At 47.6% G+C, this 69,634-nt stretch overlaps 6 protein-coding genes and 1 long non-coding RNA gene across 8 annotated transcripts in view; 2 read left to right on the top strand and 5 right to left on the bottom strand.

Annotated features, from left to right (window-relative positions):
- The window catches only part of LOC124658135, a 2,575-nt gene extending 2,341 nt beyond the window's left edge, over window positions 1-234 (top strand). For both annotated transcript variants that reach the window (XM_047196560.1, XM_047196559.1), the window contains exons 5-6: window positions 1-47; window positions 150-234. The exon at window positions 1-47 is cut by the window's left edge and continues 412 nt beyond it. The gene's annotated coding sequence lies outside the window, so the exon portion shown is untranslated. The remainder of the gene's footprint in view (window positions 48-149) is intronic.
- A 6,053-nt stretch (window positions 235-6,287) lies between these two features.
- On the bottom strand, window positions 6,288-8,016 carry LOC124654481. Its single transcript, XM_047193477.1, has 3 exons — window positions 7,862-8,016; window positions 7,585-7,758; window positions 6,288-6,830 (listed from the first exon to the last, which is right to left on the bottom strand). The coding sequence occupies exons 1-3, from the start codon at window positions 7,955-7,957 to the stop codon at window positions 6,768-6,770; spliced, it is 333 nt and encodes a 110-aa protein (XP_047049433.1). The 5' UTR covers window positions 7,958-8,016; the 3' UTR covers window positions 6,288-6,767.
- Window positions 8,017-8,412: 396 nt separating this feature from the next.
- On the top strand, window positions 8,413-10,396 carry LOC124656104 (heat shock 70 kDa protein BIP5-like). The gene has a single exon (XM_047194909.1). The coding sequence runs from the start codon at window positions 8,413-8,415 to the stop codon at window positions 10,363-10,365; it is 1,953 nt and encodes a 650-aa protein (XP_047050865.1). The 3' UTR covers window positions 10,366-10,396.
- A 17,687-nt stretch (window positions 10,397-28,083) lies between these two features.
- On the bottom strand, window positions 28,084-32,533 carry LOC124653826 (glutathione synthetase, chloroplastic-like). The gene is made up of 13 exons (XM_047192890.1): window positions 32,402-32,533; window positions 32,140-32,309; window positions 31,846-31,921; window positions 31,615-31,745; window positions 30,605-30,727; window positions 30,438-30,518; window positions 30,071-30,151; window positions 29,896-29,965; window positions 29,508-29,629; window positions 29,148-29,287; window positions 28,865-29,057; window positions 28,638-28,764; window positions 28,084-28,328 (listed from the first exon to the last, which is right to left on the bottom strand). The coding sequence occupies exons 1-13, from the start codon at window positions 32,516-32,518 to the stop codon at window positions 28,326-28,328; spliced, it is 1,434 nt and encodes a 477-aa protein (XP_047048846.1). The 5' UTR covers window positions 32,519-32,533; the 3' UTR covers window positions 28,084-28,325.
- A 2,721-nt stretch (window positions 32,534-35,254) lies between these two features.
- On the bottom strand, window positions 35,255-38,394 carry LOC124654611 (AP-5 complex subunit mu-like). Its single transcript, XM_047193605.1, has 6 exons — window positions 38,303-38,394; window positions 37,694-38,002; window positions 37,224-37,507; window positions 36,205-37,100; window positions 35,740-35,796; window positions 35,255-35,632 (listed from the first exon to the last, which is right to left on the bottom strand). The coding sequence occupies exons 1-6, from the start codon at window positions 38,356-38,358 to the stop codon at window positions 35,522-35,524; spliced, it is 1,713 nt and encodes a 570-aa protein (XP_047049561.1). The 5' UTR covers window positions 38,359-38,394; the 3' UTR covers window positions 35,255-35,521.
- A 3,519-nt stretch (window positions 38,395-41,913) lies between these two features.
- LOC124656103 (probable protein phosphatase 2C 21) lies at window positions 41,914-58,545 on the bottom strand. The gene is made up of 10 exons (XM_047194908.1): window positions 58,519-58,545; window positions 58,455-58,459; window positions 58,262-58,300; window positions 57,836-57,842; window positions 57,549-57,659; window positions 57,259-57,433; window positions 57,095-57,168; window positions 56,953-57,005; window positions 42,417-42,471; window positions 41,914-42,201 (listed from the first exon to the last, which is right to left on the bottom strand). Exons 1-10 carry the CDS (start codon window positions 58,543-58,545, stop codon window positions 41,914-41,916), a joined length of 834 nt encoding a protein of 277 aa, XP_047050864.1.
- An 80-nt stretch (window positions 58,546-58,625) lies between these two features.
- Window positions 58,626-59,244, bottom strand: LOC124654003. Its single transcript, XR_006988129.1, has 3 exons — window positions 59,204-59,244; window positions 59,021-59,090; window positions 58,626-58,934 (listed from the first exon to the last, which is right to left on the bottom strand). It is a non-coding gene; the product is annotated as an uncharacterized LOC124654003 (long non-coding RNA).
- Window positions 59,245-69,634: the final 10,390 nt, after the last annotated feature.

Below are 69,634 nucleotides of genomic sequence, written 5' to 3'. Positions count from 1 at the left end.
TCCAGAGAGATGAGGAGGAAAACTTCGAGGAGAAGCGCAGCAGACTGGTACGCTTGATGCACCGCACATTATCTTTATATAGTATTCGGATGCCAGTAATCATACTCCTTTTTTCATGGTGTTGACCTTTTTTCCCACATGTCTTGCAGTGCTGAGTTTTATTAAACAGCGGCGGACCGATCGAGAAGCATGCAAGTAAGATATACACGCCGTCCCTGTTTGAACTGTTCGAAGTCAAGATCTTCCAGTCGGCTTCGTACACTGCGCAACAGATCATTAGGGGATCAAGGTATATTGTCATTCACTTCGACACGGAGAAGAGGGAGAGGTGGTCACGCGGGGCATTTGAGGTCAGAATAGATACGACAAGAGACTATTTTCGTTGCGATTGCGGGATGTATGAGCATATGGGTATGATATGCTGCCACGTTATAAGGGTAAGTCGTCTAGGGTATTTAGGCAAAGTGAAAATACCAGAAATACAGTGATGGGTGGAACAGCCTTGAATGGAGTCTTTTTATGCTAACATTTTTGATCTTCTGTTATGTGGTTCCAGGTCTTATCCTTCTTGGGAAGAACTGAAATACCAGGCTGTCACATTATGCAGAGATAGACCAGGAACGCATGCAGAGACTTGCCCGAGCATCTTAGAATGTACCAGAAGGATAGTCCGGTGTTGCAATCAACAAGTTTCCGCCACACAGCTCTGTACAGAACCGCACTCGAGATGGTACAGTTAGGCGACTCGAATCCAGAGTCATTCGAGGTTGCTATGAGCAGCATGTTAGATGCAATGCCCAAGATCTCAGAGGCAAGTAGGATAAGTGATGGTTTGGGGCTGGAACAGAGGTTTCATACATCAGGTATGGGCGAAACCATAGATGATACTTCTGATCACGGTGTTGATCCAGAACGGATTAGCTTCAGTCCAGAGATGATTGCTCCTTACAAGAAGGCGGATTTAGGACGACCCACTTCAGCAAGAGCGAAGCCTGGATACGAGGTGAGTGTGCCAAGGACTCGCTTCTGCTCTGTGTGCCGCAGCAGGCATCACAATGCTGGGTCTTGCCCCTCGGTGGAGAGGAGCTCTAAGAAGCCTAGGCGAGAGGCACGGTGCTCCAACTGTGGAGTAGTTGGTCATAAGAAGAATGTGTGTATATCAAAGGGGTATACGGTGACGAACCGGTGAGTTTAATCACTGGTTTCTATTTCAGTCTAACACATCTCGTGTTAACTGATTTTTTTTTACGCGATCCAATCATAATGTCGGTATTATTCATTGGCTCGCTGGACCTATTTTTTTGTAATAGGCAGTACAGATGGCGGGTGTTCTGTCAACCATGAGATGGGTCTGGTTCATTTTTTCTGTGCATGTAACACTGCACAGAGGTGGCATTGTACCTTTGGGCTGTTACCCTTATTTTTTTGAATTACGCAATGCATGCTGATTTGATACCCAGGGAATGACTAGGTTCTAGTAGGTTGGTTTCGGTCAGTATAACCTGAATAATTAGTGACCAGGAAATGTTTTGCTTGGTACAGCCTATATGAAGCGAGTCTACTTTGTTAAGATCTGTTTTCTTTTGTCGCACACCATGATTTTATTTGTTAGCATATAGTCACTCAATGATGTTATGGTCCCACGCGGAATAAAATTCAGAGTTTATTGAATTGACAATAAGTTATGCCATATTATTTTTTTGTTCGTTTTGCATTGTTATCAATTAGTCGTTTCGATGTGACCGGATCCTATTATATCGAGGAGTAAAATCAGCTATGCTACAGCAGCCGGACTTTCCTTCTTCAATTTTGTAGGATGAAGGCCAAAATAAGTTTAGTTGGTCTAAAGAACACAAATCAATGTATGGCGTTTAGTGGAACAGTAGCCAGGCTCATTTTTATGTGCATTAAAGTTTAGTCAAAAATTAATGTATACAGTAATTCTTCTCAGCACACAACGTGGTACAGATCTATATTTTTTTGCCATGCATATTGTACTGATGAATAGATGGCGAAGGAATCAAACGATTGACCCCGATGTACCTTGTATGAACTTTGATAAGGACTATATGGCACTATGAGTATTACGTATGTGTGGTGTACGCTCTTTGTGGTGTAACGCATCTTGGTACACCGGCGGTCATCCAAATTAACACGCATGGTACTACATGTTTCTGAATCATGTACGGAACGACACTCGTGGCAAGGACCCCATGGGATCCATGCATATTCGGGGGGGGGGGGGGCATGGGTCCATGCAACGGGGTGGTTGTTGAGGTTTTACGTAGGTATGGTGTACGCCTTTTGTGGTGCAAAATCATGTTGATGCATGTGCGACGCAGATGGATGCTTTGTATAAATCAGCCCGTGCTCGAGCTATACGTATGTACGATGTACGATCCTTGTGGTGCGACGCAAGTTGGTACCCCGGCGGTCATCCGAAATCGACACGCAAGGTACTACATGTTACCTAAGCTTGTACTGAAAGACAATTGTGTTAAGGACTCATGGTTTCACATATCTTTGTGGGACATGGGTCCATGCAACGGATTAGTTGTTGAGGGGTATGGCTATGGCTATGGGTTGTGGTTAGGGATATGGGTTAGGGCTAGGATCAGGGTTGGGGTTAGGGTTAGGGTGGGGGGTTCAGGGTTAGGGTTAGGGGTTGGGGTTAGGGTTAGGGGTTGGGGTGAGGGTTGGGGTTAGGCATGTATGGTGTATTGTACTGAAAGGCAATTGTGTTAAGGACCTCATGGTTTCACATATCTTCGTGGGGCATGGGTCCACGCAACGGATTAGTTGTTGAGGTTTACGTATGTATGATGAACGCCCTTTATGGTGTACGCATTTTGTGTTGCAACGCATGCCGATGCATGTGCGATGCCGATGGATGCTATTATGAATCAACCCATGTTTGAGTATTACGTGTGTGTGGTGTACGCTCTTTGTGGTGTAACGCATCTTGGTACACCGACGCTCTTCAAAATCGACACGCATGGTACTACATGTTTCTGAATCATGTACGGAACGGCACTCGTGGTAAGGACCCCATTGGATCCATGTATATTCCGGGGGGCATGTGTCGATGCAACGGGTTAGTTGTTGAGGTTTCACGTATGTATGGTGTACGCCTTTTGTGGTGCAAAGTCATGCCGATGCATGTGCGACGCAGATAGATGCTTTGTATGAATCAGCCCATGTTCGAGCTATACATATGTACGATGTACGATCCTTGTGGTGCGACGCAAGTTGGTACCCCGGCGGTCATCCGAAATCGACACGAAAGGTACTACATGTTACCGACTCTCGTACTGGAAGACAATTGTGTTAAGTACCTCATGTTTTTTCACGTGTCTTCGTGGGGCATGGGTCCATGCAACAGACTAGTTGTTGAGGTTTACGTAGCTTTTCTGAATCAGTCCATGTTCGAGCTATACGTATGTACGATGTAAGATCCTTGTTGTGCGTCGCAAGTTGGTACCCCGGCGGTCATCCGAAATAGACACGAAAGGTACTACATGTTACCGACTCTCGTACTGGAAGACAATTGTGTTAAGTACCTCATGTTTTTCACATGTCTTCGTGGGGCATGGGTCCACGCACCGGATTATTTGTTGAGGTTTACGTATGTATGGTGTGCGCCTTTTGTGTTGCAATGCATGCCGATGCACGTGCGATGCCGATGGATGCTATCATGAATCAACCCATGTTTGAGTATTACGTATGTGTGGTGTACGCTCTTTGTGGTGTAACGCATCTTGGTACACCAGCGGTCTTCCAAATCGACACGCATGGTACTACATGTTTCTAAATCATGTACGGAACGGCACTCGTGGTAAGGACCCCATTGGACCCATTTTTGAGCGATACGTATGTATGGTGTACACTCTTTTTGTGGTGCAACACATCTTGGTACACCGGCGGTCATATATACCGACACGTAAATTACTATATGTTTGAGCTATTCGTGTGTACGGTGTACGCCTTCTGTGTTTGTGACGCAAGTTGGTTCCACCGCCGTGATCCGAATCGACACATAATGTACTACCTGTTACCGAACCTCGTACCGAATGTCGAATGCGGCAAGGACCTTATGGATTCATCATAACTTCGTGGGTCATCGGTCCATTCAGCTGGTTAGTTGTTGAGATTTTTACGTATGTATGGTGTACGCCCTATATGGTGCAACACATAATGATGCATGTGGGACGCCATGCCCATGCTTGTATGAATCATCCCATGTTTGAGCGATACGTATGGGATAGGGTTAGGGTCTGGGTTAGAGTTAGGGTTAGGGCTGGGGGTTCATGGTCAGGGTAAGGGGTTGGAGGTTAATGTTGATGCATGTGCGATTCGTATGTATGGTGTACGCCTTTTGTGGTGCAAAATCATGTCGATGCATGTGCGACGCAGATGTATGCTTCGTAGGTATCAGCCCATGTTCGAGCTATACCTATGTACGATGTACGATACTTGTGGTGCGACGCAAGTTGGTACCCCGGCGGTCATCCGAAATCGACACGCAAGGTACTACATGTTACCGAATCTTGTACTGAAAGACAATTGTGTTAAGGACTTATGGTTTCACATATCTTCGTGGGGCATGGGTCCATGCAACGGATTAGTTGTTGAGGGCTATGGCTATGGCTATGGGTTGGGGTTAGGGATATGGGGTAGGGTTAGGATCAGGGTTGGGGTTAGGGTTAGGGTGGGGGGGTTCAGGGTTAGGGTTAGGGGTTGGGGTTAGGGTTAGGGGTTGGGGTGAGGGTTGGGGTTAGGAATGTATGGTGTATTGTACTGAAAGGCAATTGTGTTAAGGACCTCATGGTTTCACATATCTTCGTGGGGCATGGGTCCACGCAACGGATTAGTTGTTGAGGTTTACGTATGTATGATGAACGCCCTTTATGGTGTACGCATTTTGTGTTGCAACGCATGCCGATGCATGTGCGATGCCGATGGATGCTATTATGAATCAATCCATGTTTGAGTATTACGTTGTGTGGTGTACGCTCTTTTGTGGTGTAACGCATCTTGGTACCACATGCATCGACACGCATGGTACCACATGTTTCTGAATCATGTACGGAACGACACTCGTGACAAGGACCCCATGTGATCCATGTATACTCGGGGTGGGGGGGGGGGGGGCATGGGTCCATGCAACGGGTTAGATGTTGAGGTTTTGCGTATGTATGGTGTACGCCTTTTGTGGTGCAAAATCATGCCGATGCATGTGCGACGCAGATGGATGCTTTGTATGAATCAGCCCATGTTCGAGCTATACGTATGTACGATGTACGATCCTTGTGTCACATATGTCTCGGATGATCCTCCTGCTGGACGCACTTTCAGTTGAGGGGAACATCGGTCACATTCCTGACAAGTACAAGCGTTGCCTAGGCGTCATGTAGTTTCGCCTAGGAATCGTCGAGGACGTGGAGAAGCCATGTAATGCCCAGTCTGCCTCAACAGCTGCATCGTGGGTTAATATTTATCTAGATGTCAGTACCATGGTCAGATGACTACTGTTATATTAATTTCTGAACCAATGTTTTTTGTGGGGCGCGTATTGCATGAATTATCCAGATATTTGTCTGCTGAATATTTGCATCTATCAACATGGGTAATGCCACACATTATTCCACTGTGTTCGCTGCCAACTAATTCTGTACCATGGGTGCGCTATTGTTTATTTGTGTGTTATAGATATACTCCTGACCTTACAGAGTTGGGAGTTCACTCCATTTTTTAAATTTTTTTGACAGAGTTATCATGGTGTACAGCGTGCATATAGAGTACGGGTTCAACTCTCGGAACAGTCCCTCACTACTATATATATTTTCTGGTCAGACGTCGTGCGGGTTTTGCACACACCATTAGCTCTTTTTTTTTTCTTGTAATCTCATTTGCTGCAACGTATATTATCGGATTATTAAATCTTCACCAATATATAGTATATGGCGCTTAACACGGATGACGGTCTTGGATGCTTACGCATCGTGTACGTAACTAGATTTTTATTTACATGGAGTACCATAGACTAGTCCATATTGTCCTTGCACACAAAACTATAAGGTCCCGACATGGCCATATGCTGAACTTGCCTGACTTCAGGTTGGTTCCGCACAATTATTGCTTTATTTTGTTTCTAATAGGAGAAAACCGTCTTCTGAGCTGCCCAACAGTTAGGATACGAGCTCACAACCATTTTTAAGAAGTACCACAAAAATAATTTCTCTCACTGCATTCCCCATGTTAGCAGCACTTCCACGCAAGATGAACCCTCTGATGGTAACACACATATATTCAATATGTAGTGCATGCACATCTGTACTAGTAACAAATCGACTAGATATCTAATGGTAACTTTAAAACACTGAACTGCATTCCAGGCACACGTGCGAATGCTTACAAGGCAACAGTCTACATTAATGATAAGATTACAACAAGTGACAAATGACTATTTTAGAAGAACAAACACTAGAACAGCAAAAAGAGTAGCAGCTACGCTGGCGGCAGATATGGACACATTGGAATAGAAGTTCAAGGAGCGTGACGCTCTGTCGCTGTTGCGGCGGATAACTTCCTTAAGCCTGAGTTCCTTAATCTTCATTTGCCGCTCCATATGCTCGAACGCATTCTGCAGGTTATTTTTCTCGGTCCATAGATTTACGTATGCTTGATCAATGGGCGCTTCCACATCAATGGGCATAGATTCATCCCTGCAATTCAAGCCAACTAAACCCCACAAGCTGATTAAAGTCCTAGTCAATACGGGGACTCCAAGGTTGGTCGATCCACACGACAAATGAGCAACGCTCCCGCCCCTACAAAATGACAAGCACAATAGATCAGGTTCTCCGTCAAAAAAAATACCATAAATTATCGTAAGACAATTTATAGCTGAATTTGGCCATTCATTTCATTGTGAGCATCAGACAAAAATCAACACAAAAGCTGCCTAGGCATTTTCAAGCCTAACTTCTAGCAACGCAACAGGTTTCATGCAGTACCGTTTGATCGTCCGAACGGTACGGGTGACAAACCACCATCAGTCCTTCACGGTCAGGTGTAGAAAATGCAAATTAGATAGACAGTTGTTACTCTATAATTCAGAGGGCTACACTTAATAGAGCGGGAGTATCAGTACCATGCATATGTCTTTGAGAGCCTTATTGCTTCAGACAGTTCAAAAAATACACACACACGGATAGCCATCGCCATAATTGATCTCCACTACTTTTTGTCACGACATATACATGTGTTTTCGAGGTAATGAACACCTCAGTTAATTTAAGATTATGCATTGGTGGTCCTATACCCTCAAAGTCCTACCACACCATTTTTTCAGTTGATTGGGAGCACAATTTCTGTGCATCGAAGCACAAATATTGCCTTTCATATAACCGCATGGTTGCATCACGAAAAAAATCTATTTTTTTTTATTTCAGGACACAATCAGCGAATGCTACCAGGCACGTGGTCAAAACAAACAAGTAAGATATTGTGCAGCTCTCTTGTCTGCATCAACAACTAAACAGCGAAATTGCTTCAAATCGTGACGAGGATTAATTTTCTCACCTGACGAGAGCATCCAAGGAATCTTCTCCCTGTGGCCGCCATGTCAAATGCCACCTTCCTGTGCGGGGCGTCCCCGTGACCGCATCTGAGATTCGTTTTCAAATCCGGCCCCGTGAAGCACAGATCCATGGTTTCCCGAGGCAGATCCAAGTGCGGATCGAAATCGTAGATACTCTGAAGTAGGAAAACGAACAATTAATCTACGCAATCGAGCGGAAACTCGGATTGTGTGCAGGTGAAACAGGGGATAAAGGAAAGTCAAGGAAGAACGATTCACCTCACTGCCCAGCTCCGAATCTCCTGAGAAACCATCGCTCCGAATAGACGAATCGGCTTGTACTCCGTCAGAGGTTGATCCGGGCCACGGGGACATGGATTGAGCTCGGATTCCTCCGGTAATGGAGGCGGCGCAAAAAATTATCCCGAATAGAGGTGGTGTGAGATAGAGAGGGTGGGGGGGTGGTGGTGAGATTGACGCATGTGGGGTCTATCCTGGGTCCCGCAACGCGGTTTCTATAACAGGGTTCGCGAATAAAACCAGAATACGTGAATACAGGTGCTATACGCGGAGGTGCCACTTGCATGGTCAACGAACGGTTCGAATCTCAAAGTCGCGCCTGCGGTTGAGATTTCACTTGCGCCCCATTTTATAAGCACCATCTGCGGGTCGCGCCATAAATAGCAGCGCCTCCACCACCTCCTGCTATGTACTACTTCAGCTAGCTACCTTCGAAAAAAGATCAATCGAACGGGCTCGCGATCGATCACCGGCGCCACATGGCTCGCGATCGCCGGCGCCATGGCTCGCTCGTCGCAGCTGCTCGGGCCATGTTGCTCGCGGTGCTGCTCGTCGCGGCCACGGCGATTCCCTCTGCTGGAGCGGCGCCGCAGGCGCCGACGGCGGCGAAGGGTTCCGGCGGGCCGGTGATCGGCATCGACCTGGGCACGACGTACTCGTGCGTGGGCGTGTACCGGAACGGGCACGTGGAGATCATCGCCAACGACCAGGGGAACCGGATCACGCCGTCCTGGGTTGCTTTCACCGACACCGGCGAGAGGCTCATCGGCGAGGCTGCAAAGAACCAGGCCGCCGCCAACCCGCTCCGCACCGTCTACGACGCCAAGCGCCTCATCGGCCGCCAGTTCGCCGACGCCGAGGTGCAGAGGGACATGAAGCTGCTACCGTACAAGGTCGTGGAGAAAAACGGAAAGCCGCACGCGGAGGTGGAGGTGAAAGACGGCGACGTCAGGCTGTTTAGCCCAGAGGAGGTCAGCGCCATGGTGCTGACGCGGATGAAGGAGACGGCGGAGGCGTACCTCGGCGAGAAGGTGCGGGACGCCGTGATCACCATCCCGGCCTACTTCAACGACGCCCAGCGCCAGGCCACCAAGGACGCCGGCGCCATCGCGGGGCTCAACGTCGTCCGCCTCATCAACGAGCCCACCGCCGCCGCTCTCGCCTACGGACTTGACAAGGTGGACGAGAAGAAGGAAAAGACCGTGCTCGTCTTCGACCTCGGCGGCGGCACCTTCGATGTCAGCGTGCTCGCGCTCGACGGCGGCGTCTTCGAGGTCCTCGCCACCAACGGCGACACACACCTCGGGGGCGAGGACTTCGACCAGCGCGTCATGGACCACTTCATCAAGCTCGTCAAGCGGAAGCACGGCGTCGACGTTTCCGGCGACGCCCGCGCGCTCGGCAAGCTCCGCCGCGAGTGCGAGCGCGCCAAGCGGGCGCTCAGCAACCAGCACCAGGTCCGAGTCGAGATCGAGTCGCTGGTCAACGGCGTCGACCTGTCGGAGCCGCTCACCAGGGCGAGGTTCGAGGAGCTCAACGCCGACCTCTTTCGCAAGACCATGGCACCCGTCAACAAGGCTATGCAGGACGCCGGGCTCTCCAAGGCCGACATCGACGAGGTCGTGCTCGTCGGCGGCAGCACCAGGATCCCCAAGATCCAGCAGCTCCTCAAAGACTACTTCCAGGGCAAGGAGCCCCACAAGGGTGTCAACCCCGACGAGGCGGTGGCCTACGGCGCCGCCGTGCAGGCGAGCATCGTGCGGGGCGACAACGACGGCTTGTTGGTGCTCGACGTGACGCCGCTGACGCTCGGCATTGAGACGGCCGGCGGAGTGATGGCGAGCGTGCTACCACGGAACTCGCCGGTGCCGACCAAGAGGGCGCAGATGTTCACCACCTACAAGGACAGGCAGACCACGGTGACGATCATGGTGTTCGAGGGCGAGCGGAGCATGACGAAAGACAACCGGCTCCTCGGCAAGTTCGACCTCACCGGGATCGCGCCGGCGCCTAGGGGCAGGGCACAGATCGAGGTGACCTTCGAGGTGGACGTCAACGGCATCCTCCACGTGCGGGCGGCGGACAAGGGCACCGGCAGGTCGGAGAAGATCGAGATTGTCAGCGCCGCCGACCGTCGCATCAGCCCGGAGGAGATCGACCGCATGGTGCGCGAGGCGGAGGAGTTCGCTGAGCAGGACAAGATGGTGATGGAGAAGGTGGACGCGCGGAACAAGCTAGAGGCGTACGCGTACAATGTCCGGACGACGGTCGATGGCGAGATGGGACGGAGGATGGACGGCGGCGATAAGGAGAGGGTGGAAGAGGCGGCAAGGGAGGTCAGCGAGTGGCTCGATAACGCCGGCTTGGACGCTGAGGCGGACGAGTACGCAGAGAAGCTCCAGGAGCTAGAGGATGTCTGCAACCCTGTGTTTGCCGCCGCCTACCAGAAGTCCAGCAGCAGTCAGGACGAGGATGACCACTGAGAGCTTTAGACTTCCATTTACTAGCTAGCTTTAGTTTTTACTAGCATTAAGATTATTAGATTACGAATTGTTCTGTACATAATGCACTATTATTTTGGTAGATTTAAATTCTGGAGTTTTCCAACATAGAGAATCTCATAAGGTTTCCAAAGGAATGAGGTCAGTGTCTCCTAAGAACAGGGTGAAACTAGAACTAAAAATATATTGGACATTGCTACATGGTGCTCAGGCACCGGTTAGTCTTAGGGAGCGCCCTACCAAATATAGAAAGAAAACTAATCCCACGTTGCGCACTTTCCTAAAGTAGAAAAGTATGACTCCGTCCGACTCTGAGAGTTTCCTCCGCGCCGCTTCGCTTTGTATTCATGCAACCGGAGAATGCCTGCTCCATCGCAACTCCCAAACACATTGGTGAAATGCAAAATCCAGACAGAACGAAACCTAAAATAAATGCATCTAGCAATTTTTTCTTTTGCCAAATAAGAATGGCAGAGATAAATGTAGAAAAAAGGAATAAATTACAATCTGGGGAGAAGCTACTAGATCGTGGATGTAGAAAAATGAAAAAAAAAATACATCCACCGTTCCCATCATCTGGTTGTAAAAAGAGATCAAAAAATACATCAAGATCTGGGGGAAAAGCTACTATTTTCAAGATATTCGATGTAGAAGAATGGAGAAAATACATCCACTGTCCCAGAGATCAAAAAATACATCAAGCTCTAAAAAATTGGAATCTCCAGAGAACCTGCTATTGTTACATACGTTGGTACTATTAGATGTAGAACTGGACCATTGAGGTGCGGGAGTTGATGGGAAGAGGAGGGTGGGGAGGCTCTTCCCATCGGTGTGACGGGCCCCTGTGGTGGCGCTGCCACTTTGCCTCGGCGTGAACGCCACGAGCAGCATGCCCGTCGAGCACCAGCGCCGCGCACCTCCTCCACGAAGCAGCCCCAGCCTCTGCCGACGCCCTTCCTCGCCGGAGAAGCCCCAGCCTCTGCCGACGCCCCTCTTCGCCTGAGCAGCCGCCGACGCCACGAGCCCTGCGCCTCTCCTCGCCGAAGCAGCCCTAGCGGCAGCCGAAGCCAAGTTCCCCGCGCCTCACCTCGCCGGAGCAGCCCAGCCGCCGCAGACGCAACGAGCACGGCGCCCGCCTCGCCGGAGCAGCCTCAGTGCTCTGCCTAGATCTATGTGTGGGGAAGGAGATGGTCTCCCGGTGAATGAAGAAAATTCTGGTTGGGGGTGGGGACGGATGTTGTATCACGAGTGAAATCAGACTACGTTAGGTGACCACCGATGGATGTTAATCGGACGGGAGTTACAGGGAGCACTCGCTAAGACTAGAGAGTGCCCCGGCACGTATTAGATTACAGGAAATATATTTAGATACATCCATATTTGTGACAGTTAATATGGATCGGAGTAAAATTATGATGTCTTAAAGAGTTTATCACCAAAATTCTTAAGATGAAAAGTGACGGCATTAAGACCTGATACTGTGATACAACCTCCGGCGAACTCGCCCTTCAGCACAACGACACTAACACGGTGCGAACGGTTTGAAACAATACTATGGAGTACTACAAGATGCCTCCCTGCACTAGTCATCTTATATAATAGTAAACGGAGAGAGTAGGTTTTTTTAGCGGATAGATATTTGGATTAGCTATGCGCATGATAGTGTGCCTACCTATATTTCCATGCATTTTGCCTGACATATTACATTTGGCAAATACTTTCAACCAATTAAAGAAACACCAACAATGGTTGAATTAAAAAAATCAAGGCAAAATGTCCCTAAAAATATATTTATGCAAGATATATCTGGACAAACCATTAACTGGCAGGAAATGGCCATAAAATTGAGTTTAGTACCACAAGAGCACCCGGTTGTCCCAAGTGATGGGGATGGAATAGTTATATTGCTCCAAAGGGCACGCAAGATAATTGTAACAACCCAACTTTTGTGCATTGGTTTAATCTTTGAAATGCAAAATCTTGGGCCAACAAAAACTTTTCTGCTTCTCAAAAATTGCATGCATATAGTTCCTCATACTCATGCATTGTAGAGATTGGGTGTAAGTTGCTTGTGAATATTGTGTTGTGTGTGGATCATTAAAACCCTAAACCTACCTATTAATTTTGGGAATTCCTTTTCTTATTAGGGAGCAGATTAGAATTTGCCCATAAAACCTTTGAGCATATGATCATGCTCACATGAAAATTCTTCCATATCTAATTCTTCTTTACTCCAATTTCCAATTCTGAAAATTCTCCCAAACACGAGGGCCATTGACTCATCACCTTATGCATCAAGAATTAACTTGGATCATCTCTATGTGGCTACTCCAAAAACTTTCGAAATTTGAAATGGATGAGAATGACCATACATGCCATGATCCTTACCTCTCCCTTGATCCTTCTTTCCACTATTCCTCCACACCATCTCACACCCTAGTGCATGTGATCATGCTCACTTGTGATCTTCCTAGATCCTATTTATTGCAAATTCCACCCCCCCATATCTTTTTATTCTTTTCTCAAATTTGATCTCTGAAAATTCTCCAAGGCAGCACATCACTTGGCTCATCATGTTTATGCTCAGAAATCAATTGGGATCACATCCTTGAGGCTTGTTCAAAGTTTCAAAAATTGGTGAGTGGGAGGAAATGGCCATGCCGGCCATGATCTCCACCCCTCCCACCCTTCTCTCTCTCTTTACCCAACCTCTCCAGCACCCTCACGCATGAACTGGGGAAGCTACAGCACCACCCTGCTCCCTCCCAGGACCCACACTCGACCCCTCTCTCTCTTTCTCTCCCCATGGTCACCACCTCGGGAACCAACGTGAGATCAAGGAGATCTCCCTCCCTACTCTATCCTTGGCTGCATCTGGACGTCCTGCTCGACCACCAGCTGCCTCTCTCCCTCCCAGACAACAGCACGCATGCCCTTCCACCCTTCCTCTTGCTGACCCGCGACGGCAACCCCCAATGGCCGACGAGCGCGTCTGCCCGACGCGGCCACGTTCTCTACTTCACCACCTCTCTCCGGTGCAGCTAACTCTGTCCTCTGGCTTGCACGACATCACAAAGCCTCGGAGACCCACCTCTGAGCCACGCCCTAGTCTCTCCTTCGCTGCACGCCGGCGCCCCGTCGTCGGGTCACGTCATGGAGCACCGCCTGTAGCCCGCCCCGTCGCGTCCTACCCCCTCTGTCCCGCTGTGCGACGCCCGCTAGCTTCCAAGCCGCGGCACCACCTCGCAACGTCGCAGCGACGCCGCCCAAACCAGCCAATCCCCGCGGCCGGCCGCCTCTCCCGTCGGTGCACGGACTCGGTGCACCATGCGCCGGCCGGCTCCCTATTTAAAGCGCCCAACCCCTCCCTTCTCTCATTTCGTCACCACAACCTCCACAAGCACGCCACCCTCTCACCCCTTGGAGCGGAGAGGAGCCCCGCTCCTCCCCGCCGTCCGAGCTCGCCGCGCTACCCGTGGCTTCGCCGTGAAGGTTGCCGACGCGGAATCCCCGCCGTTTCTCTCCCTATCCTTCTCATTTGATGCGCTGCATCACTTCCTCGCTCACGCCTTCTCGTTTGTCCCTAGGATCCTCCGACGCCGCCGGTACCGTAGCGCAGTCGAGAGGCCCCGTCGCCGTCGACCGTCGCCGGCCGCTGCTGTTTGCGCCGCCGCTACCTCCATTCGGAAGAGGAGTCTCCGCCGAGTCCAACGCACCGAGCCTCGTCGAAAACTGCGGCCCCAGGTGAGCGCGGCAGCCTCCAGAAAACCGCCAGGGTCCCGCCGGCGTTGCGCGTCGCGAGGAAGGAGAAGACCTCCTCGTGCATGCATGCCTGGCTGGGGCCCACAGGCCGACGTGGCCCGCCACGTCCCCGCGTTTGAGCGGGATGATTCTCCCGCGCAGCCGAAGCGCTGCCGGGCCGGATCTGGCCGAGCCCAGCATCTCCGGCCCGCCTACCTTTTCTCTTTTTCCTCTAATTAACCTGCCAGTAAATTCCTGTGTAGGTTTCGAAATTCCATAAATTCATACAGTAACCAAATTTATTGATTCAAAGTTCTAAATGCTCACAAATGAAATCTCTACCACAAATAATTACCTGCATGTCATTCTGTGCTGTGGATATGTGCTGCAAAATATAAACCTAAAAAGTGTCTGATTATGTAATTTAATTATTGTGTGATCTTTATGCAACCTTTCTGCATGAGGTCAATTTGGTTGTGAAGTGTATGTTAGTAGCTTCATTTTGACACTAGTGTAGCATGCAGGAGCTTTCTGGATTTTAATTGTTTTAGAAAATAAGATCTGTCCAGAGAGGCAGTAAAGGATTTTTAATTCGAAAAATAATAATGATTTTGAAATGAAACCAAGTGCTACTGGTAGATATACCTATAGGGTAATTTTGTGCCAAAGGAAATATTTTTAAGAGTTATGGTTTAATTCTAAGGATTTAATTACTGAAACAGTATATCTTTTCAGTATTTGATTTTTATAAAATCATTCACAAATCAGAAAAATACAAATCCAGTGGAATTAGCTCACATTTGTTCTTAGCTATCCAGGGGTATACTTTGTTTTGGTAGGAGATGCTCTGGTTAGTGCTGGTTTAAGAATTGGTGTGCTCTGGTTTCTGTATTGATTAAATTGTTTGGGACAGTAGAAATTTTATTTGCATATGATTCTTGTGCAGGTGTGTTCTACATGCCAATAGCTTTCTGTAGATATGCTGCATGCATTTTTGTGACTTCCAGAAACATTTAGGTCATTTAAATGGTGCATAAGTCAATTCTGGAATTGCAAAAATCATATCTTTTGATTTAAAAATCATAAATGGGTGAAACCACTTTCAGTAGCTTGCATTTGTCAACCTCTACCTACTGTGATTTTATCAGATTTTTGTGTGCATTATTCTGGAGATAGTTTGTTGATTTGTATGGTGTGGTTCTTTTATTTGCGCGACGATAGATTCGAACGCCGCCGGAGAAGAAGGAGGAGGTGACTTTGGGGGATTTGAAGAAGAAGACCAGGGACACTTTGCTGAGCAAGGCAAGCCACCTCTTGATGCATCTCTGATCCTATATATATCTTATTCTTGCATTATTACAAGTTTTACAAAGGTGCATGTCTTCTATTTATTTTTGTCGGTGGTTAGTGCCACCGGGAGTTTTATTATTCCACCCTTAGGGTGCAGCCCTCGTTGGTACCTACTCGAACAAATCCCAATTAGTGATATGGTGCTTATCACCTTGTCATCCTTGTCGCCATTTTTCGAAGAAGAAGTGGACTATAGGTCGGGAGCCCTGGAAAAATGTTTACGAAAATTGTTTTCAAGCAAAGAAGTATTTGGCAAACCTTGGAAAGGGGTAGCCCTGCCCAAGTGTGAGTTTATCAAATGAGAAATGTTTATGAAAAGGAGATTTGCTGAAGGCAAGTTGAGGAAAGGAAATATTTTCGAAAACTTTAGCGCCTAAGTACTCACCCGGACTGAAAAACAGTGCAACCACATTACCCCAAAGTGGGCACGGGGCGTAGTGTAGTAGTTTGTCTCGCCTTAGACTGAGTCCTGCAAGTGTAGTGGCAGTCCGACCATGGACGCTTCGACCGGGGTTCTTCCCATGAGAAGGGACGCAGCCCATTTGCCTGTTTAGGTACGCGGGGTACAACTTATGAGCTCCCATTGAAAGATGCCTAAGTGGTTGGATGGCATTCCGGAGGGTCGGGTGTCGGGGACTTTGCAACTCCCGGGAAAACGGCAGCCCGGACTGCGGTGTTGGGAGGTACAACTCATTAGGCATGTCTTAGGCTAAGGCGAGCAGGCGAAAAACTGCGATCGTGTATTTGTCGTGGCATAGGTTATTATGCAGGGATGATGCCCACACGATGAGTACCCGGATCTTGTGGGGAAAGTGTACAACCTCTGCAGAGTGAAAACTATTCGAATAGCCGTGTCCGCGGTCATGGACGGTCGGAAAGGCTGCTGCTTAGCACTAAAGAGTTTTTGGCTTTTAAAAAGTGTTTTCTCAAATAATGTTTTGGGAAAGTAACGCCAGTGCGACTCGGTGGAAAGTGTACCTGCGAGGTACGGTGGAAAAATGCGGAAAGGAGTTGGCCATATGAGATGGCTGAAGTTAAATTGGGTCACCCTTACCTATTAGTCTGAAATAAAAGTGTTTATAAAAGTTTTCCAACAAAGATATGAAGATGCCCTACTCTCGAGAGGAACCACCTCTCGCTCTTTGTCGCCTTAGTTAGTGCCTGTTCCTTGCTACTGCCATATCGCATTTCCTTTATTTCTCTCTAAGGTGGTTTGCGAGTACATTCAAAAGTACTCATTGGCATTGTTGTCCCGGTTATCTACTTGACCGGATCGTGAAGAAGAATACTTCGAAGAAGAGGAGTACGACGCCGAAGACGCGAACTAGGACGCTCTCCCGCTCGGCCGCCCGTAGGGTAAAGGCTCGACTTGGGTTCCACCGCTTTTGGATTCAAGTTGTTTCCGCTGTTGTTTGGTGAACTTCGGCCGTGATGGCCTATGATGTAAGACTTCGTATTATTTAAATTCGGTACTCGTAATGGATGATGTAATGCGGTATCGGTTCGGTTATGTATTCACGATGGAATGATCTTGGGATCGTGAAATTGTATGCATAACAGGAGTTCTGGACTGATAAGTCCGGGGCCCCACAGAGCTGGTATCAGAGCCATCCTGACTGTAGGAGGCCTTAGTTAGCATGGACGTTAGAAATAGAACAAAAACTATTTTCTTAAACAAAAAGGTTGACTAAGTGCTGAAAAATGCTTAAGTCCCTTACCTCCTTCTATTTCCAGAAAACTTTACTTGCATTAATTGTTTTATTATGCTTAAAATCTTGCACACTGTGGTCACTAACTTAATCTACTTTAAAAATTTGTGTAGATGCCGATCGAGTACACGCACGTCCGTCAGGTTGGAGTGAGGCCGCCCCTCTACTACTTCGAGCGGGCCTTAGCCGACCTGGCTATTCGCTGCGGACGTATGGTGCCCGAGATTAAGGGCGTCCGTACTGAGAGGTCCGCAGACTCGGAGATGGCCTGGCTGGTCACCTGCGTCGTCAGGGGGAGCGGGATTTCCCCCGCTACTGAGGAGTTCACCATCGACGTGATGGAGCGCACGTGGACCGACGGGATGATTCGAGTCTCTCAGGAGGCACTTGCTCGCCTTGCCTTTCTTCACCCGGAGGTTGTCGCCGGCACTGGCTACCAGTACTTGGGCCAGCGCGACCTCGCGGGTCAGCCCTTGGCCGGCGCCCCACACGCCGACACCGCCCACCAGCTGCACCACATGGAGTACCTGCTTCACCACACTCAGACTCAGCAGGACCGCGCCCGTGAGAGGTGCGATCTGCAGGAGGATGAGATCGCTACACTTCGCGCTCAGCTTGCCGCCTCACAGGCTGACCTTGCCAGTGAGCGCAAGCTGAGGTTTGCCGCACGCCGGAGGGTTACTCGCCTGAAGGCAAAGGTGGCTTCGCTGGAGGCCCTGACTACTCAGATGGAGGCCACTATTGAGGAGCTTGAGGACGACGGTGAGGATCTCCGCAAGGAGAACGAGGCTCTCCTTAGTGACGACGACGACTACGAGGACGAGGACTTCGATATGGAGCCTGATACTGAGGACGAGGCCTTCATCAACGACGAAGATGAGGAGCCCGAGCCACTGCTGTCCGAGGAGGACCCCGAGGAGCCAGCCTTTGTTGAGGAGGACGCCCCACCTGCACCCGAGGTTCCTGTCGTGGACCTCGACGACTTCTAGAGCACCACCTTGGACTCGCACCACCTTACCGTAGGGCGATGAGATAGGCCCCCTTTTGCGATGCGAGTAGACTTGTGATGATGGTTTTATGAAACCATTCTTTTGGGTTGTGTTGTATGAGACTTATGTGTGTTGATGTATGCTACTTTGTGCCATCGGCACCTATGCTATGCTATGCTATCATTTGCCTACTTTGCATTTGTTGTGCCCGTTTTCGAATTTCCGTTTTTTTTTACTTGCAATCCCTCCCCTTTTAAATGGCTGTCCATCTACCTGTTTCCCTTTTACAATCTGAATCCACCCTTCTTCAGGATGGTGGAAACCCGTAGAGGAGACCACAGCGGGACAAACCGAGACCCACCTCCACCTCCGCCTCCACCGCCACCCCCGGAACCAACTATGGCTCAACTCCTGCGCATTATGTTGGAAGACCGTGAGGCAGCCCGTGCGGAGCGTCAAGCGAATCTTGCTACCCTTCAGCACCTCGCCCAGATTGCTACCGGTAATGCCAACAACAACAATGGCGGGGATGGAAATGGAGACCCCCGCTCCAAACTGAAGGATTTCCAAAGCACCAACCCCCCAGTCTTCTCCAAGTGCACTGAACCCCTCGACGCCGATGATTGGCTTCGCACCATTGAGAACAACTTGGAGGTTGCCGGAGTCGGCGATAATGAGAAGGTTCTGTTTGCCACTCATTACCTCTCCGGACCTGCCCGCGCTTGGTGGGAAAATGTCAAAGCTATTCAAGCTGAAGGACACGTAATTGACTGGGAAGAATTCAAGACCAAGTTCCGCAAGACCCACATCCCCTCAGGACTGATCAAGCTCATGAAGGATAAGTTCATGAATCTGAAGCAGGGGAGCATGTCCGTGGTGGAATACATGGATAAATTCACCACTCTGTCCCGGTATGCTCCAGAAGACACCGACACCGAAGAGAAGAAGAAAGATCGCTTCTTGAATGGTCTGCATGATGAGATGCAGAGTATCCTGGTGGTCGTTCCCTACCCTGACCTCGAGTCGCTTGTTGATGCCTCTATTATGGTGGAGAGCAAACGCAAGAGTGCGTTTGAGAACCGCAAGCGCAAGGCGATGATGCAGCAAGGCAGCTCCAGCAATCAGCGCCCCCGCAGCTTCCCTCCGCCAAGGCCGGCGCCCCAGCAGCAGAGGGCACCACCCCCTGCACCTCGCCCCAACAACCCCAACCGCAACTACAACCCTCAGCGTTCTGGAGGAAGCAGCTACAACCCCAACTACAATCGCCAGAGCAACACTGTCCGCCCCGCCACCACTGGATGCTATACCTGCGGTCAACCGGGTCATTTCTCCAAGGAGTGCCCCAACCGAGCTACTTCTGGACAGCGCCCCAATGCGCCCAAGCCTAATCCGGGACAAGCTCGCACTGCTGCTGGAAGGAATCTGAATCAGAAGAAGCCAGCGGGACCAGCTAGGGGACACCTCAACCACGTCAATGCCGAGCAAGCTCGGGAAGCTCCGGATATTGTTCCGGGTACGTTCCCCGTCAACTCGGCACTCTCAACCTGTTTTGTTTGACTCCGGTGCATCGCATTCTTTCGTTACCAAGACCTTTGTGAGAAAAGGAGGTTTAACCCCCACCCCCATGAAGCGACCTATGTTAGTGCAAATCCCTGGATCCACTAGCAAAACCCAAAGTTCTTGCAAAGAGGTCCCCATAGAAATCCAGGGAAAACGTTTTCACGCGGATCTGATTGTGTTGGGTGAGCAAGGCCTAGAGGTTATTCTAGGGATGAATTGGATGGTCAAGTATAAGGGCCATATAGATTGTGTTCGCCGAGCCATAACATTGACTGCTGAGGACGGAGAGGTAGTTGAGCATGTGGCGACCATACCTTCATCGAAGGTCTTATGCAAGAAGAGTGTCGCCAGCCCAGCCCTGCATGAGGTACCCATAGCTTGTGAGTATCCAGAGGTTTTTCCCGATGAGCTACCCGGTATGCCCCCTGATCGGGATATCGAGTTTATCATCGAGCTAGTCCCCGGAACCGCCCCCATCGCTCAGCGACCTTACCGGATGAACCCACAAGAATTAGTTGAGTTGAAGAAGCAGTTGGACGATATGTTGAGAAAAGGATTAATCCGCCCAAGCGCATCACCTTGGGGATCTCCCGTTATCTTTGTGGATAAGCGAGACGGTACTATCCGCCTGTGCGTGGATTACCGGAAACTAAATGACGTCACCATCAAGAATAAATACCCCCTCCCGAAGATTGAAGACCTATTCGACCGGATGAATGGTGCTCGCATTTTCTCCAAAATTGACCTCCGAACCGGTTATCATCAACTCAAGGTTCGAGAGTCGGACATCCCCAAGATCGCTTTCACCACACGGTATGGACTTTTTGAATATACCGTGATGTCTTTCGGACCGACCAATGCTCCTGCCTATTTCATGAATCTCATGAACAAGGTGTTCATGAAGTACCTCGACAAGTTCGTCGTGGTTTTCATCGACGATATTCTGATCTACTCAAAGAGTGAAGAGGAGCATGCCGAACATCCGCGGATTGTTCCGGGAACGCTCAGAGACCATCAGCTTTACGCCAAGTTTAGTAAATGTGAGTTTTGGCTGAAAGAGGTAGGATTTCTAGGTCACGTCATATCTGCCGGAGGAGTGTCTGTCGACCCGTCCAAAATTCAGTCCATCATGGAGAAGAAGGCCCCCACCAATCAGACTGAAGTTCGCGCCTTTTTAGGATTGGCGGGATACTACCGCAAGTTTGTTGAGGGATTCTCCAGCATTGCGAGACCCTTAACACAGCTCTTGAAGAAGGATAAGAAGTTTGAGTGGACCGACAAATGTGAGGCCAGTTTTCAGGAACTCAAGAAGAGGTTAGTCACAGCCCCCGTCTTGACCATGCCCGATATTACCAAGGATTTTGATGTGTACTGCGATGCATCAAAACTTGGATTGGGAAGTGTGCTTGATGCAAGAAGGAAAGGTGATAGCCTATTTGTCAAGACAACTTCGACCGCACGAGATGAATTACCCCACGCACGACTTGGAGCTTGCTGCGGTAGTTCATGCCCTGAAGACCTGGCGTCATTATCTAGTTGGAAATCGTTGCGAAATTTATACCGACCACAAGAGTTTGAAGTACATCTTCACCCAGCGGGAGCTGAACATGAGGCAGAGCAGATGGATGGAGCTTATCAAGGATTACGATCTCGGCATTCATTATCATCCCGGTAAAGCTAATGTGGTAGCTGATGCCCTTAGTCGAGAGCCCTGTTCGTTGAACGCCCTCATCAAGATTGCTCAACCTAAGCTGTATGAAGAGCTGGAGGAGTTCGGCCTCGAACTCGTTAGCCATGGATTCCTGGCCAATCTTGAATTGAAGCCTGCTCTATTTGATCAAATCGAAGAAGCTCAAGTGGGTCATGAGAGTATTGAAGGAATCAAGCGCAGGATGAATAGGGAAGAAGTTCCTGGTTTTGAGGTGGACGCCAAAGGAGTTTTGTGGTACAAGGGGCGCTTGTGTGTGCCTAATGTTGAAGACCTGAAGCAACTCATCATGAAGGAAGCTCACGACACCCCATACTCAATCCACCCCGGAGGAACCAAGATGTATCAAGATCTGAAGAAACAATTCTGGTGGCATGGTATGAAGCGCGAGATCGCCTTTTTCATTGCTCGCTGCGATGTGTGCCAGAAAGTGAAGGCTGAACATCAACGACCAGCTGGACTACTCCAACCCCTCCAAGTTCCTGAGTGGAAATGGGAAGAAGTTGGGATGGATTTCATCACCGGACTCCCTACATCCCAACGTGGCCATGACTCTATCTGGGTTATTGTTGACCGACTTACCAAAGTTGCTCATTTCATCCCCGTGAAGACCAAGTATAATAGCGCCAGACTAGCTGATCTATACATATCCAGAATCGTGAGTCTCCACGGTGTTCCTAAGCGGATCGTATCGGATCGTGGTACCCAATTCACCTCGAGATTCTGGAAGAGCCTTCATGAAGCCCTCGGTACCAAGCTCGCCTTCAGCACTGCTTATCACCCGCAGACAGGTGGCCAGACCGAAAGAGTAAATCAGATCCTTGAAGATATGCTTCGTGCTTGTGTTCTCGCCTATGGAGCCAAATGGGAAGATTGTCTCCCCTTCGCGGAATTCTCTTACAACAATAGCTACCAAGCTAGTCTGCAGATGGCCCCCTTTGAAGCTCTATATGGTCGCCGTTGTCGAACCCCTCTCAACTGGTCCGAGACCGGAGATAGTCAAGTCTTTGGACCTGACCATCTCCGCGAAGCTGAAGAGCAAGTTCAATTAATCCGTGATCGCCTCAAGGCTGCTCAATCCCGTCAGAAGAGTTATGCTGACTCTAAGCGTCGTGAGCTGACATTCAATGTTGGTGATCATGCCTACCTTCGCGTCACTCCACTCAAGGGAATGCAGAGATTTCACGTCAAAGGGAAGCTTGCCCCCAGATATATTGGACCCTTCAAGGTTCTTGCTCGTAGGGGTGAAGTATCCTATCAGTTGGAACTGCCGTCTGAATTAGCGGATTTCCATGATGTGTTCCATATTTCTCTTCTTCGACGATGCCTCCAAGTGCCTGACAAGCCTGAGACATTCAAGAACATCGATTATCGCACCCTCGACCTCAACACCGACTTAACCTATCAAGAAGTACCCCTTCGGATTCTTGAAGAAGCTGTTCGTCTCACCCGTAGAAGGAAGATAAAATTTTGCAAGGTTCAGTGGACTAATCACTCCGAGGAGGAGGCCACTTGGGAAAGAGAAGATCAGCTCCGAAAAGATTTCCCCTCACTCTTCAGTTCTTAGCCACCGAATCTCGAGGACGAGATTCATTTTAAGGGGGGAAGGTTTGTAACAACCCAACTTTTGTGCATTGGTTTAATCTTTGAAATGCAAAATCTTGGGCCAACAAAAACTTTTCTGCTTCTCAAAAATTGCATGCATATAGTTCCTCATACTCATGCATTGTAGAGATTGGGTGTAAGTTGCTTGTGAATATTGTGTTGTGTGTGGATCATTAAAACCCTAAACCTACCTATTAATTTTGGGAATTCCTTTTCTTATTAGGGAGCAAGATTAGAATTTGCCCATAAAACCTTTGAGCATATGATCATGCTCACATGAAAATTCTTCCATATCTAATTCTTCTTTACTCCAATTTCCAATTCTGAAAATTCTCCCAAACACGAGGGCCATTGACTCATCACCTTATGCATCAAGAATTAACTTGGATCATCTCTATGTGGCTACTCCAAAAACTTTCGAAATTTGAAATGGATGAGAATGACCATACATGCCATGATCCTTACCTCTCCCTTGATCCTTCTTTCCACTATTCCTCCACACCATCTCACACCCTAGTGCATGTGATCATGCTCACTTGTGATCTTCCTAGATCCTATTTATTGCAAATTCCACCCCCCCATATCTTTTTATTCTTTTCTCAAATTTGATCTCCGAAAATTCTCCAAGGCAGCACATCACTTGGCTCATCATGTTTATGCTCGTAAATCAATTGGGATCACATCCTTGAGGCTTGTTCAAAGTTTCAAAAATTGGTGAGTGGGAGGAAATGGCCATGCCGGCCATGATCTCCACCCCTCCCACCCTTCTCTCTCTCTTTACCCAACCTCTCCAAGCACCCTCACGCATGAACGGGGAAGCTACAGCACCACCCTGCTCCCTCCCAGGACCCACACTCGACCCCTCTCTCTCTTTCTCTCCCCATGGTCACCACCTCGGGAACCAACGTGAGATCAAGGAGATCTCCCTCCCTACTCTATCCTTGGCTGTTTCTGGACGTCCTGCTCGACCACCAGCTGCCTCTCTCCCTCCCAGACAACAGCACGCGCGCCCTTTTACCCTCCCTCTCCTTGACCCGCGACGCCAACCCCCAATGGCTGACGAACGCGTCTGCCCGACGCGGCCACGTTCTCTACTTCACCACCCCTCTCCGGTGCAGCTAACTCTGTCCTCTGGCTTGCACGACATCACAAAGCCTCGGAGACCCACCTCTGAGCCACGCCCTAGTCTCTCCTTCGCTGCACGCCGGCGCCCCGTCGTCGGGTCACGTCATGGAGCACCGCCTGTAGCCCGCCCCGTCGCGTCCTACCCCCTCTGTCCCGCTGTGCGACGCCCGCTAGCTTCCAAGCCGCGGCACCACCTCGCAACGTCGCAGCGACGCCGCCCAAACCAGCCAATCCCCCGCGGCCGGCCGCCTCTCCCGTCGGTGCACGGACCTGGTGCACCATGCGCCGGCCGGCTCCCTATTTAAAGCGCCCAACCCCTCCCTTCTCTCATTTCGTCACCACAACCTCCACAGCACGCCACCCTCTCACCCCTTGGAGCGGAGAGGAGCCCTGCTCCTCCCCGCCGTCGAGCTCGCCGCGCTACCCGTGGCTTTGCCGTGAAGGTTGCCGACGCGGACTCCCCGCAGTTTCTCTCCCTATCCTCCTCATTTGATGCGCCGCATCACTTCCTCGCTCACGCCTTCTCGTTTGTCCTTAGGAATCCTCCGACGCCGCCGGTACCGTAAGCAGCTGAGAGGCCCCGTCGCCGTCGACCGTCGCCGGCCGCTGCTGTTTGCGCCGCCGCTACCTCCATTCGGAAGAGGAGTCTCCGCCGAGTCCAACGCACCGAGCCTCGTCGAAAACTGCGGCCCCAGGTGAGCGCGGCAGCCTCCAGAAAACCGCCAGGGTCCCGCCGGCGTGGTGCGTCGCGAGGAAGGAGAAGACCTCCTCGTGCATGCATGCCTGGCTGGGGCCCACCGGCCAACGTGGCCCGCCACGTCCCCGCGTTTGAGCGGGATGATTCTCCCGCGCAGCCGAAGCGCTGCCGGGCCGGATCTGGCCGAGCCCAAGCATCTCCGGCCCGCCTACCTTTTCTCTTTTTCCTCTAATTAACCTGCCAGTAAATTCCTGTGTAGGTTTCGAAATTCCATAAATTCATACAGTAACCAAATTTATTGATTCAAAGTTCTAAATGCTCACAAATGAAATCTCTACCACAAATAATTACCTGCATGTCATTCCGTGCTCGTGGATATGTGCTGCAAAATATAAACCTAAAAAGTGTCTGATTATGTAATTTAATTATTGTGTGATCTTTATGCAACCTTTCTGCATGAGGTCAATTTGGTTGTGAAGTGTATGTTAGTAGCTTCATTTTGACACTAGTGTAGCATGCAGGAGCTTTCTGGATTTTAATTGTTTTAGAAAATAAGATCTGTCCAGAGAGGCAGTAAAGGATTTTTAATTCGAAAAATAATAATGATTTTGAAATGAAACCAAGTGCTACTGGTAGATATACCTATAGGGTAATTTTGTGCCAAAGGAAATATTTTTAAGAGTTATGGTTTAATTCTAAGGATTTAATTACTGAAACAGTATATCTTTTCAGTATTTGATTTTTATAAAATCATTCACAAATCAGAAAAATACAAATCCAGTGGAATTAGCTCACATTTGTTCTTAGCTATCCAGGGGTATACTTTGTTTTGGTAGGAGATGCTCTGGTTAGTGCTGGTTTAAGAATTGGTGTGCTCTGGTTTCTGTATTGATTAAATTGTTTGGGACAGTAGAAATTTTATTTGCATATGATTCTTGTGCAGGTGTGTTCTACATGCCAATAGCTTTCTGTAGATATGCTGCATGCATTTTTGTGACTTCCAGAAACATTTAGGTCATTTAAATGGTGCATAAGTCAATTCTGGAATTGCAAAAATCATATCTTTTGATTTAAAAATCATAAATGGGTGAAACCACTTTCAGTAGCTTGCATTTGTCAACCTCTACCTACTGTGATTTTATCAGATTTTTGTGTGCATTATTCTGGAGATAGTTTGTTGATTTGTATGGTGTGGTTCTTTTATTTGCGCGACGATAGATTCGAACGCCGCCGGAGAAGAAGGAGGAGGTGACTTTGGGGGATTTGAAGAAGAAGACCAGGGACACTTTGCTGAGCAAGGCAAGCCACCTCTTGATGCATCTCTGATCCTATATATATCTTATTCTTGCATTATTACAAGTTTTACAAAGGTGCATGTCTTCTATTTATTTTTGTCGGTGGTTAGTGCCACCGGGAGTTTTATTATTCCACCCTTAGGGTGCAGCCCTCGTTGGTACCTACTGAACAAATCCCAATTAGTGATATGGTGCTTATCACCTTGTCATCCTTGTCGCCATTTTTCGAAGAAGAAGTGGACTATAGGTCGGGAGCCCCGGAAAAATGTTTACGAAAATTGTTTTCAAGCAAAGAAGTATTTGGCAAACCTTGGAAAGGGGTAGCCCTGCCCAAGTGTGAGTTTATCAAATGAGAAATGTTTATGAAAAGGAGATTTGCTGAAGGCAAGTTGAGGAAAGGAAATATTTTCGAAAACTTTAGCGCCTAAGTACTCACCCGGACTGAAAAACAGTGCAACCACATTACCCCAAAGTGGGCACGGGGCGTAGTGTAGTAGTTTGTCTCGCCTTAGACTGAGTCCTGCAAGTGTAGTGGCAGTCCGACCATGGACGCTTCGACCGGGGTTCTTCCCATGAGAAGGGACGCAGCCCATTTGCCCGTTTAGGTACGCGGGGTACAACTTATGAGCTCCCATTGAAAGATGCCTAAGTGGTTGGATGGCATTCCGGAGGGTCGGGTGTCGGGGACTTTGCAACTCCCGGGAAAACGGCAGCCCGGACTCGGTGTTGGGAGGTACAACTCATTAGGCATGTCTTAGGCTAAGGCGAGCAGTGCGAAAAACTGCGATCGTGTATTTGTCGTGGCATAGGTTATTATGCAGGGATGATGCCCACACGATGAGTACCCGGATCTTGTGGGGAAAGTGTACAACCTCTGCAGAGTGAAAACTATTCGAATAGCCGTGTCCGCGGTCATGGACGGTCTGGAAAGGCTGCTGCTTAGCACTAAAGAGTTTTTGGCTTTTAAAAAGTGTTTTCTCAAATAATGTTTTGGGAAAGTAACGCCGTGCGATCGGTGGAAAGTGTACCGCGAGGTACGGTGGAAAAATCTGGAAAGGAGTTGGCCATATGAGATGGCTGAAGTTAAATTGGGTCACCCTTACCTATTAGTCCGAAATAAAAGTGTTTATAAAAGTTTTCCAACAAAGATATGAAGATGCCCTACTCTCGAGAGGAACCACCTCTCGCTCTTTGTCGCCTTAGTTAGTGCCTCGTTCCTTGCTACCGCCATATTGCATTTCCTTTATTTCTCTCTAAGGTGGTTTGCGAGTACATTCAAAAGTACTCATTGGCATTGTTGTCCTGGTTATCTACTTGACCAGACTGTGAAGAAGAATACTTCGAAGAAGAGGAGTACGACGCCGAAGACGCGAACTAGGACGCTCTCCCAGTCAGCCGCCTGTAGGGTAAAGGCCTGACTTGGGTTCCACCGCTTTTGGATTCAAGTTGTTTCCGCTGCTGTTTGGTGAACTTCGGCCGTGATGGCCTATGATGTAAGACTTCGTATTATTTAAATTCGGTACTGTAATGGATGATGTAATCTGGTATCAGTTCGGTTATGTATTCACGATGGAATGATCTTGGGATCGTGAAATTGTATGCATAACAGGAGTTCTGGACTGATAAGTCCGGGGCCCCACAATAATAAGGCTGGGAAGTGTGAACCAAAGATCCAGAGATGAGCTCAGCCAACACCGTTCTGTTTTTCCTAGGGGCACAAGTGAAGATAACCTTCTTTTTTATCAATGCATCGAAACACAAGGCTTTTACGTTTTTGCGAAAAAAGAGACCCGGGGCAAGATCAAAGATGTTTGGGAGCTTTTATAATTTCTTCATATATGATTAAAATCAAAAGAGAAATGGTGACACGTGAAACTCACATTAACAGCACACAACATAAACTGCCTTGCGCTCCAGGAGGGATTCAAAGATTATAAGTTCCATAATCTGTTTTTTTTTCAGAAAGATTATTATTTAGTATAGACACAAGTCGTGCATACATAATATGATTATTCTTCACTAGTGTGGTGTATGATGATGGCCACTTGCTGCAAATTGTGCAGCTACTTTACATATCAGCTGTTGCAACCAATGCAACATAGTGCTAAAACCATGGTAGGTCAATACCGGTTGGAACTTGTAGGTGGTATTCCTGAGGTTTTCTCACTGCAGAAACAACCAAATGAACGGTTCAATTAGGTTTAGTACCAAAGAAGCCTAAAAATTATAGACCGGGTATTTATGAAGCTTCAGTTTTGATTACTCCTAAGTTGCTCTCGAAATTATCATTCAGATTTCCTTGACCGCATGCTATCAATAGATATAGCGAATGGATGACAGCAAAGGTTGTTTCCTTCTTATCTTATTTTAAGATTTCCCAATAAATATCACACAGAACCATTTACCTAGAGCTAATACGCTCCAAACATGACCAGTTCATTGTTATGAAATATGTCAAACTGATGTGTGTATCACCTTTTCGGTCAGGTATAAGCTATCCAGAACAGCGAAACCTGCAGCAACACCACCTTCATCTGATGAAGAAACTTTTGTTCGCATCAAGTAACCACACTTGTCATTGATGATCACCTTATCTTTGTTCCTGAAATCAGAAATCAAGTTATAAACCATTTGTCGGAAAAAAACACCATCTTATGAGGAGCACTAGTGCTCGGACTTTGTGTTTCAAACACTGATTATACCGCAAGTAGGCTCCATATATCCCAAGCTCAGATACTGTGAGCGCTTCATGGAAAACACCACCTCGGACCAGATTAGCAAGAGATTCTTTGGGAAAGATTCTTTGCATCAGTATGTAGGCTGACAGAGCATCTCCTCCTTCCTTCTTGAGTCTGATTAGAGCCTCTCGCACATCAAGGCCATATATGTTGTTCCCTATACATTAACAGCGTACCAACAAACAATGAGAATTTTCCTAAGAAAAATGGGAAAAACTACATGCATATATTACTGCTAAAAACAAACCTCCGCCTTCACGTTGAGGCTTCAAGACAAACAAGTCAGGGTTTTCCATTGCAGATTTGACTACATCTTCATCATCCAAGCTCCATAGCCCTGCAAAGCATTGACGAAGACTGGCAATTTCCTCCTTATTTTCGAGAAACCTGTATAAGGAACAAATTATGGTCAGATGGGTTTTTAATGTATATCAAAGACTGATAATTGATCTGATCACAAATGGAAGCAGTATAGCAACAACAGTACAAATTGTCTGCTACCTAGCATTTATTCATGAACTTAGGTAGACCAATAACGCGATATGCAGTTCACATCACAGGTATATTCAAATGCGTTCCACCCAATGGTAGTGAAAAACTGAATCACCTTTCAAGCACATTAGGTTTTGCTAGTTCTTGTTGAATCTTCTTGGTCCCTACTAAATGGTAAGATATTGAAGGACACTTTACAGCAGATGATTGCTCCATCAAAAGCCTTGCACTCCATTCCTACAATTAAAAAAGATGCCATGGATTAGCAGCAAAAATAATTGCTACAGATCCACACATACTCAAAATTTTCTTCCGTGTTGACCCTATTAACGAAAAAATGAAATCAACATAAACTGGAGGATGTATAAGTATTCGATATGTTAAGGATTAAAATGATAACATATAGCTCAAAGAGAACACTTTTAGGGTAATTTTGTCTTGAATCAGGCAAATCGTCACAAAAAAATGCTGTGTTGAAAGGTGGAAACAATGGATAAACGTACCGTTTCTGAAGGATAATCATTTGGTGTATAACCAGCTCTAAAATACACCACAGCGACCTTCCTGCCATCTCTGCATTTTCCAAGAACTTTAATGAACATACTGCAGGGTTGCAGATACTGCTAAAATGCAAAGCGCCAAGCTGCAAATCAATAAGCCCCAACATAGAATACATACACCACAAGAGTTCCATCAGGAAGAACCTGGCCTTCAGCCTCCACCTCTGACAAGGTTTTCCTAATAGTTGTTATGCCATGTGTAACAAATTGTCAAGGGAACATAAATTTGATGTTGAGACTTGATGCAAGTTTTTAGCGTACAAAGTGAGAAGAAGATCATAAACATTGAATTGGAGACCAGCAGGTAACCGGAACTACTAACAGTGGTCATATGGCAAGATTGAGCTCTAGGTTATATGGCAAGGAAGACAAGAGATGGCAACTGCATGGGAAGGAACAACATTTTAACGAAGGCAAACTTAAGATACAGAAAATCACAGTTCGCATCATTACGAAAAGTACCAAAGCAAGTCATAAAAGGATATGATTCCTTCAAATATTTGACGAGCCAGTATTGGTCATACATATTTCTTTCTTCGGACTGAACAATCATCATAACTACGGCACTGAACATTCCATGAAAAAAGTGTGTCAGTTAATACTCAGTTAGTTAGATCTGCAATATGCATGATTCAACTACAGCGTACCGAACCTGTCAACATTAAACTCATCGCATGCTCTGGCCAATGCTCCAGCAAATTGACGGCTTGCCTCATTTCCAGGAACCCTTTTGGCGTCTAGACTCAATAAATTCCCATACTGATTAATCAAAGTCCTGCATAGCAAATTAGCAATTAGTTCTCAGTTGATATACTACTCATATTGATGACCAAACAACAACTCTAATCAGAAATGACCTGATAGGTACAAAAGAAGTAGAAACTTCATAATATCCATTGGTAAGAAATGGATTCACAGCACATACTATGAATGCATTTCTCAATTCATGTAGGACCGCTAGTGAAGCATTAGTTGGAACTTGGAAATTCGATGAATAATTTGTCTCCTTCATTTGGTTTATTCCTCATAAATATATTACAGTCAATAGAGATAAGCATCCTTAAGTTAGAAGTTATTTTGTAGGGACCAAGTCATCCCTATAGAGTGACAGGCATGTATCAAGATGAATTAATCAGCAAACAGTAAAAGCTTCCCTCATCTGTGGCAGTGTATGGTTTAGTATTTCTCCTGAAGCCCATCTCTATCGTCTGACATACTAGCAACGAATGCAGAAGATACTAATAAAGACCTAGTATTATTTCATTAATTTTAGAAATGTGCAACTTGCTGAATAATATCAGTAAGGGGGGCTGTACATTAGTACTTTTTCTACCAATGTGACACCTGATTAAATCAGGACAATCATTCATGTTAAATACCAAAGCAAAATAAATATATTCAGTGGGCAGTGAAAATGCCTACTACTCCAGCTGTGCAGTTTACGCGTTTAGCAATTCTTACTTATATGTAAATAAGCACATAACACATATTTTTTAACATCACAACTACAATGCAACATGTGTAGCGATCATTTTTTAGACATAAGAACCATGAGCACGATATATTTCTATTTCCTTACCAGACTTCTCAAGTAAATGAATAATGCAGATACATTTAAGCGTAGCAGTGCAAATACTAAATATATTCACGGTTGGACTTTACCTGTGAAGCTCAGTCACTAAGGAACAAAGCCCGGGAAAAGATACTGAAATAGTGTTGAGCTCTATTTGAAGAAGAGAATTGGTTTCTGAATCCAGCATATAATCTGATCGGTGCAATCCCAATCGAATGCTCTGGTAAAAGAATCAGCACTAAGACATTGACCAAGAGACTAGATGGATCTATTATTATTCAGGTAGAAATTGACTCAGTAGTAAAGCTCAGGCGAATCACCTCCTCCTTGTTTGCATCCATCATCTTCCTGTAAATATCTAAGAGCCTCGAAGTGAAATCATCAACCTGCCTTGTTCTGAAAGTACAAGTATCGCTGTGTTAGTCCAACAGTTGCACTATTTTTTTTATTAAATTACAAATAATCTGATTCATAGATATCTAAAAAATATAAGGCCTATCAACAAGAGTAATTGTCATGATCTTGTGAGCTGGTATGCTTCTTTATCTTGGTCAACTTGCAGGTAGGGCTCTGGATGGAAAACGTGGAGACATTATCATGGCAAGGGTACTCACTTAGACAAGGAATCCTGCAGGAAATCCCCATCCAAGCTGACACGATCCACAAGCTCGTTGAAAATCGGAGCCAGCTCGCACGCCTGCTCCCAGAACGACTCCGGCAGGCGCGACGGGAGCAGGGATATTGGAGCATGGACCAGCCCAACTCCAGGAACTGTCCCTGATCTCTGCAAGACGACAGGACAGCAGCAATGTTTTCTCAGGTTGATTTCCGTGGAAGTGTGTGTGAGCCAAGGAGGCGAGGAGCCAAGAACCTTACCGGGTCCGCGCGGTCCCCGACGACGAGCCCGTGCATCGCGCACCACGTCGCCGCCACCCGCGCCATCTCCTCCACCGCAGCGGCGTCCGGCGACGGCTTTCCCTCGGTGGTGCTCATCGCCGGTAGTGGTGGGGGTGCGTTCAGAATTTCTCGGTAGTTTGAGGTGGTAGATTTTCAGTTTGAAGCCTCACTGGGAGGTGGGAACTGGGAAGTTATATAACTGTTGGCGGATGTTGCGATTTCTAGGAAGATGGAGGGGGCGGCGCGAAAGTGACAGGATCAGCTTTTGGTCCCTGTGAAGTGTGCCAATCGCTTTCTCTGCTTGGGCAGCAGCCTCTGAATTTTTAGAATCTGACTTTAAAAATTGGAAGATTTAAATATTACAAAAAAGTATTTATAAGTTTTAAAAAATTCAAAAAATCACACACACATGTATTTAGTAGAAACTCAAATGCAATTATTTTTAAGAATTATTGAAAGTTACATGCATAGGGTTCTAACCAAGGTTTAAAAAGCACGTTGTTTCTTCGCTAATAGTACATAATTGCATATTTCACACTAAATTTTATTAATATGGCGTTGTTTGCAAAATAACATGTTATATTGCGCTAAAACATCATAACGTTAGCACACTATTTTTCCAGCCTATTGGTACAAGGGTTTGAGTTTTCGTCCTTAGAAGAAATTGCTTTCTATTTATTATGGTGATAGACGTGTCTACAGATTTCTTTTGTGAATCGTAAGATAATATCGCTAATACTGATGATTAAATAATTTATACTCCTTCTGTCCACAAAAGAATGTCTCAATTTTGTCAAAATATGCCTGTATCTACATTGTTTGTGTGTAAATACATACAAATTTAGACAAAGATGAGACATCCTTTTGTGGATGGAGGGAGTACTATTTTGTTGCTTTGTGGAATGTTGATTCTCTTCTAAAAAGTTGGAGAACTATTTTTGTTTGTAGTCATGTATGCATGAATTTGCCATTTTTGAATTGAAATCCTTTACCTTTAGGCTATAGCCAGGGTTTTTCAAAACGCTATTTAAATTATAGCACGATATAGCGTGCGAAGGAGGCCGCCACTATTTCTTTTTAGCACGCTATTTTAAACTTGGTTCAACCAACACTATCTACTACTACATGATTTCTTTTCATAATTTTTGAAAATCTAGACAAGTTTAAAGACGCAGATCAGATGCCACGATTCCAACATGATCAAATCAAAGGTTCAATAGTAAAAGTTGAGAATCCTCCAAACAAAATAGAAGTGGAGGCCGCAGAAGTGGCAGAGTTAGCTTTGGTCTCTGGAAAGTGACCATCACTTTCTCTGCTTGAGCAGCCTCAAACATGAAAGATTATACAGTATAGTATGTGGAAATGACCAAATCGAATCCAAACCACTTTAGTAGTACAGTAGCAGAGAGGGTACTAAGAAAAGAAAAGAGACGCTTCTAATACTATAAAATATCTATTGCGTCATGCATGACATGGCAAAAACAAAGTTGTGTCTCTATTCAGTGAACCTGAAACAAGAAGCTGCACAATGCTGTGCTCCACTATACATACACACCAGTATATGCCTATATGGTCTGAGCTCGTCTTTCCAGTGGCAACATAATTTAACGAGGAACAAATTCAGATCAACCTGTCTCCAGCTTCTCAACAGACCACGAATTGAATGGTGATGGTAGAAAGAACGATACAACGAGCAACGAATTTGGATGCAATGAAAATACTCCAAGAGATAGAGAAAAAGTATTGCTAATAAGACCATGGACCAGAGATCGCATAGAGCCATGAAATCTAAGCTCGGCTTATCAAACAGCCTGACAAAAAAGATGTACAGATTTGTTGTTTCCCACTCGAAGCACTATTTCCTCAACAAAAACTAAAACAAAACTTCCAGGACAGCCCTGGTAAGACCAAAAAACCATGGAGAGCCGTGCCTGGAGATGAACACTGGCGATCATGATTCCTTCGGCAAGGCTGCGGTAGGACATTTTCCTAAGGTATTCCATAATATGTAGTCTCCAGAAGAGGCCTGTTAAAGGAGAAGAATGTTACCAAAGACTATCCCATTGAATTTCGCCTTTCAGCACCCAGGTGTCATAACAGATTAGTACAAACATAGTAATGCAAGTACAGTTTTGTATGTTGGATAAAAAGCTAAAATTTTATTCGTGGAACAATCTTGTGTGATGCTACTCTAGTGTCAATTGTGTTTTAGCTGAAGGCGAGAGTTTTACAGATGAACAGATCAGGTTGTTAGGTGGAAGAGGTAATAAGCAGGGATGCAGATGCTCTCGTCAATCCTTTCAAAATTGTCTCCAGCTACTTGGAGACTGTTTTTCGACTGAAGTTTGTAAGTGCATTTAAGTTTCTCATGTGTCCGCTTAGCCAATAGCTCTATGCAACAGAAGTAGACCAAAATGCTAGTTCAGCACTAAGAAACCAAGTTCATATGTTTGCATCTGCAACCTGCTCCAGGTACATCTGAGCCCACTAGAGAATATGCCCATGTTTGGGATTGTCCCACCTTGCAAACCTTTCTGTGTGAAGCGAGTATGAAAACACAAAGAGCATGCTACACGTGTGTGGCTTAGCCAGTACATGGTCAGGCCTAAGACAGTTTGGAGCCTGTGAGTGTTGTTACACAGGTTCTGTGCCTTTCTTCATGTTGTTTGTGATATTCTCTAAGACTAATTATGATATGCTGTGAAAGCAGCTAACTGTTTTCCGCACATTGACTATCTGAAAGAACAAAAGTTGGAGTCAATGAGAATAAGAAAGTACCTGCATTGAGTATTCTACTGGAGCTTTAACAGAAGGGTAAATGGTTACCTGCAGAAGGTTGTTAAGGTATTAAAAACATGGTGTATATTGTGATTCATTTATTTGAATGAAACACGGAGAAAATGATACAGTACAAACAAAATTACCACTTAATTATGAAGGTCAGGAAATGTAAGGGAGCAAAGCATGGTTGTAAGAAAAGTTTAATATGTATCACCTATCAGGCACTACCACTTCAGCACGAACAAATAACCAATTAATTATGGATGTCAAAATATTTAAGGGAGTTATTATTAAGTAATCTCTTAAACATGGTAATAACTAATACTGGAAATGAATCCAACGGAAACGGAAACCAAAACAAAAAGGCTTTGGTTGCCATTTTGCCACTTGAGACTGGAAAACATCGTGTAAGCAAATTGAGCTACAACCCTGAGGACAACAATTGGATAACAGTGTTAAGATACTTGACTGACTGACTGAAGATGGAAGGAGGATAAACCATCATAGGCGATCAAGAAAGATTACAAGTTACTTACAGATCTTGGATCGATTATAAGTCCAGACAACGTGCCACCAACTATCTTAAAAGAAACCTGGAAAATATTTAATAGCCGATTAATATTTCAAAGAAACAAGTCTGAGCGGGAACAAAAATGATGTGTGCAGTGTGCTGCTGTATGGATATTAGTAAAAGACTTCATGGGTGTACAAAAGAAAAAACATAGATGATACAGTGGTGGCTCCCAGATATAAATATTATACGAACGAAATAATACCATGAAAATCAACTGCTTTATGATCCAATATGAAGGAACAAAACAACTGAGAGAGCTACTATGCTGAGAAGTTATTTACGTGACAACATGACCAAGAGTAATCAGGCATGTCAGTAATATAATGACAATGTATGATTGTTGATTGTTCCCAACTAACTCATATTCATAACATGATTTCTAGCCAGACTAACAACATCATGCTTAAATAAGGAGGTAAGGACAAACCTTAGCATAATTATAAGCATGCCAAGACAATGGCTCCTCCAAGTCAACTGCTGGAAGGTCCTTGTTCATTTTTTCCATGAGGTAGTCATCCAAGTTAGAACTATTCTTAGTGTTATCTTGCTCACAATCACTATCTTCAGTATATGCTGTGGTTGAAACTGACTGAAACAATGAATTTACTCGCTGGGTTGTTTTAGAATGAAATCTAACAGTACCAGAAAAGGTGGCCTCAATGCTCCTACCACTGAGGCCCCTGCCACTTGAAACAATTCTCCACTCGATTGAATGTTCTGTCATTGAAACCATCCCAACTGATGGATTTCCATCATATGATGCAACTCTTCTTCGAGGAAAAGGCATTGTCACCGTGCAAAATTCCATAAGAAACGGAGATTTGTAAGCCTCCATCAATCTTAGCTTAAATAAAAAAGCACCTTCGTTCTCAGATACCATAGACAACTGGTAGAATCCTTTAACAGGTGGATCGTTGTTGCATGGAGCTTGATAGTGCATCAAAACAAAATTTCCTATTGGTGGTTGAAATATGAGAGATTGCTTATCACCACTGGGCTCTGAAGCTTGAACACAGTGATGGAACGATGATACCTCCACACGAGCAGCTTTTAACCCAGTCAGTGGCAAAGAAACATCTGGCAACCCTTCCAGTTCAGCCCTACAGGTCACTTGTCCGGAAACAGAAAGGAAATCTGGCACATCATCACGGTCATAGAGTGCAGCATTTATAGTCTCCAAGCTAGAGAAGAGAGTCCTTTGCCTGCCTTTGTATAGGTAAGGCTTCCAGGCAGGTTGCTTCTGGTCTGTCGGAAGAGGATCAGCTGAAAATCCTGTTGTTCTAACTGAAGTAACATTGCCATAATTAAGATCCTGAGGTGTGCCTGCAAATATATGTTGCTAGCTCAGTTGGCTAATCAATAAGCAGATGAATGAAGCTAGATGATAGAAGAAAACAAAATGTTATATTCCATAACAGGATGTTCCATTGGTACTCAGTTACTCACCAAAAGGCATAGCACCTATAATGAAGTTCCGGAGTAAATCCTTGTCAAACGGTCTTATGCCACCTTTTAGAGAGTCTGACTGAGCAGCACCTACGGGCGAGGAAACTGATGCAACTTGGGCTGCAACAGGTGCAGTGATAGGTTTTGGTCGGGCTGAAATACCTATACTTCCAGTCAATGAATCTAAAAGTCCACCAACAGAGGGGCCCGAACTAACAATCACCTCCGGTTCAGCAACATCACCAGTAATTATGTCCCCGATAACATTTGCAACCATAAAAGCCCTATGATGGAACGTGAAGTATAAGAGTCGGACCAAATGAAAATTTGAAAATGGTCATTAATTGGTTCATGGCATTATACAACTCACAAATACTCCCGTAAAATAAATGAGTTGAAAATGGGGGCTAGCGTAAAGAATGAAGCATGAAAGAACACACATAAATACCAGGTAAGCAAACTTACATTACCCTGTTATGCACGGAAGATTGAGCAGAATGGAAGAAAGATTGCCATTCTCCTTGGCTGAACTCCCGCAATCAGGTCTTTTCAATAAGCTTTCGAACGCTCTAAACGACTGTGGATCCACCAGAGGCAGCACAAGGACATAATAACCTCCACGTTTCTGAAGAACCACTGGCCACAGCATAAAACCACACCCTTCCTCTTTGTCGATCTGAAGGGATATAATGTGGCGAGCAATTGGATCATCGACCCAAGAATCAGATCCCACAGATGATACGCTTGTGCGGATACCAGAACCGCGTGCCGTGCCTTCCCTGCACAATGTTCATATTCAAGTGTTTATCACATCTATTTCTAAAATCATAAACATGGCACAACATGTGCTGATGCAGTTATAGTTTCAGTCGATGAACTACAGTACTAAGATGAGCACCTATACATGACTCATTTATCCTTTGTTCAAGAGAAATAACATTGTTCATGACCCTGCCATCTAAATTATAATCGTAATACCTAATTCACTTCCACACGAGTAATTTAGCATCTGCATTTTACAAGACCACACAAATTCTCAAAAGCAAGCTACTCCAAGAGCCATGAAGCAAACACAATACCTTCTCCGGCGGTTGGCAAAGGCGGCGGCGACCTCGTAGTCCTCCGGCAGCGGCATCTCCGCGCCCTTCCCCTTCCCCTCAGCCTCCCACGCGACCCGCCAACGCTTCTCCACGACCGCAAACCGCCTGATAGGAGAGGGGGAGGTGAGTTCCCGGGACCCAAAGGGATGAATCTTGGCTCAAGAAGCCCCGGATTTCATCTCGAGGGTTCGTGAGGTGGGCCCGTAGTCGGCCGTGCGTACCTGGAGAACGCGACCGTATCGTGCGGCTTGAGGATCCAGATTGCGCGGACGCTGCAACCTCCGCCGGACATGGCTCGCCGGAGATGGGGCCGCGCGGTGGCCGTGGACTCGGCGCCTGTTTCTACGATGGAATTGGCCGGAGACTCGGGGAAGCCAGTCGGGAAGACGACAGGATTAGTACAAGAAACCCGCCTTCGGTTCAAGGTTACGCCCTCCGAATCCTATTTTAGCCAGCCATTTCAAATATACCAAATTTATCCAATTTAATCCGTTTGATCGTGGACAGGCCTGCAATTATCCGTTTAGAGTCGGGAGTGAACCTAGCGGCCGGACACTTTTTTCATTAATACTGCATATATTAAAATAATTACACAAAGGACCCAAAAAAGGACATAATAAAAAGATAAAACCCTAGCTTTGTTTGCGAATAGATAAAACCCTAGCTACCTAGGGTATGCGCCGTCTTCGCCGACCATGACCATGGTGGCACAGGAGCGGGTGACCACTACATCGGCGGCTCCGGTGCTGGCGTGGATGGCCCAAGCGCATGCCACCAATGCTACATAGGTGCAGACGATGGTCCATGCCACCAGGGCACACCCTGCGGTGGCGTAGGCGCTAGAGCAGGAGGCATGTGTGCGCTCCACAACGACGATGGTTGGACTGGGCCTACTTAGCACGGTGGAGTCACCGGAGGCGTGGCAGGGTGCTGTTGCGCCAGTGCTAACTGTCGCAGGGTCTCCCTGAGCCCATCCCACCTAGTAAACTCCTGTAGGTCGGACTGCTCGAGGGCGAGCTTGAGGGCCTCCTCCTCATCCAGCTCAGGCGGATGTAGGGAACCTCATCCTCCTGGTTGACGACCGCTGCCTTCAGCTCTTGCTCGAGCTTGACGAGGGCCTCGTAGTCCTTAGTGTCGTCGCACTCTTCTCGGTCCTGCTCCTCGTGGGTCGGCAGCGCGCCGCCTAGGAAGTAGGTGATGAGCCGCAGGTTGTGCCCCAACTCGAGCCACATGTCCCATAAGGGAAAGTTGGGGGGCGTAAGCGGGGTTGTGTCACAGATCTTGCGGTAGCTGCCGACTGTGGATATCAAGGCTGCGGCCCGGCCCTTCCCAAGGAGCGGGACGTGTCGGGCGGGCCTTGGTCCAGTTCAGGTGCCACCTACTAGGTAGGTGCACATTGAACATGGCATGGGATGTTTTCCTTCCAGAAGGCACGTGCCACCTCCATGCCGACGTAGTTACGGTTGCATGGAGGTGGCGGCGACCCAAGGAGGACCCGACCTCATGGTCGTTGCGGCCACCCTTTTCCGTAGCCACCCCTTCTTCGTCATTGCTGCTGGCAATATGGAACTCGTTGTTCGTGGGGACTGGCCCAAAGTGGCAGTGGGTGAGGGACTGGTGTGAGGATATGGACCCGACCGGTCGACATTAAAAATAACCGACACATGGATGACATTAATGACGATGCAGGAAACGAGCGGTTGGTGTTGATGGCGACCCAAAAGCCAAGGGTTGGTTGGGGCGGATGCCTTCAGTCCGCATGACTGGTTTAAATTTGGGCTAAAAATGCATCGATCCACGGCTAATCCATCTAAGTCTGCGTCACCCTTTTATCCGCGCAGACCAAAACAAACTGCTTAATCTGTTTGGGCCGCATTGCTGGAGATACCCTTACCTCAGCTAGAACATGCAAGGGTCTCATGGGAGTCTTCTAAACAGACCCTAGTGGCTACATCCACCAATCATTCTGAAATATCCGTCTTATATGAGGCATCACGCGAATGCCTCTAGCTTCGCAGGATGATAAACCACGTACAACAATCATGTGGTAAAGGTTATTATCGAATCTCCAACCATTATCTACGAAGATAATGCTGCTTGTGTTGCTCACATGCAAACAGGCTACGTAAAGAGCAATATCACTAAACATATTGCACCTAAATTGTTTTAACCTCATGAATTACAAAAGAGTGGGGATATAAACATCTTGCAAGTTAAATCATACGATAATCTCACTGACCTATTCATAAAATCTCTACCAGCCTCAACATTTGAAATATATGTTCGTGGAATTGGTATGCGACGACTTCGTGATTTGCAAGGATCAGGGGCAGTATCTCTCTTAATTATAACCCATTCAAACATTATATTACACTCTTTTTCCCTTTTATGAGTTTACTCACATGGTTCTCTTTAAGGTTTTAATGAGGTAATATCAACACAAGAATATATGTCATACCTCTTATTTTCTCCATTGGGGGTTTTAACGGATGTATTAGGACATATTAATTGTCATCCAAACTTAACAATGAGTTTTATACTTTTAAGTTTTCTCATATAAGTTATCAAAGAGACAATGATCATTATATGTTGTATCATTTTCTCCTTATTTTTCCCACCTGGCTTTAAAGGAGTTTTCGCAGCATATCAAATACTGTTCTCCTCATATTTTTCCCAAAGGGTTTTTGGGAGAGTTATTCAAGAAAATATACGCTTGTGATCCAGACTAATATTTTCAAGACTGTACAAGGAATAAAGACATACGAGAAGCAGCTTTGTACAAAGAGGAGTGTTAAGATTCAACAGACGTCCCTACGGAACCGACTTGAAGCAAACCAAGCAAACCGTCATTAGCAACTGTTATTAGTTTAGGCACGTGTTAGTTATGTCCAAAGTGTCGTACGGACGCCTTCTCGTACGTCAAGAGGTATCTCTTTGTAAACAGGCATCTATACAAGACGTCCCAAACTATAAATGGGAATTTGCCCACAAGCAATAGATCACAAGTTTTACTCTCAATCTTTGAGTTCTAACAGAACACAGCAACAGATTCTGCATGCACTGCACTGGCCGCATAGTTTAATCTCCCTGCACGGCTGCACCCGACTCTCAAATGCGATTGCTTATTTGATGCTGTAATCCAGTAATTATTAGGGAAAGCTATATAATGATAAAAACGTTCGCATTTTAGTGTACGACTTGACAGCCGTCCGATTTTTTACCCGTGGATGGAACACTACTGGACTAAGCATCTTCAAGATACAACACGATCAGACAAGATTTCTGAAGGCATAATACTGCATAGCACAGAAGAATTCTGAAGGCACTTAGCATCAATAGAGAGTGTCGGTCCAACATCAGAAGTACGGAGTAGTAGAAAACAAAACCCAGTGCGTAAATCCAAATCCAAGTGGCAAAATCTCCTAAACAGTTCCCAGGAAGCACCGAGTAAGTGGGACTATTACTCCTACGCATGGTATCATCATCCTACACAGTGGCAAGGCACCACACAGCGTCGTCTTTGAAAAATAGGAAACCAAATAGCACTGCACGCTTCCCCGACCCAGGAGCTCTCTCTTCTCGGTCAAAACTCACAACAACTGCGAGGAGCTAGGTAATGTTGACAGAGGCAGGAGCGGTCCTTCAAGTTCCTCGATCTCTCTGCCGGAGTTAGCCTTGGCTTCAGCACTAGCGTCAGGATTGGCGGCACTGGAAGTTTCAGTGACACTTGGGTTAACCACTGGCGCGGCGCTGGCCGGAGGAGCAAGAGGAATCCTGGCGGCAGGCTTGAACTGAACCAGTATCACGGTTGAGTTGTCCCTCGACCTGAAGCAATGGCTAAGAAGCCCCTCACAAATGGTACGCAGATCTGTTGTCCCCTGTATTGAGACACCAGACATGTGCTACATGAGTGACAGTTCTATCAACAAATGCATAGAAGGAAAAACATGATACCAATCAATTGTAGGCTTTAGGTATCAATCAACTGTTCGAATAGCATACATGAGCAGATAGATTCTAAATGGCCTTTCCGGTATAATTTTTGTTCTTTACTTCAATGACAAGGAAGAATGAGTAAAAAAAAAAGCCTTACGCTTGCTAACTTCTGGTGTACAAAATCCACCGCGCCCTGACTTGACAAGATATCCCTGAAACAGGGGGGAATCAGAGGAATGTTATATGAAAGAATTTACAGAAGCATAAAAAATGGCTAAATGGCGTATGGTAATTGAGTTTATTCTTGTATTAGTTTTAGCATTCTCCAATATGAGCAGAATACTAGGGAGATATATTTTTTTTTGGAGCAACCGGCAGGAGCACTGCCTTTTCATATAAGCAAGGGGGAAAAAACCGAACTGTACAAAGATGGCATGTTTAGATTGAGGTGTAAAACATGCCAGAAACCACCGAGGTAAAAGAAAAACCCAGCTGCCTAGTCAGGCTCCGCTGGGATGGCTACTCTAACAGGCGCGAAAGCGCGCTGTCTTTGCTCAATATCCTCCTTGACGATAGAGGCCACCTCGATGTAGGTGAGGCGATGTCCAGTGAAGATGCGTCTGTTTCTTTCTTTCCAGGCGTTCCATATCACATAGAGGAAGCGGCCACTGAGGCGGCGCCTTTCAGAGCCCGGCTTGTCATCGATGATGTTGTCCCACCAATCATTGATGGACATGAAAGTCTGGCCGTGTGAAGCCGGGTTGTGGTCGCCGTTCTGGTGGATGGTGTTCCATATAGCTGTGGTGAAAGGGCAATCCTTGCAGAGGTGAACAAAGGGGGCAGACTGGGTCATGCGGCCACCCCCGAACGGCGAGCCTGTCAGCGGTGAGGAGCTTAGCGTGAAGGGCAAGCCATGCGAAGATCTTGCATTTTGGCTCCGCGTGTGCAAGCCAAATCTTGGCGGCGTCAAACTTGGGAAAACTGCCCAAGAACTGAAGTTGGTATGCGGATCCCGCAGAGTAAGTCCCCTGAGAGCTCGATGTCCAAGCAATGGTGTCCAGGGTGTCCGGGTTCAGGTGGGTGGACATGACGAGGTTCCAGACATCCAGGAATTGCGCCAGCTGAACCGGCGTGCTGAGGCCAGCAATGGAGCGGATCCAGTTGTCGTCGAGGAATTCCTTGGCGACGGATCTTGATTTTCTGGTGGCCACCTTAAAAAGATCAGGGGCCCACAAGCTTAGGGGTCCGCGATCAGACCATGAATCAAACCAGAAGGAAGTAAGTTCCCCATTGCCGATGGTGATCTTCGTTGCCGCCCTAAAAAGGGCCATGTCAGACTCGTCACAGGGTAGCTTGGAGCCCACCCAGGGCCGCTGAGGGTCAGTCCATCGAAGCCATGGCCAGCGCAGCCTCAAGGCGCGGCCCGTACGCTCGAGATCCGGCATGCCGAGGCCACCCAAAACTTTAGGCCTGCAGACCGTCTTCCAATTTACCAGCGCGTGCCCCCCAGAGGCGTGATCGGCGTCGTCCCCCGCCCAGACGAAATTTCTCGCAATCTTGTTTATCTTGTCACGGGCCCATTTGGACAGAGGTAGAACCGTGGCGTGGTAGACCGCCGTGGCCATAAGCACCGACTTTGCAAGGATGATCCTGCCAGGGCGCGCTAAATTCTTGCCAAACCAACCCGGCAACTTTCCGGCGATCTTGTCGATGAGAGGTTGTATATCCACTTTGCGTAGACGGCGGAAGTGCAGGGGTAGCCCCAGATACTTGCCCGGGAAGGCCATGATCTTCGCAGGGAACCCGGACATGATGTCGCTTAGGTCGATCCCGTCGCAGCGCACCGCGAACACCTCGGACTTGGACACATTTGTGACGAGGCCGCTGGCCTTGCCAAAGCAATCAAGGATTGCAGAAATGGCTTGGATCTCCCCCTTGATAGGGTTCACAAAAATTCCTGCGTCATCAGCGTAGAGCGAGATTCTGCATTGCGTAGTGCGCGACCTAATGGTGCTGAGAATGCCTCGGCTGGTAGCCAGCTGTAGGATGCGTTGGAGCGGGTCGATGGCAAGGATGAACAGCATCGGAGAAAGCGGATCTCCCTGACGGAGGCCTGATACGTCTCTGACGTATCGATAATTTCTTATGTTCCATGCTACTTTATTGATGATATCTACATGTTTTATACACATTATATGTCATATTTATGCATTTTCTGGAACTAACCTATTAACAAGATGCCGAAGTGCCGTTCTCGTTTTCTGCTGTTTTTGGTTTCAGAAATCCTAGTAACGAAATATTCTCGGAATCGGACGAAATCAACGCCCAGGTTCCTATTTTTCCCGGAACCATCCAGAACACTCGAGAGCTGCCAGAGATGGGCCAGGGGGGCCCCACACCACACCTGGGCGCGGGCCAGGCCCTGGCCGCGCCACCTGGTGGTGAGGGCACCCTGGTGACCCCCCTGCGCTGCCTCTTCGCCTATAAGAAGCCCCTGGATCAGAAAACCCGAGACCAATTGACGAAACCCACGAAAACCTTCCAGAGCCGCCGCCATCGCGAAGCCAAGATCTAGGGGACAGGATCTCTGTTCCGGCACCCTGCCGGAGCGGGGAAGTGCCCCCGAAGGCTTCTCCATCGACACCGCTGCCATCTCCACCGCCATCTTCATCACCGCTGCTGCTCCCATGAGGAGGGAGTAGTTCTCCATCGAGGCTCGGGGCTGTACCGGTAGCTATGTGGTTCATCTCTCTCCTATGTGTTTCAATACAATAATCTCATGAGCTGCCTTACATGATTGAGATTCATATGATGATGCTTGTAATCTAGATGTCATTATGCTAGTCAAGTGAGTTTTACTTATGTGATCTCCGGAGACTCCTCGTCCCACGTGTGTAAAGGTGACGAGTGTGTGCACCGTGTGGGTCTCTTAGGCTAGATTTCACAGAATACTTATTCACCGTTGAATGGCATAGTGAGGTGCTTATTTATATCTCTTTATGATTGCAATGTGTTTATATCACAATTTATCTATGTGCTACTCTAGTGATGTGTTATTAAAGTAGTTTTATTCCTCCCGCATGTGTGCAAAGGTGACGGTGCGTGCACCGTGTTAGTACTTGGTTTATGCTATGATTATGATCTCTTGTAGATTATGAAGTTAACTATTGCTATGATATATTGATGTGATCTATTCCTCCTACATATGCATGAAGGTGACAGTGTGCATGCTATGCTAGTACTTGGTTTAGTCTCGTTGATCTATCTTACACTAAAGGTTACTAAAACATGAGCATTATTGTGGAGCTTGTTAACTCCGGCATTGAGGGTTCGTGTAATCCTACGCAATGTGTTCATCATCCAACAAAAGTGTAGAGTATGCATCTATCTATTCTGTTATGTGATCAATGTTGAGAGTGTCCACTAGTGAAAGTGTAATCCCTAGGCCTTGTTCCTAAATACCGCTGAGTTACTACCGCTTGTTTATCGTTTTATCGTGTTACTACTCGCTGCAATACTACCACCACCAACTACACGCCAGCAAGCACTTTTCTCGGCACCGTTGCTACCTGCTCATACTTATTCATACCACCCGTATTTCACTATCTCTTCGCCGAACTAGTGCACCTATTAGGTGTGTTGGGGACACAAGAGACTTCTTGCTTTGTGGTTGCAGGGTTGCATGAGAGGGATATCTTTGACCTCTTCCTCCCCGAGTTCGATAAACCTTGGGTATCCACTTAAGGGAAACTTGCTGCTGTTCTACAAACCTCCGCACTTGGAGGCCCAACACTGTCTACAGGAAAGGAGGGGAACGTAGACATCAAGCACTTTTCCGGCGCCGTTGCCGGGAGGAAAGGTAAAAAGGCACTCATACTACGGTCTCGTGTAAAGTATTTTTCCGGCGCCGTTGTGTGTGTGCTCAAAGCTATTTCCTTTAGATCCTGCAATTGCATCTTGTTGTTTCTTGTTTACACTAGTTTGGCATAATGTACAAGAGTGAGCTTCTTATTCTATTTCCTGATTTAAAACTTGGATTGTTTGATGCGAAAATTAAAAAACCTATGAAATCTTATTTACATGCTGGTAGTAATATTAGTATGAACGCTTTGAACACCATTGTTGATAATGATATAGAAAGTTCTAAGCTTGGGGAAGCTGGTTTTCATGATATTTTTAGTCCCCCAAGCATTGAGGAGAAAATTTTCTTTGATGATACTTTGCCTCCTATTTATGATGATTATAATGATAGTGGTCTTTTGGTGCCACCTACTATGGAGAGTAAATTTTGTTGTGATTATACTATGCCTCCTACACTTGATGAGAATAATAATGATAGCTACTTTGTTGAATTTGCTCCCACTACAACTAATAAAATTGACTATGCCTATGTGGAGAGTAATTATTTTATGCATGAGACTCATGATAAGAATGCTTTATGTGATAGTTATATTGTTGAGTTTGCTCATGTTGCTACTGAAAGTTATTATGAGAGAGGAAAATATGGTTGTAGAAATTTTCATGTTACTAAAACACCTCTCTATGTGCTGAAATTTTTGAAGCTACACTTGTTTTATCTTCCTATGCTTGTTACTTTGCTCTTCATGAACTTGCTTATTTACAAGATTCCTATGCATAGGAAGCATGTTAGACTTAAATGTGTTTTGAATTTGCCTCTTGATGCTCTCTTTTTCTTCAAATACTATTTCTTGCGAGTGCATCATTAAAACTCGCTGAGCCCATCTTAATGGCTAAAAAGAAAGAACTTCTTGGGAGATAACCCATGTGTTATTTTGCTACAGTACTTTGTTTTATATTTGTGTCTTGGAAGTTGTTTACTACTGTAGCAACCTCTCCTTATCTTAGTTTTGTGTTTTGTTGTGCCAAGTAAAGTCTTTGATAGTAAAGTAAGTACTAGATTTGGATTACTGCGCAGAAACAGATTTCTTTGCTGTCACGAATCTGGGTCTAATTCTCTGTAGGTAACTCAGAAAATTATGCCAATTTACGTGAGTGATCCTCAGATATGTACGCAACTTTCATTCAATTTGAGCATTTTCGTTTGAGCAAGTCTGGTGGCCTAATAAAATCCATCTTTACGGACTGTTCTGTTTTGACAGATTCTGCCTTTTATTTCGCATTGCCTCTTTTGCTATGTTGGATGAATTTCTTTGATCCATTAATGTCCAGTAGCATTATGCAATGTCCAGAAGTGTTAAGAATGATTGTGTCACCTCTGAATATGTCAATTTTTATTGTCCACTAACCCTCTAATGAGTTGTTTCGAGTTTGGTGTGGAGGAAGTTTTCAAGGGTCAAGAGAGGAGGATGATATACTACGATCAAGGAGAGTGAAAGCTCTAAGCTTGGGGATGCACCCGGTGGTTCACCCCTGCATATATCAAGAAGACTCAAGCGTCTAAGCTTGGGGATGCCCAAGGCATCCCCTTCTTCATCGACAACATTATCGAGTTCCTCCCCGAAACTACATTTTTATTCGGCCACATCTTATGTGCTTTACTTGGAGCGTCTCGTGTGCTTTTGTTTTTGTTTTTGTTTGAATAAATTGGATTACATCATGCTTGAGTGGGAGAGAGACACGCTCCGCTGGTTCATATGAACACATGTGTTCTTAGCTCATAATATTCATGGCGAAGTTTCCTCTTCGTTAAATTGTTATATTGTTGGAATTGGAAAATGATACATGTAGTAATTGCTATAAATGTCTTGGGTAATGTGATACTTGGCAATTGTTGTGCTCATGTTTAAGCTCTTGCATCATATACTTTGCACCTATTAGTGAAGAATACATAGAGCATGCTAAAATTTGGTTTGCATATTTGGTTTCTCTAAGGTCTAGATAATTTCTAGTATTGAGTTTGAACAACAAGGAAGACGGTGTAGAGTCTTATAATGTTTTCAATATGTCTTTTATGTGAGTTTTGCTGCACCGGTTCATCCTTGTGTTTGTTTCAAATAACCTTGCTAGCCTAAACCTTGTATCGAGAGGGAATACTTCTCATGCATCCAAATCCTTGAGCCAACCACTATGCCATTTGTGTCCACCATACCTACCTATACTACATGGTATTTTCCCGCCATTCCAAAGTAAATTGCTTGAGTGCTACCTTTAAAATTCCATCATTCACCTTTGCAATATATAGCTCATGGGACAAATAGCTTAAAAACTATTGTGGTATTGAATATGTAATTATGCACTTTATCTCTTATTAAGTTGCTTGTTGTGCGATAACCATGTTTACTCGGGGAACGCCATCAACTCATTGTTGAATTTCATGTGAGTTGCTATGCATGTTCGTCTTGTCTGAAGTAAGGGCGATCTACACTGAGTTGAATGGTTTAAGCATGCATATTGTTAGAGAAGAACATTGGGCCGCTAACTAAAGCCATGAATCATGGTGGAAGTTTCAGTTTGGACATAAAACCTCAATCTCTTATGAGAATATTAACTGTTGTTGAATGCTTAAGCATTAAAAGAGGAGTCCATTATCTCGTTGTCTATGTTGTCCCGGTATGGATGTCTAAGTTGAGAATAATCAATAGCGAGAAATCCAATGCGAGCTTTCTCCTTAGACCTTTGTACAGAGCGGCATAGAGGTACCCCATTGTGACACTTGGTCAAAACATGTGCATTGTGATGATCCGGTAGTCCAAGTTAATTAGGACAAGGTGCGGGCACTATTAGTATACTATGCATGAGGCTTGCAACTTGTAAGATATAATTTACATGATACATATGCTTTATTACTACCGTTGACAAAATTGTTTCATGTTTTCAAAATAAAAGCTCTAGCACAAATATAGCAATCGATGCTTTCCTCTTTGAAGGACCATTCTTTTACTTTTATGTTGAGTCAGTTCACCTATTTCTCTCCATCTCAAGAAGCAAACACTTGTGTGAATTGTGCATTGATTCTTACATATTTGCATATTGCATTTGTTATATTGCTTTACATTGACAATTATCCATGAGATATACATGTTACAAGTTGAAAGCAACCGCTGAAACTTAATCTTCCATTGTGTTGCTTCAATACCTCTACTTTGAATTATTGCTTTATGAGTTAACTCTTATGCAAGACTTATTGATGCTTGTCTTGAAGTACTATTCATGAAAAGTCTTTGCTTTATGATTCAGCTTGTTTACTCATGTCATTACCATTGTTTTGATCGCTGCATTCATTACATATGTTTACAATATGATCAAGGTTATGATGGCATGTCACTTAAGAAATTATCTTTGTTATCGTTTTACCTCGCTCGGGACGAGCGTAACTAAGCTTGGGGATGCCGATACGTCTCCGACGTATCGATAATTTCTTATGTTCCATGCTACTTTATTGATGATATCTACATGTTTTATACACATTATATGTCATATTTATGCATTTTCTCGGAACTAACCTATTAACAAGATGCCGAAGTGCCGCCTCGTTTTCTCGCTGTTTTTGGTTTCGTAAATCCTAGTAACGAAATATTCTCGGAATCGGACGAAATCAACGCCCATGTTCCTATTTTTCCCGGAACCATCCAGAACACTCGAGAGCTGCCAGAGATGGGCCAGGGGGGCCCCACACCACACCTGGGCGCGGGCCAGGCCCTGGCCGCGCCACCTGGTGGTGAGGGCACCCTGGTGACCCCCCTGCGCCGCCTCTTCGCCTATAAGAAGCCCCTGGATCAGAAAACCCGAGACCAATTGACGAAACCCACGAAAACCTTCCAGAGCCGCCGCCATCGCGAAGCCAAGATCTGGGGGACAGGATCTCTGTTCCGGCACCCCGCCGGTGCGGGGAAGTGCCCCCGAAGGCTTCTCCATCGACACCGCTGCCATCTCCACCGCCATCTTCATCACCGCTGCTTGCTCCCATGAGGAGGGAGTAGTTCTCCATCGAGGCTCGGGGCCGTACCGGTAGCTATGTGGTTCATCTCTCTCCTATGTGTTTCAATACAATAATCTCATGAGCTGCCTTACATGATTGAGATTCATATGATGATGCTTGTAATCTAGATGTCATTATGCTAGTCAAGTGAGTTTTACTTATGTGATCTCCGGAGACTCCTCGTCCCACGTGTGTAAAGGTGACAAGTGTGTGCACCGTGTGGGTCTCTTAGGCTAGATTTCACGAGAATACTTATTCACCGTTGAATGGCATAGTGAGGTGCTTATTTATATCTCTTTATGATTGCAATGTGTTTATATCACAATTTATCTATGTGCTACTCTAGTGATGTGTTATTAAAGTAGTTTTATTCCTCCTGCATGTGTGCAAAGGTGACAATGCGTGCACCGTGTTAGTACTTGGTTTATGCTATGATTATAATCTCTTGTAGATTATGAAGTTAACTATTGCTATGATAAATTGATGTGATCTATTCCTCCTACATATGCATGAAGGTGACAAGTGTGCATGCTATGCTAGTACTTGGTTTAGTCCGTTGATCTATCTTACACTAAAGGTTACTAAAACATGAGCATTATTGTGGAGCTTGTTAACTCCGGCATTGAGGGTTCGTGTAATCCTACGCAATGTGTTCATCATCCAACAAAAGTGTAGAGTATGCATCTATCTATTCTGTTATGTGATCAATGTTGAGAGTGTCCACTAGTGAAAGTGTAATCCCTAGGCCTTGTTCCTAAATACCGCTGAGTTACTACTGCTTGTTTACTCGTTTTACCGTGTTACTACCGCTGCAATACTACCACCACCAACTACACGCCAGCAAGCACTTTTCTCGGCACCGTTGCTACTGCTCATACTTATTCATACCACTCGTATTTCACTATCTCTTCGCCGAACTAGTGCACCTATTAGGTGTGTTGGGGACACAAGAGACTTCTTGCTTTGTGGTTGCGAGGTTGCATGAGAGGGATATCTTTGACCTCTTCCTCCCTGAGTTCGATAAACCTTGGGTATCCACTTAAGGGAAACTTGCTGCTGTTCTACAAACCTCTGCACTTGGAGGCCCAACACTGTCTACAGGAAAGGAGGGGGAACGTAGACATCAAGGCCCCTGGCATGTGGGAAGGGGGTGCCGGGCTCACCATTTAGGAGAACCCTCGAAGTGGCCGAAGCCAGCGACAAGCAGACCCAATCTCGCCAGGTTTGTCCAAAACCGAGCGCAGTCATGACCTCCAGAAGGTAAGCCCAACCCACAGAGTCGAAAGCCTTTGAGATGTCGAGCTTGAGGAAAAGGCATGCGGTCTTGGAGGAGTGCAATTCCTTGATGAGGTTCTGAACATGCAGGAAGTTGTCGTGGATACTCCTCTTTTTGACGAATGCACTTTGGCATTTGGAGACGATGTCCGGGAGAATCGGTGCAAGCCTATTCGCAAGCAGTTTGGAGAAAATCTTGGACAGACTATGAATGAGGCTGATCGGCCTATAATCCGCAAGTCCGGCCGCGTCCGGCTTTTTCGGGATGAGGATGATGTTGGCCGAGTTGATGAGGTTCGCACAGCCTCCACGCAAATTTGCCAAATGAAGGATAGCCGCCGTAATGTCCGCCTTAATAGTGTCCCAGCAGGCTTTGAAGAAGGCTCCAATGAAGCCATCAGGGCCAGGCGCTTTAACAGAGGGGAGCGAGAAGACAGCGTCCTTTATCTCATCGGCGTCGAAGGGAGCCTCCAAATCGGACAGATCATGGGAAGGGTAATTCAGACCCTCCCAATCCAGTCTTAGGAGACGAGGAGCCTTAGTGCCCATGATGCCTTTGAAGTGTTGAAACATCACATCCTGCTTATCATCCTCTGTGATCGCCACGCCCGAGGCATGGGTGAGGGTCTGGATGTGGACCTTACGACGACGTCCATTTGCCCTGGCATGGAAGAGCTTCGAGTTTGCATCTCCTAACCGGATCCAAGTTAGCCTGGACCTTTGACGGAGCTTCACTTTCTGGATAGCAAGCAGACCCAAGTAGGAGGACTTGAGTTGCGTCCGGAGTGACCTTTCCCCCACCGAGAGGGGCCTAGACTCTTCAGCCTGGTCGAGGCGCCAAATGACCTCCTTGGCCGTGGCAATTTGAGTACGCAAGTCACCCACACTTTCTCGTTGCCACTTTTTCAGCGCCTTGGCGGTCCTGGAGAGCTTTATGTGGACACGACGGATGGGATCAGCCGCAAGAACCGGCTTGGTCCAGGCAGCGGAGACAGTCTCTTTGAAGCCGTGCATACTAAGCCAGAACTCCTCAAACTTGAAGGAAGGTTTTCTTTGGCTCGCGACATTGCCTTGGAGGAATAGGGGGGCGTGATCCGAACAAGCCGAGGTGATAGCTTGGAGATAGGCATTCAGGAAAGCAGCATCCCACTCTGCCGAGAAGAAGACGTGGTCGATCTTCGTGAGCACAGGGTCGGCCTGGGCATTTGACCAAGTGAAGCGTCGCCCATCCATGCGCATATCTTTTAATTCGAGGAAGTCCCTGGCAGCTCTGAATTTGCCGATGAGGCGACGATTGATATTCAAGTTGTTCTTGTCGGACGCTTTGGTGATGAGGTTGAAATCCCCCAATATGAGCCAGGAATCACGGACGAAAGGTCGGAGGCCACGTAACTCGTCAATGAAAGCGAGCTTTTCCTGGAAGCCCTGAGGTCCGTAGACACAGGTGATCGACCACTCAGCTCCGTCGCTACTAGACTTTATGGTGGCCGAAAGCGTGGAGGGAGTGGCGTGGATGTCCGAGATGGAGAAGTGAGCGTCGGAGCAAGCGATGATCATGCCGCCGCGGGTTCCTAAGGAGGGAAGGAAAGCGTAGCCCGCGACGAAAGACGGGCCGAGCGTGTAGGTGATGATAGCATCATCCACCATGGCGAGCTTGGTCTCCTGGAGACAGACGATGGTGGCTCGGGTATCTTTTACGAGGTCTCGTACCGCGTCGCGACGCACTTTGTCATTTAACCCGCGAGGGTTCCAGCCGAGGATGTTGACACAGCTTTGATCCATTAAAGGAAACAAGCAAACACGTGGACGGGGCGCTCAGAAGACAAAACATCAGCCCACAAATCAGTAGAAGCGAAGTCTCTGTTTGCAGTGGAGCGAATACAGTTGCGTAGACCTAGAGGAGCCGAACCGGAGCTACGGGGCACATGCCCAGCGATACAAACACGGGCCAAATGGCCAATGCAACAGCCCGAAGAGGGGGCACTAAACATCAGCACCAGAGGTCACAGGTTTGGCCAAAGCAGTGGCCGGTGCCTTCTTCTTTACTTTCTTGACCTGCTTGACAAGGGCTTTGAGCGCCTTGATCGCGGACGCGGCGAGAGGGGCGTTCTGGAACATCTGCTGGTAGGCGATGGTGGAAGCAGCATCGAATGAAGCGGCCGGGGCCAGAATTCCGCAGACCCTTGCGACGAGCTCCTGGATGGCAATGGAGCCCTCGCTGAGCTGGCGCGCCTTCTTCTTGATGGCGATACGGCCACTGCGCCGCGGCGATCCAATGGCGATGGCGCGCGTCTTCTTCTGCCGCGGAGCGGGCGTGCCTAGCAGAGGCTGGAGCACCGGCCCAGTGACCGACGCCAGGAACTCCTGCAGAGGTGCTGCGGCGACGGCGTCCTGGACGTGATCCCCATCAACGGACGGGCAGGCCAAGCCAAGGCCTGGAGGAGTGGCCGTGGGCCTCTGCCCCGGGCTCGGCAGGCTAGGCATGGGCGAGATGATCGGGGACGCCGGCTCCCTGGAGACCGTCAAGCAAGCCGCGGCGTCCCAGGCTTCAGACCCCACGACCGGCGAGGCCGGCAGCGACGAGAGGATGGGCGAGGCCAAGCCGAGCGAGGCCAAGCCCAAAGCCCCGTCGTCGATCTCCTGATCAGGAGAGGAGAGGTGCAGCAGCTCCAGCTGCCCTAGGATCGCTCCGTCGTCGACGAAAGGCGTCTGGTCTGCGAGGCCCACGTCCTCCTCAAAGCCACGAGGGGAGCAGTTGGTGACCAAGGTAGGCGGCTGGGCCGGTTGCGGAGGCGGCAGAGGCCCGCAGGCCTTGTCGATGAAGGAGAGGGCACGTCCCTGCCATGCGCGCAGCGCCGCCGACTCGGCCAGAATGGGCGCCACAGCCTCCTTGAGGCAAGCCAAGAGCTCAGAACGCAGCAAGGCGGCTTGCTCCGCAATGAAGGCACGCAGCTCGCCGCCGTGCTCGGCCCAGGCCGTAGGTGGCGGCACCGGTGCAGCGTCCGCCATGACGATGTCGGCGCCGTGGCGGCGCCCGTGGTCACCGTGTCCACCGTCGCGGCGGCGTGGAGAGCGAGTCCGCTCACGGCGGAAGCTCCCGTCCGTGCCCCAGCGATCGCCGAGGCCCCTCCTGTCCCTGGTGGCCGCGCCGTCGCGGTCATGGTCGTCGTCGCGATCATCCCGACGCGGATGCAGACGCGGGTGATCATCACGTGGGCCGCCGCGACCCCGTCGAGCAAGGGCCGCCGCGCGCGCCAGGACCTCGTCATCGTCTTCATTCTGCATGGGCGTAGGGGGCATACCATCGACGGTGAGATAATGCCAGTCAAAGCTTACCGGCGTCGGCCGGAATGCGGCGGCGTCGGTGCTGGAGCCAAAGAAGTCGAGCGGCGCCGTGCTGTAGTCCTCCATCTTGTCCAGGTGCACGATGATGCGGAAAGTGGCGCCGCGCTTGCTGCCGGTGGGGCGGACCTCGTGGACGAAGACCTCAGAGGCCAAGCCGCCGGCGCCCCTGCTGGTGAAGGTGAGCCAAACCACCTTAGGAATGGAGCTGGGGTTCGCCGTCCAAGCCCAAACGTCGAGGGACCTGGCGCTGGCCAACAGCGCGGACGAGTCGTCCAGCCGGTCGAAGGAGCAGCGGCGGCCGATGATGCGCTCGGCGACGTACGGCGTGAGGCCGTAAGCAGGGACACCCTCGAGACAGAGGCGGACGCGGAAGGACATGGCGGCCCCGAACGCGTGCTCGAGCGGGCGCCATGGCCGCAGCTGGATCAAAGCATTGTCGGCCTTGATGCGCCCACGCTTGAGCACCTCCGTGCAGTGGGCCTTGTGCTCGAATTTGAGGAGGAACTGCACCGGCTGATGAGGGCAGACGCTAAGGTCGCGGTGGCTGAGGCGGAACTCCTTCCGGATGGCACGGTCGATGGCTTTGGCTTCAATCTTGCGGTTGCCGTTGACGACCCAGCCGATGGCGGCGGTAGCCTCCCAGTTCTTCATCTCCTGGTCCATCTCGAAGGAGGAAGCGATGATGACGGTGTCCTCCTCGGGCCGCGTCGCGGCGGAGCCGATGCCACTGTGAGCCATGGGTGGGGGAGGAGGCAGGGCGGCGACAGGCCCGGGAGTAGGCGTTCCGACGACGGCCGGCGGAGGAGCGGCGACGACAGCAGCCCACGAACGGGCGCCCGGAGCGGAGGGAGACGAGGACGAGGGGCGCGGGCGTGGTTGAGGTAGAGCCTGAGCCCCTGGTCGTCTCTTGGCGGCGCGCTTGGCGAGGCGGAGAGGGCAGGTGCGCTCTTTGTGGCCGGAGAGGTTGCAGGAGAGGCACCTCACTTTATCACGACAGGCGGAGGCGAGGTGGTGGTGCGCGGGCGCGAGACAACGGGCACAGAGGCCGTCGGTCCTCTTTTTGAAGCGGATGGCAGCTGCCTCGGCCTGGGACTGGCGCAAAGCCGACGGGGGCGCCCTTCCTTCATTGCGCCATGAAGAGCCGTCCCGTCGCGAGCGGCGCCGCGGCGTGGCAGAGACCCATCCCTCATCGTCTCGGGAGGGGGGCGCCGCGGGCGGAGTTGACGTGCCTTGACGAAGGTAGGTGGCCGGAGCAATGACAATGGAGCGGAGCAGCGGGGCATTGAAGGCGCCCGCTCCACCGGCCACATTAATGGCGGGGGCGACGGTCAACCCGTGGAGAGACGGAGCAGAGGGGGGGGCCCCCAGCGTCGCGATGGCTGAGGCAGGCGCGGAGTCCGGCACGAACTCGGAGTCGCAGGAGGCAGCCCGCCCCACCGAGCGGTTCGGAGAGATCGACGGCGGCGTGGCGGCCCGATCCCGATCCGGATCGGAGACGAGGATGGATCCTTGGAGGAGAGAACGCCTCCGCTCCTCCGAGAGGAACCACGGAGCCTGGGGGGAGAGACGAACCTGGGGGACGGGGGCGGCCGGCCGCCCGGCGGCCGGAGGGGTGGAGGAGGCCGCCGTCGGGCGCGGGGAGGAGGCCGCGGTCGCCGCGGCAGGAAGCATCTTTTTCCTTCCACTACTAGCAACTGGGATAAACTGCTAGGGAGATATATTATTCCACATCTTAGAATGATTCTTATTGGTGCAAATGTTTCATCAAGTGGTAAGATTGTTAAGCAAGTTCTTGCAAGATGAATTTCCAATTAGCTAAGTAAAACAGACACAAATCCATCGAATCTAAAAAAAATTGGACACAGTGAAGAATCAGCTAAGGTAAGGATTGGCACATGTTCCTGAACTTTTAAGTCCCCAGTACAAGAAATCACAACAAAAGAACTACACAGACGATTAAGTAGCTTGGACTTAGAAGCTACCAGCCCAGGCCACAACGAATTTAACTGAACCAAAATGTAAATGCCACTCTGGATATATTCTTCTGCCCTAAGACTACCCAAGCATACAACACAACCGTCATTTTGGAGTAGATTTATTCTGGACGAAAATTTGCACTTAGAAGGAAGTAAAATAAAGTAACCACTTCAAATATTTTGAACTGAGGACTAACCAGATGCCGTCACTTGCTATAAGAAGAAACTCAGTATCATCAGTTATGTCCGCCTAGCAAAAAAGTGCAATATCCATTAGAAGTTTAGAACACACCCATGTAAACAAATTTATACTCCACTAACACAGCTAAATTAACTTACAGTGCGAACATCAGGATTACATGTCACCATCTGTTCTGTAGCAGACAAACCGTTCGATTTCAAGACAAAATCACCTGAAATGCAAGTAGGCAAATTGCCAAGTATAATGAAATAGATAGAATAGAAGTATGCAACTGACCAAAAAGAATCAAATAAGATTGTACCAATAGATCTAGACATGGCTAGGAGCCCATTAACACGATAGCTGCCCAACTGTACTCTTTCCTGTCCTGCACACCAAACACGTCGCGTATCCCTGGTTACTCGTCCTCCAGCAGTTTGAATTCTCCGACGTTCATCCGGAAGGTTTGGTTTGTGATCGGTGGATAAATCCATTGCCTTTGGATGAATGGATAAAAGGACATTAAAGCACCCACTGAATGCACTTATTATGACAAAAGAGCTGAACAATTAGGTGCCACCTAGATATTTGATAAGGGAACAGTAACTATACCTGACCATTCCTTGAGAGTACACAGCGAGAATCACCAACACTTCCAACAATGATTTGGTTTCCTCTAATGAGAGCCACAGAGGCTGTGCTTCCTTCAGAGTAAGGGATTCCCTGAAAGAAAAAGTTTCCAAACTAAATTATACGAAAAAAATTCCAACTCTTGTATGGAATAAACAAGCATTGAGAGTCACTAGGAGGAATTTTTTTTCTGTGTTCCCTTAGATAACGAAGCAATCAACCGAATGATGAATTCGAGCACATTAAGAGAGTTATTTCTAATGTCATACCTTGATTCTGGGAATATGACAAGTGATAACAGCCAAGGTGGAATGACCAAGGAGAACAACTTAGAAGCATTTGACCTCCAACTCAATAAACCAGCCAATCAATATAACAACTACTCCAACCTCCAACTCAAAAATTGGAGAAATGAGTAATAGATTTATATATATACCACTTCCAACTCGAAAGCATATCTCCAGAAAGTAAAATAGAACCTCCATAATCCATGTGATTCCTTCCAGTTCGTTTTTACAGATAATAGTATGCATATTATCCAAGAGATACAATCTTTGTTAACTTCTTCAAAAGCTTGATACTGAAGCACAATACTTGATAATCAACTTGGAGGAAACCAAACCTTAGCACAAGTAGCAGCCCTGAGACAATTTAGCAAATTGAAACTAAAACGGCGCCGGCGGGGTCTAGCTAACGCTCTCCATTCATCATATTCTCTCAGCTGCTCATCCATTCTGCAACAATTAAGGAGGAACAGTGATTACATATTTCATATTTGCACAGGCAACATGCCAAACCTTCTTTGCTACGAGAACAGGACAACTATGAATAAAATAGGTGTAATATTGGCACTTTCACCTTTGACAACTGAAAAGGGATAAAACTTACAGAGCCTGAGATATAGAGTACAAGATTTAGTTAAATGACCTGAAGAACACTTGCCGCACTGCACCATCCAGATTGTTCTGGTAATCTTCATCTCGTAGAAGCTCAGTATGAAATCGGTTCGCACAATACAGTGCAACATTAGCTCCTGAAACAGATAATATATTTCTAAGTCTGGCATTGTCATATAAGTATACACATATAACAGAGGAACGTGGAATCAATAGAATGTGCATAGAAGCTTATATTCGAAAAAATGTGATGAACACTGCAGCTGAACATCCATTCAATAGGTATCACTGGAGAGAAGTGATACACTCAACACAGTGATAATATACACCCCACCTCTGTCATTAACAGATCAGAATAAAGTTTTGATTATTCCTCACAAATCACAACACTTCAGAGTACAATAATCACAACTCCAACACATGAAACGTTTGGTCCATCGCAGGTATTACTTTTGCACAATCCACGTTATATCTGCACTATCCAACAAGCACAGTACTGATGTAATAAGTTGACATGTTTCGATTTGTTGTTAGCAAGATCAGAAAGGAAGATCAAACCTCCATGGCCATCATAAACACCAAAGAATGATGTGGACCCGGTATGATCTAGATCTAGGATAGTTGTATGCTGAAAAACAATAAGAGCGAAAGTCAAGCTTGAGACAAGTACTTGTGAGCCGATAAAAAATATTTGTGAAGAACATCCCAAGAACTGTACAAAGTAGTTGCCACAGTACTCACAGCATCTTCCATGTACGAGCACAGTCCTTGCATAGTTGATGTGGCATAGTTAATTCTGTCATTCTCGTCTTTGACAGTGAACTTCTTCAGATAAGAATGGCCTTGACCCATTGTGGGGTTTACTTTCCTGGAAGATTGAAGTATGAGTATAGTAGACTAGGAAATGTAATCCAAGAAAGAAAAAAACTAGGAACTGAAGAAAACTGAATGTACTGATGCTGACTGCATTACAGATCGTTATATGCATTTAAGAAAGGGTTAAGTAGCTCCATCATGTTACTGCATGTACATATTGCATTCTGGGATGCTTATACAGTATGCGGAAATTGCATTCTCCTATAACAGAATATAGGGGTTTGCACAGAAGATCCTACACAAGAATCAAACGACACGAACAGTACATACAAGCTTCAGGAACTGAAATCATACTAGAATTGTGTAAATATATGAAACGAACAGAGTAGAGTAAGCAAGAGTGCACGATCTCATTCAAGAAGTAAGACTTGGCGGATGCTTTGGTTTAATTAGTGGCAAGGCACATTTATTAGGACTCGACATCAACAGCAAGCACTAATAGACGATCAAGACACAGCAAGAATAACAGGAGGAATCAACAATCATCGTCTCGGAACAAAATTGGTCACAGAACGCTGACACAGCGTGCTCTGCTCGATCAGTAGGCCACGAACCGAAGAAGAAGCGAGAAGATCACACGAGTTTTGAAGCAAAAAAACAGCAAGAGTAGCAAGACGAATCAACGAACATGCCGGGGCCGAAGAACAAAATTGGTCACGGAAGGCTGACGCGCACGGCCCTCTGCTCGACGAGCATCCCACGAACCGAAGACGCAGACGAAACTCACGGGTTTTGGATCGAAAACAGCAGCAATAGCAAGAGGAAGAATCAACGAACGTGCCGTCGTCTCAGAACAAAAGCGGCAATAGAACGCGCGCCGACGCACCGCGCTCCTCCGCTCGATGAGTCGCCCACGCACGAACCAACCGAAGAAGAAGCAGAAGAAGGGAGTCCCGCGGGTTTGGAATCGAAAACAGCAACGATAGCAAGACGAATCAACGAACATGGCGGTCTTGGAGGAACAAAAATGGCCACGGAACAGAATGCCGACACACCGCGCTCCTCTGGTCGATCAGCAGCCCGCGAACGAGCCGAAGAAGCAGAAGATCTCACGAGAGAGGAGACGGGAAGGGAGGGGAAGGGGACGAGGATCACCTCTCTCACCGTGGTCCTCCGCTGCTCCGCCTCCGCTGCTTGTGGCTTGTGCGTCTGCGTCTGCTCGGAGTCGGAGGAGAAGAGAGGGGAAAAGTTTGTTGCGGTGGTGCAGAGCTGCAGCGGCAGCAAATATACTGCTCGCCTGGCAGCCAGCCAGGCGAGGCGACGGAGGCTGCGTTTCCTGCCCTCCGATCGCTAACCGCCCCTGACGTGGAGGATCGGACGGCCCTGATGAGCCCGTGCGAGACACGTGTCCCAGGGACCAGCCACGGCCCTGATGCCGCGCGCGCGTGACGTGTCTTCCGCACGCCGCCGTCACGCCGCCCGCCAGTCGCCACCCGGGAGGGCAGGCCGCCCGCCGCCGTCACGCCTTGCTCCGCGCTCGCCGTCGGAGCCGCATCCAGATCCCAGCGCCCTCCCTCGCCCTCGACCCCCGCTGCTCCGGCTGGAGGCGACCGGCCGAACGGCGGATTCCCCGCGCCCGCCATCGCCCTCGACCCCCGCTTCTCTGCCCTCCCCGCTGCTCCGGCTGGAGACGACCGGCCGAACGGCGGATTCCCCGCGCCCGCCATCGCCAGGCGGCGGATTCGTCGGGCTCCAAGAATCCCCGCGCTTCCGTCGCTGTCTCCGTTGACTCCCCCAAACTCTCGTAGCCTCCGGTCTCCTCCCTCATGGCGCGCCGTCTCGGCTGCCCTTCCTACCGGCACCGGAGAAAGCCCAGCGAGAGAGATTTTTCTTTTTTTGCAAAGGCTTCTCCATTTCCGGATGAGGGAGGGGGACGGAACACTCGAGAGTGGAGACATTGAGCTGAGTTCAGCGCTGATGCTTGCTGTGAACGTTTAGGCCGAGTTCAGCACATACTTACATCTAAAAAAAAAGCATATAGTTTTAAAAACCGGACCGGACCGATGGTTGAACAATAAAAAACAGGAACCGGAGGTCGGTCAACCCGAGAAAAACCACCGACTCGCCGGTTTTGACTTGAATCGGCGATCGGACAGTTTGGTCTAAGTCGAATGGTTCAATGCGGTTTCCTGAAATACCCCTCATTTAACTCGAATCTATGCAAAAAATACAGCGGTAAAATTGAAAATAGCAAAAATCAAGGGTTTCACTAGTTTTTTTTATTGATCTGTAATAGTCACGCTCGTTCGTCACTTGATGCTCAATTATATTTCTCATTTTGGAATAAATACGCTCAAACAAACTTCAATTTCTCTCACAACCGGAAGCGCTACAAGTTTTTCTTAAGACGCGAATAACAAGCTTTTGCAAGTTCATAGAGCACTACTACCTCCGTTTCAAGGAATAAGGCGCACGCGTATTCCAATACGAACTTTGACCATAAAAATTGAGCAATAAAATCTTAATTATATTATATGTATATAGTATCATTGGATTCGTATTGAAAAGTACTTTTTAATGATACTAATTTCATACAAATAATATTTATTATTTGAAGTAATTCTTTATCAAACAAAAAGCTCGCAAAACGAGGACACCTTATTCCTTGAAACGGAGGTAGTACATCCATAAGTCAACCACCATTCATCTAGAGAAATGAAAAGATGCATATTAATTATAAAATTAATATAGATGAACAAACAAAAATAAAGCGCCATACCATGAAGCATTGCATCTATCATTAATAGCTCGCACTCGACCAAAATCACCCTCTGCACCTCTGAAAATCATCATCTCTGATGGCAAAGCCTTGTGCAAAGCTGGATTTCTTTGCTATATATCTCTCAATAACACTATAGCTCTAGAAGTAGTGGTGTGATACTTTGACATAACCTCATCATCATATTGGTTGGTTGGGTGCTGATTTTTATTTATGTGCTTATCCCACCTCTCCTCTATAGCTTTAAGAACCGGTTGTTGGATTGCTCTCTTCTTTTTTTTGAACCTCTTCTCAATCTCTTCTATTGCACAATGTAATGCTCCAAATACATATCTCACTAAAGGTTTCAAGAAGTTACAAATGGAAGCATAATCTTTCCAAAATTGTTGATCCAATACAAGGTCAACAAAATGTCGTGATTTTGCTTCTCCTGCGCATGGAGCCCATGTCCACTCTTTTAATATAACCATGCTATGAAGAACATCTTTTTGCTTGTGTATACTTCATAATGCAACAAAATTAGTAGCAAAGAGAGTTGGTCTGGGATGAAATATTCCATGTTCATTAGTGACTGTCGCATAAGAAAACGTGGGTTGCAATGGTTGTACAAGTACATAGTGATATGGGGTGGCCCGATCTTCTCAGTAAGCAACGGTGGTGATGATGATCACGGGGTGATAGCAGCGGAGAAACACGACGATGTAATGGATGATAACTTGTATGACGCAACGAGATCTCTCGATTGGTCCCTGTCGCCAGATGCAACAGCTCTCAACCCTGCAAGATATTCGCAACTCCACACACTTGCGCACGTAGCCGCCGACCACGAAGCTGTAAGTTGCAATCGTCTAATTCCCAATGGAACAACAGATCACACAAGACTTTTTAAGGATCTACACAATATCAAGCAATATGGTGTAGGGATTCAATAGTTTTGCTAGAGCAAACAACTAAGAACTAGGGTTTATCTTAAACGTGGTCTAAAACCGCTAGGGGGTCGTCCAAGGCACTTATATAGGCGTCCGGGACGAGTTCTGGTCGAAAGATACAAGTAAAACCGACCCAGAATAGATCCGGTCGAGACGGACTCGGACCGGTCCGGTGCCGGGATCCGATCGACCGGGCTGTGGACCGGCCGGCCCGGTCGGTGGTCCGGTCAACCGGGCGGCAACCGGGAAACTGCGAAGTTTCTGCTTTCTGCCCGGTACGATGCGCTCCCTCCGGTTGGCGGCCGGTTGGCGGCCGGTTGACCGGGCCAGGGACCGGGCGGCCCGGCGTGGGGGCCGGTCTGACCGGGCGCTGGACCGGCCTGGACTTCTTCTTCTCCTCTCGCGCATTCCTCCCGCTCCTCCCTCGCGCGTCCATGAGATATCTTCATGTCCAGCTCCTTGTCCAACTTCACGTCCATCTTCACGTCCAGCTGCTCCTCTCCTCCTCGTGCGATGCTTGTCTCCTCTTCATACCAGATGACACATAAGTAATAGGACTTAGGTAGTATAAAGTTCTCATCAATCAAAGTATCGTTTAGGAACAAGTTCACCTGTTGCTTAAGTAGCTTCGCACGAGCTCGTGTCATTGGTCCAATCCTGACTTCATTGGACTTGAGCTTCACAGCAGGTTCATCTTCCGTTGGTAATGACGGAGGTAGTAGTGAGGTAGGGATGTCCTCATCATCCCCCCCCCTTCAAAAGGCGTCGACCCCGACGCTCCAAGGTCTTCTCCGTCATATGGTGTCAAATCAGCAACATTGAAAGAATTATCGACACCAAACTCATCCTCCGGAAGATCTATCGAGTATGCATTATCATTGATCTTGGCAAGCACTTTGTAAGGACCAGCACCACGAGGCTTCAACTTAGACTTCCGCAGCTTCGGGAACCTATCCTTGCGAAAATGTACCCAGACCAAATCACCAGGCTTGAACAACATCTTCTTGCGCTTCTTATTCATCCTTGCAGCATTGCTCTTGCCTTTCTTCTCAATCAACTCTTTAGTCTTCACATGAATCTTTTTCACAAAATCTGCCCTCTTTGATGCCTCCATATTAACTCTCTCATGTATAGGCAAAGGCAACAAATCAAGTGGAGTAATGGGTTTGAAACCATACACCACCTCAAAAGGACATAGCTCCGTGGTAGAGTGTACCGCCCTGTTGTAAGCAAACTCCATATGCGGCAAACACTCTTCCCACTCCTTCAGGTTCTTCTTGATCATGGATCTCAACAGTTGTGACAATGTTCTATTCACCACTTCAGTTTGACCATCAGTTTGAGGATGACAAGTGATACGTCTCCGACGTATCGATAATTTCTTATGTTCCATGCCACATTATTGATGATATCTACATGTTTTATGCATACTTTATGTCATATTTATGCGTTTTCCGAAACTAACCTATTGACGAGATACCGAAGGGCCAGTTGCTGTTTTCTGCTGTTTTTGGTTTCAGAAATCCTAGTAAGGAAATATTCTCGGAATCGGACGAAATCAACGCCCAGGGTCCTATTTTTCCACGAAGCTTCCAGAAGTCCGAAGGGGAAACGAAGTGGGGCCACGAGGTGGGGACACGGTGAGGGCGGCGCGGCCCAAGCCCTGGCCGCGCCGGCCTAGTGTGTGGCCCCACCAGGACTCCACCGACCTTGCCCTTCTGCCTACTTAAAGTCTCCGTCGCGAAAACCCTACCACGTTGGACGAAACAAGAGAAAACCTTCCAGAGCCGCCGCCATCGCGAAGCCAAGATCTGGGGGACAGGAGTCTCTGTTCCGGCACGCCGCTGGGACGGGGAAGTGCCCCCGGAAGGCTTCTCCATCGACACCACCGCCATCTTCATCAACGCTGATGTCTCCCATGAGGAGGGAGTAGTTCTCCATCGAGGCTCGGGGCTGTACCGGTAGCTATGTGGTTCATCTCTCTCCTATGTACTTCAATACAATAATCTCATGAGCTGCCTTACATGATTGAGATTCATATGATGATGCTTGTAATCTAGATGTCATTATGCTAGTCAAGTGGATTTTACTTATGTGATCTCCGGAGACTCCTTGTCCCACATGTGTAAAGGTGACAGTGTGTGCACCGTGTGGGTCTCTTAGGCTATATTTCACGGAATGCTTATTCACTGTTATGAATGGCATAGTGAAGTGCTTATTTATATCTCTTTATGATTGCAATGTGTTTTGTATCACAATTTATCCGTGTGCTACTCTAGTGATGTTATTAAAGTAGTTTATTCCTCCTGCACGGTGTAATGGTGACAGTGTGTGCATCGTGTAGTACTTGGCGTAGGCTATGATTGTGATCTCTTGTAGATTATAAAGTTGTTGCGGTCAGAAACCCACCGGCGAGCAGCGACGGGCAACACAGGAGAGCCGGGAGCAACTTAGGGCTGCGGCTGGCCCTGGTCCCTCCGAGCGACGGCCCGCAAAGAACTCCGGCACGCACGTCCGATGCTGATGCAAGGGCGTGCCACCTGACCTATACCTGGTCAGGAAGGTGATGGAGATGCCTCGCTTAGTTTCCTGCATGGCATACACGTAAACATTAAATACGAGCCTCGATCGGCTCTCAGGTTGTCCTGTGAATCGGCTCAAGGAGCCGATCCACCCATGATTCGTACGAGGTGCACGGATATATGGTGGTCCTGCTCGATCAAGATAAAGCTAAAGCAATCTACTAAAATTTAGGGTTTTCACCGCATAATCGGAACATCCTACTCACGATTGGGCCTCGCGACCGCGTACGGTGATCGTAAGCCGATCCTAGACAAGGCCTAAAAACCAACCCGAGGTTGATCCCCGGAACATCCTGTCTAGGACTAGCAAACTACACCCTACGCGCCGCTGGATCCTCCAACCCTTTGTAAGGCCTAACTATTGCAGATATTAAACTAATCCTTGAAGAACAAGGAGCAACCGTAACGGATCGGATCTACTAAATAGTGATCAAGCGGGGTGCCGCCCCTACACCTAAGATAGGTGTAAGGGCGGCTAGATGTATAAGGGTTGCACTACGACAACATATGATACGAAGAACAATGCTAACCCTAACACATCTAAGATAACTACGTTGCTCGCCATCAAAAAGGCTTCAGTACGAGCAACGCATGAATGACGAATAAACTTGTACTGCCTAGATCGCAAGATGCGATCTAGGCAGCATGATGCTTACCCGGAAGAAACCCTCGAGACGAAGGAGTTGGCGATGCGCCTAGATTGATTTGTGGTGAACGTTGGTTGTTGTTTATTTCATAAACCCTAGATACATATTTATAGTCCAGGGGACTTTCTAATTTAGGCGTGCACCTAACCGTGCACGGGTTAAACTCTATCTTTTAATCTAAGATGCGATCTACTATATTACAGATACACGGGCAATCTAGCCCAAACTCTTCGTGCAAGGCCGCTTCAGAGATCTTCCACGTGTAATCTTCCAAGCCCATCTCCCTTACGGCCCATCTCCTGATTTGGCCAAAATCTGGTGATAACACATGCCCCCCTGGTTTTGGTAATGATAATTTCAAAACCACTCTGTTTTTCCTTCGAAGGGTCATGTCGTGGCAGATCAGAACCGTCGCAGTATTCTTCATCATGATGACTTGCCTTCTCAACTTCTCTGCACGATTTGATAATTTTGGCTCCACCTCCTCGGAAACTGCTCGAGCAATAAATCTCTATTCTATCCCCTTTTATTTACAGCATCGAACAGTTCACCTCTTCATCCCCCTGCTCCAAATTAGCCGTCAGCCAAAAAAACCCTCTCCTTCCATAGCCATGCCGTCCTCTTCCCCCTCTTCCGGTTCTCTCCAATCCTCTTCCTCAAGCGAGTCGATCCAAGGGCACAACCAGATGGAGGCGTACAACAGGCGCGCTCCCAAGCATTGGGACGAGCGGGAGTGGGACTTCGATTTCGTGCCAGAGGGCCTACCCGAGGACCTCGTCTGGTCAGATGGGGCCATGCCCCTGACTGACGGGGAGGATGACCTCCGGTTCCTGATTGACGGAGCACTGGAGGCGGAGAGCGACGACGACGACCCTCCCTTCCGGGGTAAATTCACCTCCATCACCAAAGAAGAAAAAGAGGATGACGAAGACGAAGACATCTCCTCCGACACGAAGAAGGAACAGGAGGATGACACCTCCTCCGACGAACCGCCGCCAAAGCGCATCCGTGGCTGGGCTTGGTCAGATGAGGACGATGATGATGACGAGGAAGAAGCCTCCGCTGAAGGTTACAGTAGCAGCAACGAGGAACTCGTCGACGGCGAGCAATGACGGCAGCTACCCCAGCGACGGCGAAGACAGCAACAGCCCTTAGAGTAGGGACCTACTAGCATAGGATTAGCAGTAGCAATCTGTTCCTTTTTTGTTGAACAATCGGCTTCTCTTTGTAAGAAATCTTATTATCAATGAAAAACTTCCTTTGATTTTGCCGATGTCCTTTATGCTGATTTAGCCGATTTTTCCTCATCTGACTTTGTCGATTGTTAGCCTAATAAATGCTCAATGACCGATGGCAACGCATCGGTCTCTCACGATAATCTGCGAGACGAGGCCAATTCGAGTCATCCCTCCAAGTTAGCCAGCTCCGCCGATGACGATAGCACTTGGTACGGCCGATCGCAGCGAGGCCGGCGATTTGGTCTTGAGCGAGCGTCTTTAAGAGAGCCACGGAACTCGTTGCTGAATAAGCTTGGATGCTGAAACCGATAACTCCGTAACAAAAGCACCACTCTTCGAATCGGTTGCGATGTAGAGCCGACCGATTCCAACAAAATCGGCTCCCCAGAGCAAAGAACCTTTCGGGCGAGTTGCCCCCCGAGCCTCATCCAAGGCGAGAACAGTAATGAATCAGCCAAATGTGTCACCATCAGCTTCCAAGCTATAATGCAGAACCAACCGATTCCAACAAAATCGGCTCTCCAGAGCAAAGATATTTCTGGGCGAGCTGCCCCCCGAGCCTCTTCAGCTCCCATCAAAACGTGGCAGGAAAGCTTACGCCCAAAGAAACGACGCACTAAAAGGGTTCGGAAAGATCAGCAAATCCGTTCCTTGAACTAAGAAGCCTCCAATATAATGGTTTTCCGACTCCTCCTAGTTCAATCCTTTGCGCCTTGCTGATCAGATCGGCTCATCATCTTTGGCAGACTGATGCAACTTCCGGTGAGGATGTTTTGAATTTCTGATGCCCTCCAAGACTCTGGACATAACAACCTCTGAAAGTGACATCGACCAAGCCGCCACCTTGGTCCACGCCAGGCAAAACCGCCATAGCCGCTTGATCCGTCATCGGCTGTGCTCATGCTCCTAGGATAGGTATGCTCCCTTTGTTGGACTCACCCTTAACCTGATCTGCATGCTTACACTGGCACTGCTGAACTTGAAGACTTGCAGAAGGAGTTGGAGGTCTTGAGAAGGAATTCATCCAGTAGAGCCTCTCCTTGTAACTCAACAACTGCTCCATCGGGCTTCTGCTTATATCAGCTGTACCTCTTGAGTCGATGGCCATGCATCGGCTGTATACCCACTATGAGCTGTATACCCACTATGAGAATTTTTTTTACTGGCCGATTTTTCCTATCGGCCCCCAATGTTTCGCTGCACACATGTTCATCTGATTAGGTGCCCCCGAGCCGAATCTGTCAGGGAACTGCAGATATCGGCTCTGTAGTTAACCAAGGCACATGTATTTGCACGTCGGCTCCGGTAGGACCAATGTTGATTTTTCCTAACTCATCAGCCGACGTAAAACCGCTGCCCAGTAGATCGATGTTGAGCACAAGCAGAACATGTGGTGAGAATAATTTTGGCCGATTGCTGGAATCGGCCTCCATATTGATTGAAGCGCTCAATGAAGGTTCTGTAATGTTCCTTCATAGATCTTTTTGGGGCCGATCCCAAGGATCGGCCTCGCCATGTTTTGCCCATCGGTCCGTTCTTGCTACACGGTCAGGCCGGTGGATAAGACCAGCCTAACCCCATCCTTCGTCACGTCGATGCGCTCGCCGTCGTCCAAATTGTGTGCATCGTTTAATCCTGGGGCACTAAACTCCGCTGGAAGGATGAGCACCATGTTTGTGCCAGCCGATGTTTCATTATCGGCTTTCCTTTGCTTGGGGCGCCACTCCATTTTCTGTGGTCGACCCTCTTCATCCAGGGTTCGCTGGACCTTCGCGGCCAGATCAGGCCGCGCTTTCCTTAGCGTGTGCAGGTATAACCTTTCGGCTTCCTCCAAGCCGCGCAGTCGCTGAACCCTACGCTTTTGGGAACGGCTGAGTCCATCAGGGCACCACCTTGGCCGGTGGTACCTGTCTTCTTCTTCTTCATCGTCTTCCAAATCCTCGAGATCTTCCACCCGAGGGGACTCAGCGTGCTTGCTTCGAGGTGGGAGAGGCCCTAGCCGTTTGAACACAGACACGTTAGCTGCATCCTTCCTCTTTTGCTTACATTCTGGGCAGTTGCCGATTGTAGGCAATCGGCTCATTCCTGAATCCCAGCAGTGTCTGAAGAAGGGACAGTCCCAGTGCCTATCTTCGTCGTCTTGCTCCCTTGATTTTTCCTTGGTGCGACGCTCGTACTCCT

The sequence above is a fragment of the Lolium rigidum genome, chromosome 5 (genome assembly GCF_022539505.1).
Source record: "Lolium rigidum isolate FL_2022 chromosome 5, APGP_CSIRO_Lrig_0.1, whole genome shotgun sequence".
NCBI classification, from domain to species: domain Eukaryota; kingdom Viridiplantae; phylum Streptophyta; class Magnoliopsida; order Poales; family Poaceae; genus Lolium; species Lolium rigidum.
Note: the sequence above shows the minus strand (reverse complement) of the source record. Positions and strands in the feature narration are given on the sequence as shown.

Bases quoted from the DNA above. Each gene is read 5' to 3' on its own strand.
- LOC124656104 (XM_047194909.1), top strand. From the start codon at position 8,413: ATGTTGCTCGCGGTGCTGCTCGTCGCGGCCACGGCGATTCCCTCTGCT.
- LOC124654481 (XM_047193477.1), bottom strand. From the start codon at position 7,957: ATGTCCCCGTGGCCCGGATCAACCTCTGACGGAGTACAAGCCGATTCG. The intron at 7,759-7,861 runs GTGAATCGTTCT...TTCCTACTTCAG, and splicing joins ATTCGGAGCTGGGCAGTGAG to AGTATCTACGATTTCGATCC. The intron at 6,831-7,584 runs GTGAGAAAATTA...GTCATTTTGTAG, and splicing joins TCCTTGGATGCTCTCGTCAG to GGGCGGGAGCGTTGCTCATT.
- LOC124653826 (XM_047192890.1), bottom strand. From the start codon at position 32,518: ATGAGCACCACCGAGGGAAAGCCGTCGCCGGACGCCGCTGCGGTGGAG. The intron at 31,746-31,845 runs GTGATTCGCCTG...TTCTTTTACCAG, and splicing joins TGGATGCAAACAAGGAGGAG to AGCATTCGATTGGGATTGCA. The intron at 29,058-29,147 runs GTTTGTTTTTAG...GTTAATGTATAG, and splicing joins GCCTCAACGTGAAGGCGGAG to GGAACAACATATATGGCCTT.
- LOC124656103 (XM_047194908.1), bottom strand. From the start codon at position 58,545: ATGAAGATTACCAGAACAATCTGGATG. The intron at 57,169-57,258 runs GTACAATCTTAT...CTTGCATTTCAG, and splicing joins AGCCATGTCTAGATCTATTG to GTGATTTTGTCTTGAAATCG. The intron at 42,472-56,952 runs GTTAGTCCTCAG...CCCCTGTTTCAG, and splicing joins ATAGCAAGTGACGGCATCTG to GGATATCTTGTCAAGTCAGG.
- LOC124654611 (XM_047193605.1), bottom strand. From the start codon at position 38,358: ATGCCGCTGCCGGAGGACTACGAGGTCGCCGCCGCCTTTGCCAACCGC. The intron at 38,003-38,302 runs GTATTGTGTTTG...AACATTGTGCAG, and splicing joins TTTGCCAACCGCCGGAGAAG to GGAAGGCACGGCACGCGGTT. The intron at 35,633-35,739 runs GTAAGTAACTTG...TGTTGTCCTCAG, and splicing joins TTATAATCGATCCAAGATCT to GGTTGTAGCTCAATTTGCTT.